The sequence below is a fragment of the Amphiura filiformis genome, chromosome 12 (genome assembly GCF_039555335.1).
Source record: "Amphiura filiformis chromosome 12, Afil_fr2py, whole genome shotgun sequence".
NCBI classification, from domain to species: Eukaryota; Metazoa; Echinodermata; class Ophiuroidea; order Amphilepidida; family Amphiuridae; genus Amphiura; species Amphiura filiformis.
Window position 1 is genome coordinate 652,878 of NC_092639.1, and position 52,696 is coordinate 705,573.

The 52,696-nt window shown below is 37.4% G+C and overlaps 1 protein-coding gene and 1 long non-coding RNA gene across 2 annotated transcripts; one reads left to right on the top strand and one right to left on the bottom strand.

Moving 5' to 3' along the window:
* Positions 1-2,829: 2,829 nt before the first annotated feature.
* LOC140165617 (uncharacterized) lies at positions 2,830-24,305 on the bottom strand. The gene is made up of 6 exons (XM_072188902.1): positions 24,143-24,305; positions 11,479-12,310; positions 10,833-11,067; positions 7,619-7,961; positions 4,665-4,733; positions 2,830-2,966 (listed from the first exon to the last, which is right to left on the bottom strand). Exons 1-5 carry the CDS (start codon positions 24,262-24,264, stop codon positions 4,667-4,669), a joined length of 1,599 nt encoding a protein of 532 aa, XP_072045003.1. The 5' UTR covers positions 24,265-24,305; the 3' UTR covers positions 2,830-2,966; positions 4,665-4,666.
* Positions 24,306-27,065: 2,760 nt separating this feature from the next.
* On the top strand, positions 27,066-32,284 carry LOC140165618 (uncharacterized). The gene is made up of 4 exons (XR_011860743.1): positions 27,066-27,113; positions 30,323-30,488; positions 30,958-31,064; positions 31,933-32,284. It is a non-coding gene; the product is annotated as an uncharacterized lncRNA (long non-coding RNA).
* The last annotated feature ends 20,412 nt before the right edge of the window (positions 32,285-52,696 follow it).

A 52,696-nucleotide genomic window follows, 5' to 3' on the forward strand; every position in this document is an offset into this window, starting at 1 on the left:
CACCTTAACAATGACCTAACAAGTAGGTGTTAATATGTTAAAAAGACATCAAGTCTGGACATTAATTTCTTACATGCTATAGTCAATCACTTTTCCTCACATTTCTAAGTTTATATTTACAGTGTACAGGATTTGTTCAAGACCAATAAATGATTAAATGTTGTATCATTCAATGTGTTAATTGAAAAACTAGAAAGGTGTTAATATGTGACAAAGACACAAAGTCTGGACTAGCAGTAAATGTGTCAGTGCCAATGATATAAACTAAGTTTTGCTACAATCGTTCTGAATGTGCACAAATTTGGAGAATTTGAGACACTAATTGCTATAGACAGCATGAGCCCAATTGGTGCTTGGCAAAGCAACACTGAAAAGCAAACATTGTAGCCGCACTGAAGCAGTGAAGTTCAACATCTCTTTTACAAAATCGCCAGATCAAGGAGTTTGTACAGTGTTTGTAATATGAAAAGCACCACAAACAGTCTGCATAGGAGACTATTCCATGAAATTTGGTAAAAATTTTCGTAACAAAATGCTCCAAAAATCACACTTCCGGTCCGAATTTTTCTAGCTAAATAAGTAACAATCATGAACGATCATGCAAAGATCGCTCCCTCAAATTACCAGCTCCATTACTCAAGCGATGTAGCAAGAGAAAGAAAAAAAACAGAGAGAAATTTAGATCATGCCTATAGCATCATTTGCGTTGCAAATGTGCTAATAACACACTGGTAACAAAAGTTATGGAGGGGCAAGGAATCCAGTTACTACGAGGGGGTATCAAAAAGTTTTAGAAATCGCCCAGAAATGAAAGAGCTATATCAATGAAATTTACAATCACTGGTCCTTATGTAGACTATGGTGCAAAAATGGTCTCATAAGTATGTTTACTTTTTTACAGGCGACGCTAGATGCTAATAACCTGCTGCCCCAGTTACTGCGCATAAACTGCAAGATTGAGAAAATTGAGGCAAGCAGCGTTATTAAGATCCTGCATTTGAAGGGTTGCAGTGCCTAGAAAATCGATGATGAAATGAAAATTATCTTCGGTGGTGATTGTGATATTGTCACTGTTGCTTTTTGGAAAATGAATTTTTATTTCATCACAGATTTTTTGGGCACTGTAACCCTTAAAATGGAACTTAATCATGCTACATGCCTCAATGTTCTCCATTTTGATGGTTATGCGGTTACATAGGCAGTTACTGACATCTAGCGCCTGTAAAAAAAGTAAACATTCTTATGAGACCATTTTTGCATCATAGTGTACATAAGGACCTGCAGTGATTGCACTGACAAAATTTCATTGATATAGCTCTTTCACTTCTGGGCGATTTCTAAAACTTTTTGATACCCCCTCGTACACTGGAATTTCAGTGACTCAAGACAAGCGAAAGTACCTCATTTCTTAACATATATAATGAACCACTGGTCTTGAATCACTGAAATTTCAGTGAAGTAATTGGATTCCTTGCCCCTATATACAGGGTGTCCCAAAATAAAGAGGCCCCTCATTGCGCCCTCTTTTTCGCCTATTTCTGAAAAGTTGACCAAGTATATTTTGGTATGCAAAGAAACCTTTAATTGTTAGCTTTAATAAACCAAAGCAAATATTTCAATCGGCTCACAACTTTTGAAGATGTGCGCTTTTAAAGACAAGTACCCGTTTTTCACTCTGTCCACGGATAGCAAACATAGTGGTTGGGATGGGTCATGCTGTAAGATCACCAGACCTCACACCACTTGATTTCTTCATTTGTGGCAAAATCCAAGATGTTTGCAAACGTATTACTGCTATATTCGCAAGTATATCCGGCGCACAAGGTTGGCACGCAACGCAATTGATGCAATGAGGACTAGGACTGAAACCTGTATTCGTCAAGGAGGCAACCAGGTAGAGGGCAGAGCAGCACAGTAAACTCACTTCAAAAGAACCAAAGACAAACTAAACAGCCCTTTTCAGGGCTACCTTTTATTCCAAAAAGAGAAATGACTGATGTGGTCAATAAAAAAAGCAAGAAACAATAAAGAAAGTAAGAAACATAATAAAACAAAAAGGCATAAAATAACCGAGAAAAACATAAGTAATTGCAAGTATAGCAAAAGAAGTCCCATCCCACATCAATTTCGCCCAAATTAATGACACTTAACAAAATTCATAACCCATAACCCCACTGGTAAAGCCCATTCCCTAAAATAAAGTTGTTATTTTATAAAGTTATCATTGAGGATTGTTTTATATTCATGCATGGTATATGCACTTTTCAATCTTTGAAGTTTCCAAACCACCTCCGTGGACAGAGTGAAAAACGGATACATTTCTTTAAAAGGGCATATCTTCAAAAGTTATGAGTCGATTGAAATAATTGTTTCGGTTTATTAGAGCTAATGGGTACAGACTTCTTTACATACCAACATATAATTGATCAACTTTTCTGAAATAGGAGATAAAGAGGGCGCAATGAGGGGCCTCTTTTTTTTGGGACACCCTGTACATAACTTTTATTACCAGTGTGTAGTTATTTTTTGAGAAAAATGCAAAATTGGGTGTGTAGTACCACTTTAAGGTTTTTAGGACACCAAGTACAAGAAACAAACTTGGTTATTTTTTTCTAAACTTTACTTACTCTTTTGTTCATATTGCGCCTCCTTTTCCCTTCTATTCTTCTATTCATTCTCTCAAGCTTCCTTCTACCAATATATGTTGCAAGTTGCTCCATTGTAAACCAGTATTGGCCTCCTATACAATGCCGTGTAAATGAAGTCCCAAGATAGGTGTCATTCAACGTCCCTGAATTGTATGCTGCATCAGCCTGATTACGATTTTGAAAATAAAGTTGGCCAGTAGCATGCCTCGGTTTCATCTTTAGCAGGTCACATGGCCCGTATTGACTGAAATGAGATATGATTGCTTCTTCAGGTATGCCTTTTATGTGCTTCAGTTTCAAAGGAAATCCTGGAAGTCTCTGAATTACAAATAAACAGAAAATATCACAAGTTACATATTATTGAAATACAAAGTACATTGTGGTTAATGGGCTATATCCCAGTTGAAATCTATACACCCCCATGGAAGATATGACCTTAATCTCCGATAGGGCTGAACCGATTATCGGATCGGATATCATATCGGGCCGATATTTGCAATATCAAATTTGCCAATATTGGATCCGATCAAATATCAGCCAATACTATAAAATCGGTAGATAAATGCCATATTGGTTGAGCCCACAGAAGGAGAACCGGGACTACCTAGATACCGCCACGTACAATCGCGCCGTCAGCTATGGGAAGAAAATTGGGGGTATTCAGGTCGTTGCCGACAGTGCGTGGTGACAACCGAAAACAATTCTGCGTCTCATCTGAAGCGTCTTCGTACTCACATGCTGGTCGCATCACGCGCGTCTCTCACTCATCCATGTCGCGCTTGCATGACAACAAATGCCTCAAGTGCATACCGACGGAAACCGAATACCCCCAATTTTTGCTCCATGCCTGTATCAAGATCCATGGCGGTTGAGTCCTGGTTTTAATTCTGTGGTTGAGCCCTAAATTCTCCCAAACAGGGGTGTAGATTTCAAATGGAGTCACCCATTTTGATAACCCCATTTGAAATTCACACTCCCTGTGTGAAAGGTTATTAACCCTAACCCTACCCGTGGTTTTTTGGCTATCGGAAGGGAAAGAAGGAACAAAAAAGGAGAGAAGATGAAGAAGAAAGTCACTTGGCACCCCCATGATTCGAACCTTGTACCCCTCGCATGCCACGCAGAAGATCCCCAGCATGTAGCTACACAGGTGACGTTGGCCCGGCCAACGATTCCCTGGGTATACATGACTTGGTCTGATTGCGTCATCAAGTCCCGTGGAAACCATGCAGGCAGAGTGGTTTTAATAGTGAGCTTTAGTGAGTCCTAGTTCTGTTAGGGTTAAAGGTGATGTCTTCCATAGGGGGTGCATGGATTTCAACTGTGCTAGCCAAATGAGATCTCTCCTATACTGAGTAAAATGAGCTATTACAGTCTTTCCCGTATAAGGTTACCTGAAATGAGCTTTGTCTGGTCAGCATATAGGCTATGCCATGGTTGCTTTTTGATAAATAAAAATGTTATTAATCAGGATGAACACATTCAGTTGAACTTCTTATACTGATGTTTATCACAATTAAAGTATTCAATAAATGATCATAAAAAAGTTTATACAATTAATTATTGACCGTAAAAGTAAAGTACATGTATATGTTATTGAATGCAACATATCTTGGCATAATTATAATGAGGGCTCACTTGCTGAACAATTCTGATTTTGGGACCTCCCAGTTTATTGATCGCGAAAGCCCAAGTAAAAATTCAACTATGTATACTGTGGACTTTGTCCCTAACACACACTGTTAATCATACTCCTTTTTGCCCCTGCTCCTGATCCAAATGGCTATGAACAAGGACGAGGGGGCATACAAATTGGACAGAATCTATGACCAGATCATCTCACAACAGCAACCAACAAAAGTGGCGACATCATCACAGCCACTTGGGTCTGCTGACATCAAGAAACACTACTTACAGTCTATAGGAAATGAAATATATCGAGTGAGTACTTCATTTTCTTGGATCTGTTACCAGAATCTCAATAATTTAACTTAATTTACTCTTTTTATTACTCACTTTTACTTTTTTCTTCCGCTTCTTCCCAGCATTTCCTCCTCCAGCACCTTGAAATCCTGGCAAAGCATTCTGAGAAAAACAAAAAGGTCAAAATAATTATCAAACAAGGGTAGTAAAATGTAACTTTCGTATTTTCAGAAACCATCGAAGTCATTGGTCTTGTAGGGTAGGTAACACAGATCATATTTGGCATTATTACAAATTTGATCAAATTTGACTTCACTGAACATTTGCTCCCATAAAAGGTGATCCCAGTTGAAATCCATACACCCCCTATTAAAGACATGATCTTAATCTCCAACACAGGATGTGTGAATTTCAAATTTGACTCCATTTGAATCAGTGCCTTTGAACAATTGACTTCTTGCAGGTTGGCGCTATACATTTTATTGCTGTTGTTGTTGTTTGGAGATCAATTCTTCCTTAGGGGTGTATGGCTTTCAACTGGAATTGGTATTTGCAGACATTGAACTGATTTGCTGTGTTGAGTCACATTAGTATTTAAACGCCAGTGATAACCAACAACAAAATGCATTGTTTCCTTTCACCCAGGCCTTCACCTTGCTTGTCCCTCTCCATCCAGGTATACAATGTGGAACTATATATACAGGGATGTAAATGAGTAACATATCCATTTTCAGAAAATCCATCTGGTAATTGGACAAGTATTGAACATTTAGACGGGTTTGTCTGGGGAATACCCTGCAGGGTATCACCCGCCTCCTAAAAAAGGTTTTTTTGGCTCTTTTTATGACAAATTATCATCATCCAAATCCGGAATTCCGGTAATTTCTGGAAGATTTACATCCCTGACTATAGCGTATCTTTGTACAAATGTAGGGGTAGTCATACCAGCTCAGTTGTTATTGGCAGTAACATGGTGTGATATATCTTAGATGAAGCGAAATAATTGTAAAACACATTGAACCAGATAAGATGTCTTTCCCTTCCTAGAATCCTTTCCAGCATCATTTTAAAATGATATTTTTGTCAACACGGTCAAACTTATTAAGTTTACATGTAATTTCCACCTTATTTTATGTTAAATATAAGAGTCAGGGAGTATCGGAGACGTACAAAAGCCACTCGGGAGAGAATAGATGTCACATTGTCACTCGTCAATTTTGCCTTGCCACAGATGCTCTTGTGGGGGCCAAACAGTGCCCAGCGCCTGCTTAAAATCACCCTTGGTCAATATAAACATATTTTGCAAGATCTGGATGTTTTATGTTCAGAGGTACTTTTTGTCACTATCAACCCATGTTGCACTATTAAGTAGCAAATCAGTCACTATACAAATACCAATAATCACTTTCTTTAAGGTGGTACTACACCCCATAAATTTTGTGACTAATTTTGCATTATTCTCAAAAAATAACTACACACTGGTAACAAAAGTTCTGTAAATAATAGGGGCAAGGAATCCAATTACTTCACTGAAATTTCAGTGATTCAAGACAAGTGGTTCAAATAATATATGTTAAGAAATCAGGTATATTCTATAGCCAAAATATTAAATTCTCGATCATGAGAGCAAACTTGGGTACGCACAGTTATTTGCGCCGAGCGTACTATACAAATACCGGCGCAAACACAGCTTTTGTGAATTGACCAATCACACGGTCGTTGCTAGGCAAGGTCAAGGTTCGGTCAAGCAGGCCGGGCGATCGTGTTAATCTATGAAAAGTACGCTGACGCAGAAGGTACATCCTCTCATGATCGAGAAATTGTTATTTTGGCTATAGCTGTACCTCTTTTCTTATCAGTAATAACGTACCACTTGTCTGTAGTCACTGAAATTCCAGTGTAGTAACTGGATTCACTGTGGTTGAGTAGAAATGTCGGTGATTTAACATGCCCTCCTACACGTAAGTACCAGCACACTTCAACAATTATTTCGCTGCCATTAGGATATATCAAACCATTTCCGCTTCACTAAGTCTGCAACTGATGCGCACATACTCTCAGCTGTCTTAGATTATGATTACCCCCACCAGCTCCCCATTTTACACCTGGGTGGAGTGAAGCAATTGGGAATTAAGCTGTCTTAACCAATGCAAGGACGCAGCACACTGGTTGTGGTGGGGCTCTAACCACAACCTTTTGATTATGAAGCTTGTGCCCTCACCATTATATTTTTTTAGGCCACCGCGGGAGCGATATAGTTTTATTTCTTTGCAATGGTAAGGTGATGTTAAAAAAAACGAACCTTATACTTCAAGGGGTTAGTATAGAGTCCGAAGTTTACCGTTTTCTAAAATCCATTTTCCGTGTTGTAATCCGTGTTGTAAAATTTGTAAATCCGTGTCATGAATAAAGCTTAAAATGTATCCACAATGATATTAATGTCACAATAAAGTGTTCAATATCGCGATCAATATGATCTGATTTGAATATTCTCACGTTTATAGGGCGACTATTATGTGTGGTGGGATATAAGGGGTTCATGCCTAGGTAATATACCTTTATTTAGGTATTATTAAACAGTATTTTTATCATAAAAGCTGACAAACACATCTCATGATTGTTTTTAACATTTTTTTCTCTTATCTTTAAACAATTTTTGTCACATCATACAAAAATGTCATTTTCCGTGTTGTACCTCCGATTCCGTGATTTTTTTCCGTTTTCCGTAAAACGGAAAACTTCGGACTCTAGGTTAGTAGAGGAAAGGTCCCATCGGCAAAAGCTGCCTTATAGACATTTGACAATTTCTGTATTCTATTTTGTACACAATCTAAAAATATGATATTTGGCAGCTATTGCAGATAAGGCCTTTGGTACAATTACTGAATAGGGTACAACTTGCTAGACTTGAGTCCAGTCCTTGTTTACGGAGTTTAGAGTTAGGGTTTAGGGTTGAGGTAGGGCAGTCTTGTAAATAAGACTACTAGAGTTTCACCCTATTCGGTAATCGCTCCAGGCCTTTTTGTACCCTTCACTAATATTCTTACATTGTAAGTTTTGGGTGCAACTCCCGGTCCGCCTTGTCCTCCTTCAGATGGCACAGGGAATCCATACCCTTTACCACCTTCATGTGATGTAGGCATTCTGCTGTCTCTACTACCATCTGTTGTATCATCTCTATCTTCATCTTCATCTTCACTGTTCTCTCCTCTATAGGATTGTCCATCATCAGGTGGTTGGATAGCGTGGTGATAATTTGCTGGTGGAGTGTTTTTGGCTCAGAAGAGCGCCCACCTCCAGCACCATGAAATCCTTGAAATCTCTTTTTTTCCTTCTTGGACAAATTTTTTCCAATCTGTTGAAAAGGTTGCAGTGTTATCCAATATGGCCCTACATGTATAATAGGAATAATTACAACATGTTAAAGTGGGCTATTAATATTTTGGTGTAACAGATGAATGCAAAGTGTACTAATTCAGTAATTCTAGCAGTATTCGAAATATGCCTCAAAAAGTTACAGGCCAGCCAGGCTTGACCTTAAAAAGTTACCGGCCAGCCGGGTCGGCAACTAGATGCCAGTCAGAAAAGTTACCGGCCAGGCCAAAAAGTTACAGCCCAATGGCCGGCTGACCGGCCCTATTTCGAACGCTGAATTCTAGCCTTAGTTCTTCAAGGGATACGATCAGATATATACTAGAAACACTGTGTATTATACTGGTACAGTCATTAATATTAAGACTTCAAATATAAGCCCAGTGTATCAATATATTTGGGTGTATACATTTGGGTGTATTCCTAATACATTTGGGTGTATTCCTAATACACCTGAGTGTATTCCTAATACATTTGGTGTCAACGGAAATAGCCCACTTGTCCTCTGTTTCTTTACAAATAATTCTGAAAATTACCAAAAAGGTGAATTTGTTGTCTGTTTCACATACTGTCGTATTTCAAAAGGCTGCCTTTTGCGATTTTTTTATTATCCAATTGTGATGAGATGCACTGTAGAATTAACTTTATATGTGACATGATCTGCTCCATGGGGGCCAATGGAGGCATTTTTGAAAATTGAGTTACTATAATTATTACCTTATAGTAACATTTAGGCTATCATAAACTGAAAACACCGAAGGTCTAGCAAAGTTGGTTCTTAAGGGGTGGGGTATGAACGTTTGGACAGTATTTATTGTGGGACATTAGAGCACATCAGACATATCGAATTGCATTCTGAATACGAAGAATTTCCTTCTGATATCAAATAATTTTGATTTTTTGAAATTCGCAATGTAATACACATTTCATGGCAAATGATTAAAAGTTGATATTTTGATATTTTAAAACATTACTCGGTAAAGGTGGGATGAAAAGCCGACGATCAATTGAAAATGTTGACCTTTCATTATTGAGGATATGGATTTTTTCCCAAAACACCAACAAAAATTAGGTCTTTTGGGAAAAAATCCATATCTTCAATATGAAAGGTCAAAATTTTCAATTGATCGTCGGCTTTTCCTCCCAGCTACATAAACTTTAAGAATATGTCATTAGATTTATAAAATTTACTTCAAGGACTGTTATCAAAAATGTGAAAAATATTAAATTTTAATAATTTGTCATAAAATTTGTATTATATCGTGATTTAAAAAAAATGAAAATTATTTGATATCAGAAAGATATTCTTTGTATTCAGAATGCAATTCGATATGTCTGATGTGCTCTCATGTCCCACAAAAAATACTGTCGAAATGCTCAAAACAGATCCCTTAAGTTATGAGGTTTTGTGATGTGTATTTTCTTATGTATTTTATTGTTTTTTACTACATATTTTTGCCTTCATCTCAATTTCAAATTTGCCGCCTTTGGCCTCCATGGACCAGATTGTGTCAAATATATTAATTTTGAGGTACACAATATTACATCCCAATGTCCATTCATGAAAGTAAGCATGCAGAAACAATATGAAATTATACAACAATGATAATGAAAATCACACAAGGCAGCCTTTTGAAATACGACAGTATGTGATGCAGACGACGAATTGTACTTGTACTTCAAGTATTACATGTGATGATTGTGATCACAAACATTTTTCTTGTCATTGAGAACATTAAATGGTGACCATATCTAGCCTTAAGCCCGATCCTGACTCCGCATCGCAGCTTGATGCGATGCTGCGATGCTATAAAACTGTAATCTGAGCCAGGTTTTTACGAGCTCAGAGGTTCGCATCGCACTGCGATATCGCAGCCGTGCAGGCGTGCACCCTTCTGATTGGCTGCTGAATGCAGACCCCACACCCCACATGCTTTTAAAACATCGCAACATCACGCGATGAAATTAAAATGTACATTTTAATTTCATTGCGCGATGCTGCGACGCGATGCTGCGATGTTTGAAAAGCATCGCATCACGCTGCAAAATGGAGTCAGGATCGGGCATTAATGGCCTTCGAGACATCTCCAAAACTTTTTGTTTGCTTTTTGATGCATTTTTATGTATTTGTTTGTTATGGTAAATTGGTAATAGATAAAGTTCAAGCTCTCTACAGCTAGTAATGGCTTCATAATTACTTGGACTTATAGCTACATAGTGATGCCATATGTTGCCACTGCATGCTCATGTAAGAGGCACTTTCTTCACACTAAAGTTTTTAGTCTTGAGTCTGTGTAGGCGGAAGGGGTCATGAAAATGTTCGATACGAAATAGGGGGTCATAAAAAAATTAGCCCGCAATGGGGGGGTCATAATTAGACTCAGTCACTGACATATTTATGATCCCCCCCTTCCAAAGAAAATGACATGCTTTACATGAGGATTGTACGCTGCCTCGGCATGCTCATGTGAGCATTGTATGCTGCCTCGGCATGCGGACATGAGCATTATACACTGCCTCGGAATGCTCATGTGAGCATTGTATGCTGCCTCGGTATGCTCATGTGATTCAGGCTTTGAATTTTAAGGTGAGCGAGTGCAACGCTCGCGGGTGGCTCACCTTAAGTTGTTCATCCGAGTGTGATTTATAGCTCACCTTGTAAATCTGCCAGAGCCTTTAGCTTCTTCACAAGTGCGGTTTATAGCACACCTGATTGCTCACCTTAACATTTCAAGGAGTGATATTTATTGCACGCCTAGTATTTTCAAAACTCAATGCCTGGTGATTATCTTCCCCCAACTAATTGTGGCTCCCCCGCATTATACGTGCTCACACATGCTCACCTCCCATGCTCATACCCGGCATGCTCATACATGTACGCATAATTACCTGGCTTTATAGCTTCCAAGCAATGTCTCACAACTGCAACTCCACCCAATGTGCTTGGTTCTCCGGCTTTGTACGCTGCCTCGGCAAGCTTACGTGATTTGAAATATATGAAGCCCATATGTCTCTTAATTGCTAGATGGCACACCCCATATGGCTTGAAGTGTGCCAGGATGATGTCCTTTGGGATATTGTTGATGAACCTGGCCCTGATTTTCAGTCTGAATCCTTCTGGCCCCTGGATGTAAAAATAAAACAAATACAAATGGTTAATGCTAAATACATCCAAATATTTCAAATACATTTGGGTGTATTCCTAATACATTTATGTGTATTTCTAATATATTTGGATGGATTCCTAATACATTTGAGTGTATTGCTTATCTTCAAAAAGTTTGGCAAATGGTAATTATACAATCAATCAATCAATCAATCAATCAATCAATCAATCAATCAATCAATCAATCAATTGATCAATTGATCACTTTCTCTTTAAATATGCTACTCTTCCAGGACTACTGGGTTCTGTATACACATGCTTTTTGCCAAAGTTTTAGGGGCCTGAGCTTTCGATCCTAGCAGGATCTTTATCAAAGGCAGAGTCAAAAAAAATAAATAATAATAACATAATACTGAACCATACACTTACATTGTGATTTTTGGGTACAACACTGGCCTTTCCTGACACTTGTCCTCCTTCAGTTGGTGCAGGAAATCTGCCTGTTGTATCATCTCCACCATCATCTTCATCTTCATCATCACTGCTCTCTCCTCTATAGGATGGTCCATCATCAGATGGATGGATAGAGTGGTGATAATTTGCTGATTGAGTGTTTCTTCGATTAGAAGGTAACGGTTGATATGCCCTTGCAGGATTTTGATGACTGTCCCCAAATGATCTGAATGCTTGGTGACCGCCACCGTGGTGATAGGGTTGCTGCTGATATTCAGGTGGTTCCTGACCTGCTCGTACATATGATGATTTGTACCTTTGGTCTTCAGATGCATAGGTATCATAGTGTTGCCCTAAACGTCCATGTGATTCTTGCTGATATACCGGTGACTCCTGACTTGCTTGTACATATGATGATTCATACACTTGGTCACCAGGATTGGTATCATAGGGTTGCTCTCTACGTCCATCAGGTGATTCCCGACCTGCATATGATGATCTATACCCTTGGTCATGAGATGCACCGGTATCATAGCGTTGCTCTGGACGGCGATCATCAGGTAATCCCTGACCTGACCTAACATATGATGATCCATAAACTTGGTCATGAGATGCACCTGTATCATAGCGTTGCTCTCGACATCCATGTGCTGTTTGCTGGTATACTGGATGATCTGAAGGTCTATTTGCTTGTGAATATCCACAGCCTGGAGGTCTGTATGGATAACCTGGAGGTCTTCTTTCTTGGTGAGGAGGCCACCTGTTCTCTGAGTGTTGTTGAGATGATGAGGAGTCACCAGCTGTATACCTGAGAGTAGAAATGAAATGTGAAAACACATTAAAACTTAAAATTTTTTAGACAAGTTAAAGCCATACCATCAAACCTTGTCTACAAGCATATAGAGTGCTTCTGATGAAAGCTAAATTAATGCAGGCACCATTTTGGAGTTTGAGCAAATAAAGGACAGATCCAAGCCTAAACAGCGCATCTCCTATCGCAAATTCAAAAATATTAATCATCAAGATTTTGAAATGGACATAAAAAGGTCAGATTTATTTAACAATTCTGAATCGGATCTAGATGAGCTATTTGTGAAATTTGACTCTATTTTTAAGAACATCCTTAACTAGCATGCTCCACTTATCCATCGCAATATCACAATTCGTCCTAGTAACCCATGGTATACCAATGAAATAGTTGAGGCAAAACGAAAACGCAAACAACTTGAACGACGAAGGAGGAAAACAAAATCTGAAATTGATAGAAACCTATAAACAACAGCGCCTTCTTGTTTCTCAGATGATAGCCAATGCTAAATATTCGCATTATCAGCAAAGAATCCAAGATTTGGCAATGATCAAAAGCAACTGTTTTTAGGTAGTTGGAAGCTTTGCTCCATCAAAAAGGGAAGCCTACATGTAAGCTACCTACGTGTGACAGTATGGAAGAACTTGCAGAATCATTCATTAATTTCTTCACCTCCAAAATTACTCGCATTCGTGAAGCCCTGGATAGTTCCGATATGGACAGTTATATCAATCACCTGATACTCATTGTGACTCTGTTTTAAATGTGTTTACATTAGCTTCACAGGATGAAGTTCACAAATTGATATCATCATCTCCATCAAAGTCGATCATGTGATCTTGATTCGCTGCCTACTTGGATGCTTAAGATTCACCTGGATACATTGTTGCCAATCATCACCAAAATTGTTAATTTATCCTTGGATACTGCATATTTTCCAAGCACCTTCATTCCTTCAAAAATGCCTTAGTCACTGCTTTTTTTTCCAATAATTTTTGACACAAAATTCAAGTGAGATACAGAACCATAATTTTTTGAAGTTATTTATTTATTTAATAAATAACTTTTTGAAGTTATTTATTAAATAAATAAATAACTTCAAAAATTATCGTCCTGTATCTAACCTGAATTTTGCGTCAAAAATTATTGAAAAAGCAGTTGCTTCGCATCTAACTGAGTATCTCTCAACAAATGAACTATTTGAGCCATTTCAATCTGCATAAAAAGTATCATGGAACAGAAACTGCATTGGTAAGAGTTCAAAATGATATTCTGTATTCCCTCGACAAGAAATGTGGTGTTTTCCAAGTGCTATTGGATCTTTCTGCTGCCTTTGACACCATTGATCATGGAATTTTACAACATCGTCTGGAGTCTATTGGTGTCAATGGCAGCCCCCTCAAGTGGTTTTGCTCCTACCTAAGCAACAGAAAGCAATCAAGGTTCAGTGCTGGGGCCGTTGCTTTTCTGGCCCCATCGCAAACATCGTGCGGAACCATGGACTTAATGTACATCTATATGCAGATGATATAGATGTTATATTTTTCCTATGATAATTGATATTAACTCCCCGGATGAGGAATCAGCTATACGTGCAAAAATTGAACATTGTGTTGCTGATATTAAATCATGGATGACTGTGAACAAGTTAAAATTAAATGATGAAAAAATGAACTTATCATGTTTACAACACCGCGAATGCACAATAAAATTAAAAACATACTGTGTGATAATGGACTTCTCGAAGGCGTTCGACGTCGTGCCCCATAACAGATTATTGCTCAAGCTTAACAAGTACAGTGTAGGTGGTAAAGTCAATGGATGGATTACAGCCTTCCTGAAAGGGAGGAAACAGCGCGTGGCGGTTGGAGGTGAACACTCTCAATGGTCTAGTGTGGAATCCGGAGTACCGCAAGGTACAGTTTTAGGACCCTTATTATTTTTAGCTTATATTAACGATCTTCCTGACAATCTCCATTCAACTGTGAGATTATTTGCATATGATTGTGTCATCTATAAAAATATCTCATCTGCTCAGGATGCTGCATTGCTCCAAAAAGACCTTGAGTCTCTGTCCTTGTGGGAAAAGCACTGGCAAATGAAATTCAATGCAGAGAAGCCTCTAGATCACCCCTCATAACCAAATACAAATTGGGTAATATCACACTTCAGGAAACAAGAACTCATACCTATCTGGGGGTAGACATACAGGATGATCTCAAATGGAATACACATACAGAATCACTTCATCAGCAAACAAAACTGTAGGTTTTGTTCGTCGTAATCTGGGTTCCTGCACCAAGGAGATCAAGTCTTCAGCCTATAAGACCCTGGTACGCCCCACAGTCGAGTACTGCTCGGCTGTGTGGGACCCATACACACAAGATCTTACTAAAAAAGTAGGAAAAGTTCAAAGAAGGGCGGCCAGAATGGTCTACAAAAATTATGACTGGAAGACAAGTGTTCAGGGACTCATACGGGAGCTGAAATGGGACAACTTGTCCACTAGAAGGAAAGCAAACAGACTTGGAATTCTTCATAAAGCCATAGGGGGGCACCTTGCTATACCGGTGCAAAACTACCTGACGCCAGCCCAAAGGCAAACCCGGAGATCTGGAACCAACAACTATATTGAACAGCACGCAAGGATTGATTGCCACAAATATTCATTCATAAACCGAACAGTAAGGGATTGGAACAATCTCACTGATACCATCTCTTCAATATCCAACCCAGATCAATTTAAAGCTGCCACCATAGACTACCTGCGTATGCAGGACAGTCATCTGAAGGACTAAACTAACTGCGCACACCACATCCCTGCTTGTGTTAACTTCGTTGGGAAGTTAAGCAGTATAACGAAGAAGAGAAGAAGAAGTATATTAGTCAAAGTAAAGACATAACAAAAGGTGCTAATAACAGAGTGTGTACTCAATTGAAAAATCAGGAACAATTATATACAGTGTTTCTAAATCAATGGTATAGTATTAGTTATACAGTTTCTCTCTACTAAAAGAAACTTTAACCATTAAAACCAATTAACAAACATAACGTCAAGTCAAAAGTAAAACATAATCCGATATAATTTTTCTGTTGAACAAATTTTATTACAAAAACGTCACACAAATCACAATGATTAGGTATGCTAGGGGTATGCTAGGTGAATTTAAATTTGCCATCAAACTGCATCATTTTATATATCAAATTAAAGCCCTTGAGTAAACAAAGCCAAAACTGAAAACCTTTTTTTCATAGCACTTTCCGTAGCAAAGTTACATCTTGTCAAAGATTGACTTTCATCAAAAAGATTCAGCTAGCAAAATTCCCCAAAAGCGGCATTTCGGGGTGTTTCTAGATCTTAGTCTCATTATGATAGCAGCTTTTTTTAATGGAACTGCTATCAAAATCCCTCTAAAATTCCATGTGCGATTGTCTTAAAAAAAAAAAAATCATATTGGGTCAAGTGAAGTATAGAAAACATATTTATGTAGGTTTCCTTGACCAGCCTGTTCTTTTAAATTTCTATGTAAAATATGTATTGAGTTCTAGGTGAATTTGGTTGACTAGTAATAAATGTGTTAACTAAGCTAAGGTTTGCCTGGCATACCTACTGAATGATACATTACCAACTCGATTACATTAATGTCAGTTTATAAATAATAGCGCCTACAAACACAATTATTGATAGTGGTGGGTTATATAATGATGATGCTTCAAATTTCTTAGGAACCAGCTTATTTGATGCAGTATGATCTCCTGAGCATTTTGACACCTTTTTCATCCGAATTGGCCAAAAAATGAGAAGGTGCCGGCCAAAACAAGTATTTGGACAGGGGGGTATGTTGGGGGGTCTGAAAATCAATATTTTCATCGACAATCATTATTATATGCCTGATTCTGTGAAAGTTGGTATTGATTTGTATGTAATTGATGTTTAGAATTCCATTTTTGAAAGTTGCATAAAAATTGGAGTTGTCGTTTTCTCAAAATGGCCATTTTACGTCCAAATAAGGATATGAGGGTGCTTCGCATTTAACTTGCAAACAATCTTTAAAACGGAAATTTCAATGGTGTGTGTATGAAGATATAAATCATAGGTAGTACCTGCTCAAGAAATTTGAGCGATTTACATTGTACGGTTTGATTTTGGCAGCCATTTGAATATTTCATAGAACGCTGCCATTCAACTGTACAGGGGTCAATGCACTTTAAAATGTGTACGTTTCAATGGAAGGCTTCCTGAGAATACGAAAAATGGTGCCACGTTCAAACGAAAAGAAATATAATGCCCAAATTTCTTGAGGATGTGCCACATGTGATTATCTTCATACTGACATCATTAAAATTTCATGTGAAAAGAATGTGTGCAAGTTTTATGCAAAGCGCCCTCACATCCTTATTTGGACTTAAAACGGCCATTTTAAGAAAACGACAACTCCAATTTTTATGCAACTTTCAAAAATGGAATTCAAGACATCAATTACATGCAAACCAACAGCAACCTTAATAGAATTAGGCATAAAATAATGATTATTAATGAAAATATTGATTTTAAGACCCCCCCTGTCCAAATACTTGTTTTGGCCGGCACCTTCTCATTTTTTGGCCGATTTGGATGAAAAAGGTGTCAAATTGCTCAGGAGATCATGCCGCATCAAATAAGCTGGTTCCCTAAGAAATTTGAAACATCACCCTTTTTAAAAGGCTGTTTAACCTACCCCTATTATTGAGAAATAATTTTTTACAATGAAGGAAGGACGGACTGACGGACGGATCTTCAGAGGGAAGCGTTCTTATAATCTTTACTCTATTTCATAGCGTACGATAATAAACTTTACTACTTACTACAAAGGCGCACACTAGCTCGAGATACTCTAGCTAAAATACAGGTTTACATTTACTATCTTACATTATCTTGCTGTATTTCAGCTAGAGCTCCAAACGACAAGCTTCCGGTTTTTTGGAGAACAATACTGTTACGTAAGATGAAGAAGAAACCCACCTCGGAGCCCGCCCTACTGCAATTTGCCTCCACACATTACGTAATCAACACAAAGCTTTTGTGAGGATTAGTGAGTGGATAAGAAATTGACAGTGGAGGATACGAAGGACACGCCGATTGTTAGTTGTCAATCATGAATTGCCATAACGTATTAATATTTTATTTCATGGCATTCCGCAAACACCAAGACAAATTATGCCGTATTTTTCCAAAGATCATCTCATATGAAGTAAGCTGAATGCGATCTGTACTTTTGTAACATTCCGATCGCTTTTGATCACCTATTATCGGCGAATTTGCTTGAAAACACGTGAGTTCATGTTGTGTAAACATAATTAGCATAGTCCTTCAAGAATGACCCACGGCTATGTGGGGGGGCTCGGCGAAGCCGAGCATGTTCGGGCGAAGCCGAACAACGAGGTCGAAGGTCGAGTAGCGAGGCCAAGGCCGAGGGTCCTTCTACTTCCACTCAAATCATGCCTTGGAAAGTCAAGGCAAGTGAAATAAGAAACCAGTCACCGCCCACTACTGATCTACCAATCAGCTTTGACTGTGCCTCCAAGACAAAAGTGACATCCATGGGTATAATGATTACATAATAGCCCTGTTCATATTTCCCCCAAACCTGTCTGTGACCCTGGACCATGGTATTAAACAAGCTTCATGCTACTCTCACATCCCTGTACTATCACAATATACAACCCAATGTGTGGTCAAGGTTATCGAGTTGATACCATTCATACACATTCATGTCCTGGTATTCAATATCACAGATCCTGTCAAAATACATGTACATGCAATATCAGAGATATTTGTGATACATTATTTATTTATCATGTTTTAATAGTCATCTGGTTTTATTTGAAATTACTTTTAACAATTTAATTTGATTCAAAATTGATATTCATGGAAAAATACTACAAGTGCATGATCGGCTTGGCAGGCAGTGGTGGATGTCGAGTAGTTGGGGAGGGGGGAGTTCGACATAGGCAATGTTTACAAAATTTAGATAATGTAAAAAATGGCAACGAAAATGAAGACCTAATTCAGTAGCGTAGCCAAATCGGTCTGAAAATTTAGAAAATCCCAATAGAAAATTTGGAAAAAAAACGTCTTGTGCCCCCAATCAGGGTTTTCTTTAAGCATTTTGCTGAAAGGGTATTTTCAAATTTTTTGACCCTTTCAATTGTGAATTTTTCCTCTGAAGGAGTCAAAACATTGCCCAAGGGTATTTTTTATAATATTATTTTGTAAGAAATGTGTAACAATTATGTGTGTTTTTGGAGCCATATGCGTAGATCCGGGGGGAGGGGGAGAAATCTCTCCCAATATTTTGCCAGGGGGATGGTCCATTCAATTATCAATGTTAACGCCTATATATGGGTTTCTGACCAAATTAACCTCATATTTGGTCATTTTAGTCCCAAAAGTGAACATTTTTGCGTGCTTAGCGCGAATTCATTCCACTTTGCACTATACCGTAAACGTTCGCCTAATGGCGCTTTTGGATTCTTAGAAATGTGAGAGCGCCATCCTTATAAAATCTCAACAGCATTAAGGATACGTGTATGTTAAATTGAGCAACCTAGACATAATGCCTCAGAAAAAAATATCGTGACATGACCCAATACTTTAGGTCACTAGGTTAGTTGCTAGAGCAGCAAATGTTTTGGGGTTTCTTCGGGTATTCTTTCTCAAAGTGCCATTGGACTTAATTTGTAAATCGATTCATACGTTATACCTAACTCATTTTGGTAAATCTTTTTATAACATTATAATTTCTTCATATTTTTTAATATTCTTTAGTTCAAAATTACACCCTTCTATTGTCTGACCCGTTAGCTCAGTCGGTAGAGGGTGCGCCTTAAATGGTGAATGGTACTTGTTCGAATCTTGATTTCTGTCCCCACTTTTATGTGAAGAAGGGTCAAGAAATGTTTTTGGATTTTGTCCCCACCCCACTTTACGAACGAATATTGTGATTTTTTTTAAAATTTAATTTTAATTTTCTTATTTCTTTTAGATAAATAGGCACTGCGAACAAACGGCAACAAAAACCGGTGACAAAATTGGCTCCACCTGCTACCTATCAATGCGTGATATATTCCACTACATTTAACAGTTAAATGACCTTTGAAAAATAGAACGGCCTCAATGTTTCAAATTGTGTAACTACATTACTTTATTCATTTATGCATTATAAATGATCAGCTATTTTTTCTTTTCTTAAAAGGATCGAACCCAAGTAGATCAGACCATTGATCATATAACTATCAGACCACGAAGTAGTTACGTAACTCCGTGATGGTATCGAAACCAAGCACTGTTTGTATGGCGATCATTACGATCACGCTATTTTGGTATGCCTTTTTTGTGTACTGATTGTTTCGATCGTGCTTCATTACTTAAGCGCGTGATCCGTTGACATAGTAACATTACGTAACTTCGATACCGGGCTTCGATACTGAATAGTTGTTGAGTGCACATAATATGGAAAGCCGTTGGGGTATTGTGTGCCTTCCAAAGCGCCTTATAACATGTTCTCGTAGTTGTTGAATCCTAGCCAGTATTCAATGATAGCTATAGAGGCCTTGCGTTTATCGATTGGCTCCAAACAAAGGATTTGAACCGGTTTCTTCCCCGTAATCATGGCGCAGTGCAGTCCATTCAATCAAATGTTGTCATCAACCTATTTGATCGTAGTGCACTTTGTTATGTGTGTGAGACGAACTGTCGCGGTAGATGCAATCATGCTTTTGTTGAATGCATTTGAGTAGTCCGCCATATTTACGGGATGATACGTCATATGCACAGCCTCTATTCAGTTGGTCGTTGTATGATTTTGTTCGTTCACTCATTCAAATTTTATTTATATCATTTGAAGACTGAGCCTATTATGATACATCCTCCGTGAGCTTCCGTGGAACAGTTTCAAACACTCCCCTAGGGATTATTGGGGCAGAGGTTATCTTTTGAATCCTCTTAGAGGGCTATCATTTTTTTCGGAAGGTCCCAAATTTACAAAAAGTCTGCGTCAATAAAATTGCGCACCCTCTATTTAGGCAACAAAAATTTTATGATCCCAAACCCCAAAATTGTATTGAAATCAGTCTTTTTGAATAAAATAACACACTTTCTGTGGTCATCGTGTGACTACATTTTGGTCATAAAACATTTTATGACCCCCTCCTATTATTCTTTCCAAGACTTTATGACCCCGGTATATTTGGACCCCCCTTGAATAAAATGATATACCTCTTATGACCACTGATGCATAGGCAATGATACTACGCTGAATTGAAAGACTTGTCATGACGCGACAGTTCGTCTCACACAAATAACTAATGCCTATACAATCAAATAGGTTCATTACAACATTTGATTGAATGGATTGAGTTACTCTAAAATGAAACGATAAAAACAAAGAATCATGAAAAAAGACACATACAAGATAAAATAATAAAATTATATAAACAATGTTAAAGATAAAATCAAGAAAATACAGAATAAAATTTCCTCAAATCAGAAAAAAAAACATTGACAGACATCATAATCTGTCAGAAATTACTGCATGAGATTCGAACCATCAATCTTTTCCACAAGTTCTCGCACTATAGTCTAATGCTCTGCTCACTGGGCCACAACGTATCAGGTGAATGATTACCGCATTATCATGAACAAGTTTGTTCGATCTTGTTCATAATTGTATGTGTCGATAGGTTTCACCCTTTAACTACACGTACCCTTAATGATCAGTGATAATAAACTCCATGAACTCCATAGCGCCATTAGGCGAACGTTTACGGTATTTCAACAGTTAAGCTTCAAAATGGTAAATACTTTGGTACCGAAAACCTGTATATTTTTAATGCTCAAATATTTAGATGGATTCTTCCACTAGTTGTCAAGGTTTTCTATAGTTTTCGAAGGGGTTTAAAAATTTTGCACAACAAATTTTCTTTCTGGTTTAGTAGTCATTTACACAATAATGAATTATTTTCAGATTTCACATCTCAAACGCGGCACAAAATTCATAACGCGGGCGGCGGACGCTAAACTCAGAATCAAGTTTCAAGTGCCTTATGGCTTTTATATACTGACTTTGGTGACAAAATGTGACGGGCCCTTGCGCAACGCGGGGGTGTCTGAGAGGATGTGTCCCCCACGGAATTGTTTTTTTTTAAAATAAAGTCCCAATTAAAGCTTTGAAATGTTTTGAAAGGAGACTCATGACCCATGTCCCGATAAGGCCGATATATTTATGTTTAAAAAACAATTGCAATAAATACGAAATCCTTGAACACCTGTTGAGGTTGAGGTGGAGCAAAAGAAGTGCATTTCACTCACCAAAGATAACTTTTTCATTTCAAAAAAAATTTCGCGTAAAGCGCACAAAAATTGCTGTTTTCATGGTTTTCAAGCTAAAAATAAACGAGGCAGATGTGCGTGAATTTTCAACTAAAATGGTCAAATATAAGCTTAAATTTGTCAGAAACATAAGCATTTGCAGTAGTAGGCTACATACCACTTCCCCTCTCGTCAAATATTGTGGGATATTTGTAAAAAAGCAAAGAAAAGATATAACTTATAATGGGTGCGGTAAAAGGAAAAAATAGAGACCTAAAGTGGGTCCAAAAAAAGCAAGAAAACTTAGAAAAGTGAGCCATAGGCGTAGATCCCAGGGGATTCGGGGGTGGGGCGGATAAATCCCCCCAAATTTTTTGGCAGGGGGTCGTTCATACAATCATCTCCCCAATATTGACACCTGTATGTGGGTTTCTGACCAAATTAACCTCATAATTATTTGGCCATTTTAGCTCAAAAAATTTTATTCCCGTTTTGTACCAAATTTTTTCAGTTTAGCTCAACATGGCAAAATGTTTCACTCGCTTCACGCGCATTTGTACAATAAACTTATTCTGTCGCCAAAAGGTGCTGGATTCACTATATACTTCAAGAATTTTTTCCAACCCCCCCAATGTTAAAAAGAAATCTATGCCACTGAGTGGTCCGAAACTGTCCGATATTGAGTTCGTAAGTTATGGTATTATAAAATTGGAAATTCAAAAATATTATTGACAATGTTGGGAATAGGAATTACCTTTAAAAATGTCTCAATACAAGATGCCTGTTATATTCCGGTCTGAAACTATCAGACAATATTTGTAAACATTAATAACATCACCAATTCGCAACAAACCCAAATTGTGAAAAAATCAACCCTCTCGTCAAATATTGTTGGATATTTGTAAAAAAGCAAAGAAAAGATAGAATTTCAGGGGGGGGGCAAAATCAACCAATTTTGGGCCAAATTACCGCAATAAGGTGAAATTTTCGTAATTTGGGTTTTTTACTGGGGGAACAGGGGGAAAAGAGTTCTGACAGGGGGAAAATGGATGGGCAAATGGAGGGATATTGGAAGTAGAATGAAAATCATAAATTATTTCCAAAAGAACAATAACATAAATAATATAAATTTGCGTTTGGTTTCTATGACGTGAAGAAGAGATATTCAATAAAATTCTTCATTTTATATTTATTCATAATTCTACTTCAAACCGTTTTAGCAGGGATCATATTTTTAAAGTTGTAGTATTATTGACCTTCAGTTTGGTTGTAACATTTATAATTGGTCATCACTCATCAGTTCACAGTATCCACCAATATTTGTTGATATTCACAGCAGGGGTGGGAAAGAAGTTCCCAGGCACTAGACAGGGCGGGGTTTGATTTTAGAATGACCAAATTTGGTATGGTTACATCATTTGTCAAATCTGACTTTGGATGGTCACTGATTATTAAGTGATGCTCACAGCAGGGGGTTTTATGTGGAAGTTGAAGGACTCTCGGCTTTGCCTCAACATGCTCAATACTAGTATACATGTAGTTTTAAACTTCTCAAGCCGAGAGTCATTCTTGAAGGACTAAATTAGCATAGACACAAATGAAATTACGATGCAATACAATGAAATTTGAATGCGCAGCAGATCTATAGAAATAACGTTGCCCGGTTTTATGCAGAATTAGACTAGTTCGCAAGGCAAACTTAAAAAAACCGGGCAAAACAGACGTGTCATTTATCGGTATGACATTTTCGTTATTGACGCTGCCCTATTTTAAGTTTGCACAGAAGAGGCATCTCAGTTTGAGTGCATCGATTGTCAGTAAAGTACACATATACTCACTCTAAATTGTTCATCAAACTAATCCTGTGTTCCTTATGAAAAGAACCATATGCTGCATTGTATGTACAATCACCAAAAAAGATGAAAAATGCATCTAAAAAATTCGGTACGTGCAAGCTTACGGCACTAAAAATCAAAGTCATGAAACAGCCTAAACAGAGTGACGTCATCGCTTTGCCACAGAGCTGAATGTATCACGTGACACCTGATCATGTGATATTTCATATTAACAAAAATAAAAGTTGAAGTTACATTGGGATTGTGTGCTCTGGAAAACTTATTTTTTCTTGATTCATAATGGAGTATTAATTACAATTTCAGCCATGCACGTTTAGGTAAGAAGTACAACAACCCGTGTAATTAATATTATGACAAACATGTACAGACAAACATGCAGATATTTAAGCTTCTGGAGCCTTGTACTGTTTATTAATTGCTCTAATTGAAATTACGTTGCACTCGCTTTCTGCATACAGATCCTCCCATACCGTACTAGCAGAGCTAAGTACGGTATGGGTTCCTCGTACTAGAATTAGACCCTGTCTGGCGCACACTGCGCGAGCTAATGCAAGGGTGCGGAATTCGGCAACCAACTCAGGTGTCAAACTTTCAAATACTGTTTACTACAGTTATCATCTCACAAACCTTGTATGTCTCGTAGTATCTGAATACCCATACTTTCTTTTATCTGCATGCTCATAAGGGTTCTCTCTCCATTGCGTCATTTCACGGGAAAAGGGACGGTTTTGTTGACTATCCCGATCCATTCCGAATTCTGCTTCTTTGGCTTGTCAAAATAGTGATGTGCACAGTGCGATACTCGCTATATAGGGGGGGGGGGTATATGATGTCCCATAACAGCGCCTACAGGTTGTCCCAAAAAAGACCCTGAAAATAATTATGGCCTTGTGAAAGTTCACAAGTATACTAGTAATCACAACAGTTAAATTGTTGGTCTTAATAAAAGTACACATATTCAGAGTGGAAATAACCTAACGAATCCAACTGTACGTCAGATCTGATAGGCCTACTAGTTTCAGGTCAGATTAAAATGCTCACTTTTGGAGAAAATTATAAAAAAGCATGATTTTGACCCTTGATCATTTTAGCAACGTAGGCCCAACTAATTATTTATCAGGTTAATTAGTTCTTCATGTTACTTACTTGACTTAACTGCACAGGCCGGTGTGGCCTTCTGCCGAGTAAGCCTCCTCCATTCAGTTCTGTCTGTTGCTTGTGTCTTTGCTTCATGTCAGTGGACGACCAGGTGGTCTTTTCTTGCGGAAGTCATTAATTGGTGGGGAAGCCGATGCATGTGGAGGCATCCTGAATACTAGTATATGCCCGGCCCATTTCAAACGTCTCCGGCAGATAACATCATTGATGGAGCTAGTGATGTTGAGACTGTCTGATGGAATTGTTGCGGATTTTTGGTCAAGTAGTGAAACTCCAAGCATTGTCCTAAACTCCTAAATAAGGCATCGCATTTCAAAAACATCCAGACTGTGTCGATCGGCTTCACGCAACGCCCAGGATTCTGACCCATAGGTGGCCATAGGGAGGATGAGCGACTGGTAGATCCTTACTTTCAGCGATCTTGTGATGGTTTACCAGATGGTATTTTTCAATCTACCAAATACCCAGGCTGCCAACTTTGTGCGATCGCGACGTTTAATATCCTCTTCTACTGATCATAATGAGGGCACACTACCCAGAAAGACAAAGTTATTTACTTTGTCAATGGGCATTTGGTTCAGCATGATATCTCTTGGATCGTCAGACATGATCTTGCATTTTGATGGGTTAATTTTCATTCCCCAGCTGCTGCATGCTTTTTCCAATTCATTAGTGGAGATTTGCAGGTTCTCCAAGACCATATCCATGAGTGTGGTGTCATCTGCATTTCGGATGTTGTTAATGCACATGTCACCCATCTGCACACCTGAGCCTAGTTGGATGTCCCGCTCCAGATATAGATTGAAGAGGCATGATGAGAGAAGACATCCCTGTCTAACACCATGTCCAACTAGGACTTCAAACCAATCGGTGATCTTTCCATTTACCACGACTGAGCATTTGGTTTGCTCATAGGGGCCCAGCAAACACAAAACGTTTAGAAAACGTTTTCTCTAGGTTCTAGTTTGGTCTTTTACGTCTTCGTCTTCCAAAACGTTTTAAAAACGTTTTAAAAACGTTTTGACTTGGTTAAAATATTGTTCGTTTTACCATGACGTTCAGAAAACGTTTTTTTATATTTCGAACGTTATTTTGCCACGTTTATAATACGTTATTTCCAGAACGTTTTCCGAACGTTTTGTACAACGTCAATTAAATGTCTTTCTAAAGCGTTTAATTATTATTTCATATTATCAAAATGTTTTAACACGTAGCCTACTCTGGTTTAAGGCACTGTATGGTCGTAAATCCTGGGGACAGCGGGGACACGTCCGCATACACTTTGGGATATCAAATGTCTCCCCCACCCCGTTTTCGGCAAACACTTCCCTGGTCTAGTTTAGAATTGAAATTTTCTCGCGCTCCGCGTACTTCATCGAATTCAAATTCACCTTCATATTCACATCCAATTCACCGTGATTGGGGGCTAAAATAGTATAACAAGATTTGTGTGAATAATACGCGCATCTCCCCGTAAACTTGACCGGTAAAAAGCAATTTGTCTATGTCAAACCCCTGATATCTGGTACGTCAGCAATTAACAGAAAGGAAAAAGAGGAGCTATCATGTCAGATGACTGAGGAAAAGGACGGAATCGAAGGATTGAAGAAAGTAAAAAAAAAGACAAGATACACATGACAACGCCGACTAAATATTAAATCAACAGGGATTAAATAATTCCTTGAATTCTTATGACAACCCCTCCCCCCCCCCCGACATCAAAAAAAAAAAAAAAGTGAAAGAAAAATTCCTTGTTGTTTATAGATAGCATTAAACGCCTTGATTTGGTATAAAATAGTGTAAAATTGCATATTTTTGCGCGCTTCGTGGGAAATGAACCCAAATGTGTATCAACTTTCACTTCAAAATATGAAACTTAATGTTCGCCTGCTGTGCGCGCATATAAATCCCAGCAATTGTGAAGTCAATGATGTCTGTATATTGTTGATGAATACAAGTTTAACTGTTTAATTCTTTATTATATGTGCATCAATCAGGAAACATGTACCTAATTTGGCAAGTGTTTCACGCAGTCCTTTTATTATAACAATCTCTTCATCACAGCACGGTTCAATTATATGCATTCGACAACATCACTTCTCGGACGTTGATCTCAATTTGTAGAGATAAGCTTTTGCAACCAACATTTTAAAGTCAGCCTAAGCCTAGCATAAGCTGCTGGTTAGTGAGGAACTGTGTCTTAGAGATTGTGATGTATGACCCGGGTGTTTGACTTGCTTGACATCTTTAAGTGTGACCTATATAAAAGTTTTATGGTTTTGTGAATCGTCTGGCAACCCAAAATTCAAACCTGGAATGTGAAAAATTATACGTTTCACACGATCGTTTATGCTGGCATGCTGTTCTAAGGAATATACATCAAGTTGCTCATTCAAAAGGAACTATTTGCATCTGTTTCTTTCAGTTCTACCAAACAAAGGTAAGATTGTATTTTATTATTACTATATTTGCATTAAACATGTTAAAGCGTGTATGTTTTTAGTCAATTTAATCAGTGAAGTTTTAAGTACAATGAGTAACATATGGCATCCACAATATAATGACGGTTGATGTAATTTGAATTCGAGGAAAGTCTTTAAAAGCTGAGGACTTAAGATGTTTTTAATAGGATATTGTTTTTCTAATTATTTACCATTCTTGACTTAAAAGTATGTTGTAAGGTTTGATGATATTCATGGTTTAATTCCGTATTGGTACTACTAAATAAAATACTTGTATGTTCGTGATGCATTCGTATAGCTGGCCTATTCGTCGTGATTGAAAGCTTTATAAAATTGCAATCTCAAAATTGAAAAAGATCGGCGATGTTGTCAGAATCGAAAGGCCGTGCCTACAATTAATTATTTGGTTGAAATTCAAGGTGGTTTATTGACTTGAGTTTTGTCTTGTTTGTCAAATTGTTATACCTATTTCATAAGTCTATCTGACATAATGTGTTAGATGAGTATTAGATTAGCATGACACTCATGACACTCGATCATCAGATCGTCGGACAACTTAGTACCTGATTTAATTACAAGTAGGCTATATTATTATTCTCATCTATATCATGTATATTTACACAGGCAAATTCCTGAAAGTAGTAAGAGAAGTCATCAAGTATAAAAACAGAACACGTGAGAAGTAACATTATTAATTACAAGTGCAAAAAAGAGTGGCCGTGGTTACCCAATATGTAAGCAATATGTGATTAATAGGAGTATTTAGCGCCCAAAACCTCATAATTTGAATAATTACTTTAAAGTCAGGCAGAAGGGTTTACTGGAAATCCATTGAAATGATTATCATGTTGCCGGTTATTGCACCCAGAGGTGTATTTTGTGCACCCAGAACTTCACCTGTACCACCTCAGTCTTGACCTATGTTCTGGGTTAGTCACAAACTCCAAGTCCATGGTTAAAAACAACAGATGGTATGACCTATAAATCATATATTACCCAGAGAAGTTCAAGTACGCTAATTTTTGCCCTAAACAATGGAATGTTGCAGATGTTGGAATATTTATGAAATGATTGCAAATGAATAATGATGTATATTGATTGCTTGGAAGTGGAACACATTTGTTTTTATTTAGTGTAATTAATTAGGTTTGTGTTGCCTGAAAGCACTGAATTAAAAAAATCAAAGAGATCGATGACCAGTACGATTCTTTAGCCCTAGGTATGCATGCATAAGAGTTCAAAATGATTAAAAACAACAAGTAGAATTTTTTAGCTGTAAATTAAGACCAAAATCAAGTTCATGTAGCCCCTGTAGTCATTAATTTATTCAAGTTACACATGCGAAACGCCCTGTTCCCATAGACTTTGTGTGCTCCTCTTCCCCATCCTTCCCTCACAACTTTCGATCAACCACACATCTCCAGTAGTTGAAAAGCTACATTGTTCATATTTACAGGGTTGCTAATGTTAGTGGTGTTTTAGCTTTCAAATGACACCAAAACAAACTATGACATTTTATCAATTAAACAGATCACAATTTAAAAATACATAACCCCCCACCCTGTTTGGGTGGCGACTGGGAAAACGCATATCCATTAGTATTAGATTACCATCTCTTGTAATCTTAGTTGTTCCCCTTCGTATAAAGTTTTAAAAGCAAGACAATTACTTATTTTGTACATGTAACATGTCATAAAATCATATAGGCCTTAAGGTCTGGCAACTGCTGGTTCAGAAGTTTAAGATATTGTCCTTCGTTCTGTTGAAACATTTTTCGATGTGCTAAGAACATTGTCGAAAAATATCCATATTCCATATTTTGCAACATTGAAGTTTATCATTTGTTTAAAGAGTGATAGAGTTACGCAATCTGCTGTTTAGTTAGTTATCAATTAGAACTTTGTAAAGAAACATGACAAGATAGCTTTTTATTGTACCTGATTGAAATTCAAAAAAACTATGTCAATATTTTGGTGCACTCTTAAGGGATCTAAAATGAGCGTTTTTTGCGTTTCGACAGTATTTTTAGAGGGACATGAGAGCACCTCAGACCTATCGAATTGCATTCTGAATACGAAGCATGTCTTTCTGATATCAAATATTTTTCATTTTTTGAAAATCACAATATAATACAAATTTTATGACAAATTATAAAAAATTGATATAAATTCAAATTTTTGATATATAACAATCCTCGAAGTAAATTATATAAATCTAATGACATATTCTTAAAGTGTATGTAGCAGGGAGGAAAAGCCGACAGTCAATTGAAAATTTTGACCTTTCATATTGAAGATATGGATTTTTTTCCCAAAAGACTTTGTTTTGGGAAAAAATCCATATCTTCAATACGAAAGGTCAAAATTTTCAATTGATCGTCGGCTTTTCATCCCACCTACATACACTTTAAGTATAAATCATCAGATTTGTAAAGTTTACTTCAAGTACTGTTAAATATCAAAAATATCAATTTTAATGATTTGCCATAAAATATGTATTACATTGCGAATTTCAAAAATCAAAATTATTTGATATCAGAAGGACATTCTTCGTATTCAGAATGCAATTGATATGTCTGATGTGCTCTAATGTCCCACAATAAATACTGTCCAAACGTTCATACCCCAGCCCTTAACTATAAGTTTTGCTTTTTGCAAAACATGCACATGAGGGCCGCATGTGGTTTTATATTAAAACTCCACTCAGCCAAAAATATTTCTATATACATGTATTTTAATATAGGAATATCGAATAGACACGAGAGGTTCTTTAAATATTTTAATATTTCTCAGGAACTGTCATTTTATACCAAACAATCATAACCTGTGCAAAATGTTCCCTTGCCTCCACCCTATACTAGCTTTAAAAACAAAATTATGAATTAAGATGCAATTTTCGTGTGTTCAAAAGTACACAATATGAAATTGTGGTTGATTTACACAATTGAAGTACTAATAATCATGATCATTTATAAATAGGCCATAATTCAAAATAGGCCTATGTTTGACATTTTGCACTTGCGATGAAAATCACAATAACTTGTTGTGGGTCAAATCAGTTGTGGGTCAAAGTATCACAAGATACTGAACCATCAACAACGGCAACATCATAAACGATATTGACTTCCAAATTCCATGCGATAATGCATTAAAAATATTTAGCTTTGATTCATATGTCTTTATTCCAGATACGACACCTTAGTCTTGTTGGAGGACATGATCTCAACGAAACCATCAGGAGGATGATGAGGAAGCTGGGAACGAACAATTTGTGGTCCTCCTACAGTGTATAGGGAGAAAAGGCAAGCTGAGCATTAAAGATAGCCCTTTCAAGTTTCTACAAAGTTATCGTCAGTAAGTTTCATAGGCCCAAGATACAATCTATGATTAACATAATATGTCAAATCACGCAGGCCTTTCCTTTTGGGTGAGAAAACAGATCCATAAGCTTCCATAGAGCTAAGATCGGCTAAGCCTAAACAGAATGCATATAATTTGTCATGCTGTCTGAACCAATCATAGTGGGTGTAATATATACTCATATTCTGTGACTATAAAATTAAAATATGGATATTTAAATCTGACCCCTAAATCGGACATACGTTTCCAACTTGGTTTTTTTTGTTGTTATTTTAGATTATATGTGTATACTTTATTCATAAACTTATCAAATAAAAAATTCCCCTAAGACCACAGACCGCACGTATGGTAACACGTCGACATGTAGGCTTTTGGAAAATCCTAATATTGAGATACAGACCGTTTATTTTGATAAAGGAGTTTAATTTAATACTGAACTCATATCATTTCCACCTTTCTATAGAAGCTTGCATGAAGAATCATCCTCAAGCTAAGGAGGTTGAGATAGAGAAGGGACTTGGAGATTATCTGAAAAGAACACCAAATCTTCCAGGTGGAAAAAAGTATAAAGTAAGTTCAAATATCATTGCTGAAATGCCAAATTCATTTATTTAATTCATGTAGGCCTAAAACAATGTCTAGGGATTATAATATAAGCACTCATTCTAGACACCACCTTGTCCTCTATTTGTAAACACGTTTAAATGCTAAACATGTTTAGGAATTAATATGTCTTAATGTGTTTAGATATTAAACATATGATGTTTTGAAATTTGACATTGGTGTTTAGGTTTTAAACGTATTTACAAATTGAGGACCAAAAAAAAGTGTTCAATCTCTAGACACTGTTTTTGCAGTGTATTACTATGTTTCTGTATCTGAATATCAAAAGTGCATAAATATTGTTCGTTGAATGTAAAATGAAAAAATATCGCATATCGCACAGCTCATTTTCTTTTAAAAATAATGTTTAAAAAATAATAAAGCATAGCACAAAGCTATTTTACCAAATGTATCTGAGACATACTTTTTGTCCTTACATTTCACACACCTACGTGATGTTTCTTTCTCTATGGAGCATTTTTGTTTATTTTCACTTCTCTTAGGTTCAGTAGGGGCACCATGCCCCCCCCCACACACACCCCACGCGCGCATTATGATTTCGTTATGGTTTATACAGACCTTGAAAATTACTCAGAATTAATGATACTGATAATATAAATAAGTTGTCTGGATATCTAAGGGTGACCATAACCTGATAGTATTTTTTTATTCATAGAATTTCTTATGCCTATTTATATATATTTTGTCATGGCTGCTATTTTAGTGAGCTGATAGATTTAAGGGGAATCGGGTTTCAGTTCAAAAAAAAAAATGATGTTTCCCAAAATGATGATCATGCTTATAAATAGATTGTTTTCCATTTTATTATCTATAGAAAGCTGGGAATGTGGATGCAGCGGTACCTGTAGGGGAATTGGAGGATGATGAGCGCGGCGAAAATGAACGTGGCTCCCAACAGGAAGAGGAAGAACAAGACTAGGGGACACATTGAAACTGAAGACCACAGGCACTGTACTGGTAAACATGCTAGTTTTACAACATTGTCGGACAAGGTGCTCACTGTCTATTGAAGTATATATATTCGATAAATATAAGGTTTAAGTTTAAAATAGCTGTGATTATATATCAGACTTTTATTTTAAAACATTTCTCATAAGCATGTTAAGATGTTTTTGTTTCTGGCGAAGTGACGTCCTAATCGGATTAACTACCATAGCAATAGATGAATACAATTTTTAATTAGATCGCTCTGCACTACAGCAGGTTGCACTCATCACCTGTCTTCAATCATATAATAGATTGAATACAATACCGCTCTTTTCAAACAGGCTAATCTTACAGGTGCAAGTGATTAGCATTTCTTTGACATAATATATGGTTCAATGCATCGGTACCGCATGGACGTTGTAGGCATACGGGGGATACAGTCAAAATTTTATTCATCTATTGCTATGGTAGTTAATCCGACTAACTACGTCACTTCACCAGTGTATAATCACCTAGTATTCGCTGAGTGCGTTTCCACAATCGCTGATTTATATTAAGCCTTTTTTGAAGTATGGCGGGCACAAAAGAGGGAGTACTTTTATTTGGGTAATCTTTTGTATGCTGAAAGAAAGCATACACAAGATTACCCAAATAAAAGTACACCATCTCCATTTGTGCCCGTCATACTTCAAAAAGCCTTATTGTTGCAGCGTCGAGGTCCGTTCAAACTACGCCGCAATGCAGTGCGATGCGGTACCGATAAATCGATTACTTTTTGCCTCAACTCAACGCTACTCGTCGCATTTCCAAGTTAAAATGTATTGAACTTCATTTATTGAAGTATTCTGCAGTGCGGCACCGCACCGCACCGCAATTGCGGCGTAATATGAACGGCCCTTTGGTCAAAGTTGCATTAAAGGCCATGTATGGCTTGCGACTTGACGCTCGAGGGCATGCTATAATCTGAGCCCGAATTAAAAGACTAATTTGCGTCTGACATCCTGCCAACCAGACCGAAAATGTACTCGGACTTTTAAATTCTGCCTCAGATTATAGCGACTTATCGATTATAGTAACTATACCGTGATTTTAATTTGCTGTAAAACGAGAGCATACTTCCGCGATGTTCACAATGCGCCTCCGATCCGAAGCGTAGGCCTACTATGTGTGCTTTACACGCCGTACGTGTTGTTATTTCTGTCGCCATACTCGCAAGTTGCGCCTTGTCAATCGCGCAAGTACGCTCTTGTCAACGGTTTACAGTTAATCGCTCTGCCCATCAGCAACGGAAGTGATGATATTATCTGTATGTTGTGTAAACAATGTAAATTAGTGGTTTTTACGTTGTATTTGGGGACACTAGTAAAGAGGTAATAATTCAATTTGAGGAGTTTTATTTTATCTTTGAGACTAGACTATGCGTATTCAAATTATTTGACGTGTTTAATGACATTAAGGGATCTGGAATGAGCGTTTTGAGCGTTTCGACAGTATTTTTTGTGGGACATGAGAGCACATCAGACATATCGAATTGCATTCTGAATACGAAGAATGTCTTTCTGATATCAAATAATTTTCTTTTTTTAAATTAACGGTATAATACAAATTTTATGACAAATTATTAAAATTTGATATTGTTCACATTTTTGATATTAACAGTCCTCGAAGTAAATGTTATAAATCTAATGATATATTCTTAAAGTGTATGTAGCTGGGAGGAAAACCAGACGATCAATTGAATATTTTGACTTTCCATATTGAAGATATGGAATTTTTCCCCAAAAGACCTATTTTTTTGGGTGTTTGTGAGAAAAAATCCATGATACGAAAGGTCAAAATTTTCTAAATTGATCGTCGGCTTTTTATCCTAAATAAATACACTTTAAGTATAAAACATCAAATTTATAAAGTTTTCAAAAAAATATCAATTTTTAATCATTTCACATAAAATGTGTATTACATTGCGAATTTAAAATTTAAAAAAAAAAATCAAAATTATTTGAGAACAGAAGGACATTCTTCGTATTCAGAATGCCATTCGATATGTCTGATGTGCTCTCATGTCCCACAATAAATTTTGTCCAAACGTTCATACCCCATCCCTTAAAGGAACAACCAAAAAGATCGAGGTTTTTGGGAGTGGGTTTCAAATCTCAATGACGTTTGTAAAAATATTTCTTTTAAGAAGATAATTTTCAACATTTGTGGATTTACGTTTCTGGCAGGGAGGAGATGATGGCCGAAAACGAAAGTAGTTTCGTTTATAGGACTAATTTGCTCGTTAATGCTTTGGGTACCGGTAGTTCCTAGCACTCTGTACTCTGATACCTGTATGATGATTTTCCACTGCGCTCGCTGCTCGCTCCGCTCGCTGTTCGAGAGGCGTCGCGGTTTGAGAACGGGGCTAGTTCCATAAGGGAAATGCAGACTTATCATCTTTATAGGCCTACATTTAATCAATTTAGGTAATGAGCCGTGAAAAGGCTCATGAACTGTACATTTGTCAATATTATGCCTAAAATAAATGCATAAATGTTCATGGTACTTTTATTTTACAGAATTCTGCCTTAAAACTTGGTCAATCAAAATGTATAACGTGTTGTTAATTCCGTCGCCATATATTCGTTGTGAGTTGCGACTTGTCAACATCGCGCAAATACGTTCTTGTCAAAGTGTCAAACCGGACCACGTTACTTTGCATAAATGCTAATTAAATTTGAGAGAGGCTAGACATTACGAACATAGTAGGCCTATGGCAAAATTCTACAAAATTAAAGTAAACCATGAACAATAATTATGACTTAATTTTAGCAAAGTGTTGGCAAAAGTTACGAGCACTTTCAAGTCTAGTCATCATCAACTCTCTAAGAAATAATTGTCCTCTCAGGAGAACCCGCCCTCTTAGATCTTGAACCTCTAAAAGGTTCTTTAGTTTGGGGTCATTTTCGATGGTCTTGGAACCATATTTGGTTCTTTAGAAAACCTCTAAGGGTTCTCCTGTGAGGACAACTTTAGAATCTTTTAGAACCTTTATTTCTTAGAGTGTTAACTGCGCTTTGTACGTGAGAGTAATCAATTAAGTTTGTCGAATTTAACTGAAGACCGAATTGAAAACATTAGTTTGCGTCTGACGTCAGGGCAAAGGCGCGGTGTGATTGGTTGCTGACCTGCGCAGAACGGCATTTTTGGTCTGGTTGACAGGACATTATACGCAAACTAGTCTTTTGAATATTATTCTGTCTTCAATTATAAATAGTAACTTATATTTGAGAGTTTTCATGTATATAAATCATGTTTTAAAACTTTTTATCCTATAAATGTACAATAATCGGGTTTCATGAGTATTCCATCCATGCATATGTATTAAACAATAATTATTATAAATCGAGTAATAGAGTGTATAAACAGTCATCAATGGTCATGACAATAGTTGACTCGATACATGGTAACACAAGTTCCACATGTTCCATGGGGTGATTTTGCATAGCATGTTTGTATAAAATTAATTTATGTTTCAGCAGTATTTTCAACGAAAATGAATGAAGAATAGTATTCATACACAGGAATAAAGTTTAATGAATCACACATCAAATCAACATTAATTGTCTGGTGTGATTTATTATGTGTCGTGTAAGTCGTAAGTATCACTAATTTGCCAAACTAACTTGTTTCATGAATTTTGTATTGGCCTAATTTAATAATATTTGATATTTGTTTTGGACTTTTATTAAATTACATTTTCGCTTTATTTTCATTGTCTTAAACTAATAAAACATAGCACGTTTTCTAAACGTCACTAAAACGTCAAGAAAACGTTCTAAAAACGTAGTAGAAACGTAACATACGTTTTCTGGTGGTGAGTAATGCATCCTCCAATACGTTTTTACGTTGCTATAACGTTTTCAGGACGTTTTGGACGTTTCTGCAACGTTCTTAGTACGTTAGTTGCGTGCTAGAACGTCCAATACGTTTTCTGTAGGTCCTGGATACGTCTTGGGTAACGGAAAGATAGGTCTTAAAAACGTCTTTTACGTTGCGAAAACGTTTTTAGAACGTCTTTTAATAACGTTTTAAAACGTCAAAACCCTCCACAAAATTACGTTTTAAAAACGTTTTATCAGAACGTCTAGAAAACGTCAACGGTACGTTCTCACAACGTTCAGAAAACGTTTTTTGGTTAGCTGGGGGGGCCTACATTTTTGCAATGAGGCTCACTAGTTTGGCGTCTACTCATACTGATCGCAGTGGCGGATTTAAGCTGTCAGCAAGTCAGCAGTTGCTGACAAGACCCCCGTGTTATTTTGGCCAAAGGCCCCCCCCCCCCCTGCTTTCTGCAAGGTTCAAAGGTGCGGTGGGTAGAATAGTACTGAAAAAGGTTAAATAGGGCCTATATGCCCGTGCATGCAAGAGGGCATTCTTCCTATTTATGCCCGCATTTATGATTCTTGAAAAGTTTCATTAAATTTTGCCCGTTTTGGCCACATAGAAGAGGTCAAAGGTCAAGGGCCCAAAATTAATATTTGGGAATACAATTTCTATAGAATCAGGACTACGAATTGGTACCTATAGAGCATTACACATTCTCAAAATACAAGTAGGTCATCTAGTATGGGTCCAGGGCCCCCAATGTTAAGCATATCATCAAAGCTACAATCAAAGAATTTAATGTTGGCACTCTGGGGCATACTAAATGTAAATCGCCACCCCTCTAGCCTCCCCCAGTTCAATGTTGATGAAAGCACTTTTTCCATTGGGCTCTCCAGTCTCCCCAACATTGATTGAGGGGGAATGGGGGAGGGAAGGGGAAAGGAGAAGGTATATACTTCTCATCAAACATAATTATACTAATTTCACTTAACTCTCAGAGCGGCAATGAAGAGTTCCAACATATTGTCAAGGTGTGCCAACTATTAAATTAGTTGATTGTAGCTCTAAAACTACGAAGTACCCCGTAAGTGGACCGTGATGCACTTAAGCCTATATATAGGGTCTTTCCCCTTAGATATGAATTTTGCCAATTTTTGGCCCAGATATCCAAGATCAAGAGTTCCCGGGGCCCAAATGTCAATACAAACATGACAAAGGGCAAGTCGTTTCTCAATAACTATTCATGGGTACATGAGTTCCAAAGGTCAAATATTATAGGCCCACTTGGCCCTTTGTTTTAACATTTGCGGCCCTCTGCCCCAGGACCTAAAATGTTCTTAATAATAACAGTTCATGGTTCTGAGTTGGTACACCCAGCACTTGGGCAGTGTACATTTACATGGGTACATGAGCCTCCTAATGTCAAATATTATAAATGGGCCCAGGCCCAGGGCCCCCAAAATGTGCCCCCCCCCCAATAGTGCCATGTCGATCCATCTTCCTTTTTAGACCTAAAACACCATGTTTTTTACGTTTTGGGCCAAAATAGGGTAAAGTGCATAATTATATAGCAAAATTCACCTTCATTTTGGGCTAAAACAGACTGATTTTTTTTCTGTGCTTCACCCGCAAATGTCAGTAAAATCGCAAACAAAATATGCTCGGCTCTCTCTAAATTGTTATGCTTCTGTCGTAATCTTATACGTAAATCAAATTAAACTAAGCCACTTGAGTGCCTTCCTCACAGTGAGTTAGGGGGCCTCAGGCCAAATTTTGGCTGGGCCCAGGGCCCCCAAAAGGCAAATCCGTCCTTAAAGTACATAGGCGTAGATCCGGGGTGTATGGGGATGGGGTATAAATCACCCCTTTTGCACCATCATGTTTAACAGTTTAGTTTCAAAATGGCAACATTTTTCGCGCGCGATTTGTGCCATAAACTTATTTTGTCGCCAAAAGGTCCTGGATTTAAGATTTTTTTCCACCCCCCCTTTTAATGTCAAAATTGAAGCGTAACAACGTATTGGCTTCCTATTCCTTGAGGTCAGATTATGATATTAAAACTGATTCTGGACCTTAAGGTTATTAATTATTTTAAACTGTTGTGATTTGGTAGTTCACAGCATCTTACGAATGGTAGTGAGTTTTGGCAAAAACTGCATTGCTCAATTCATAGCGAGCGCGTAGAAGAATTAAAATATCACAGAGATACTTTTATAGGTGCTGCGGTTCTTGAGTTACGTTGTAAAGAGCGCTGAAACAACAACACTTTTGTAAAACGTACATAACTTATTAACAACAATAAATTAAGCAAGTTTGCAAAGTATACAATTTGTAGAATGAACTTTTGCAAAACATCAAGGTGTTAATTTTCAATAATATATTGATCTAGATAATGAAAATCGATTTTTAGGTTGCTTCGACCAACAATACCTCGTCTACCCTTAATATGGGATTTTGCTTGCTTCTTGACTATCAAGTAAAAACAGAAAAGGATATATTCCTTGTTCTTTAGTACCATTTAAACACTCGCAAATCTAAAAAAACCTCGATTTGGGTATAGAATAGTGTGAAATTTTCGCGCGCTTCGCGCGAAATTTACCAAATCAAGGCCTACATCACCTTTTACTTCAAATAGTATGAAATGGAATGAATGTTCGCGCACTACGCGCACATATCTCATAACACTACCAAATTTTGTTCTTGCCCCTCTCCCGACAAAAATTTATGCACGCTCCTGATTTCAACTCTTTACTATTGGGCCCCCAGGATATTTTGCTGACAGGCCCCTTTTCCTTAAATCCGCCTCTGACTGATCGCAGACATGGCTGGTGTCAAATGCTGCTTTGAAGTCTACAAAGTTCCAGTGTATTGGAATGCGCCATGATGCAGTCATGTCTACAGCAGAATTCATCTCGACCTTTGCAGGACTTAAACCCCATTAAAAGCTATTAAACCAGGATAACACTCATTGAAACAGCTCAACTGATTAAATCGGATCTTCTCTGGTTGTGCACATGCGTCTGTTTTACATGTGCGATATCGCAATAAAGCTGGTATTATAGCTTCAGTTGGGTAACCGATTATAAAGGAAACGAAAGGAAACAATGGTATGTGGACCTTTGTTCACGAAATGAGACAATGGCCTGCTTTTTGTTAACCAGCATTCTTGAAAATGAGCAACATAATGATTGTTGACTTAACACGGTCCCGGAACACGGTTTGGAAATAATTTCTTCATATTTTTGGCGTTATCTGTCGTTTACATATCCTTCCTAAAACACAAAAGTGCGACCCTCTCCAAACACCTAAATTAGCTAAAAATTTAGGACATGTTACAAAACTATATTTTCTAGAATTTCATAGAATAGTATAAATGTAGCTTGTACCGTTTTTTGTGGCATCCTTCAGAACGGAGCGGTCCGTTACCAATATAGCTCAATATTTTCGGTCAAATCTCCATTCAATTAACACGGGGAGTTGGCTAGCTATGAGCTAGCTATGCTTTGCCCTCACTCATATTCTACGAAAGTGCGACCCCTTCTGAACATCTAACCTAGCTGTAATTTTAGGTCATGTTAGAGAAATATATTTGCTAGAAGTTTGGAGAATAGTTTAAATATTGGCCGGTTTATTTTTCACACAGTGATGTTAACTAGGCAAATGCAATATACTTCTACCATACACTATTTGTAAAGGTCGCGCGTCAATGGTGAGAGCACTGTGTATTGTGTATAGGAAAACGGACAGTAACTGCAGTAGCCTATGCCTTTCTTTAGCCTTTTCAAAGATTTGGCTTACTGTAAATACTACATCTGAGGTGCCTCTGGAAGCTTTTGAGTTCGAATACGATGTGTGTTACACACATACATGACATATTAAAAGCCATGTCTGATTTATATCCAATACACGATGTTATCCCAGGCTGAGACGATTCGTCTCAGATGTGATCGGTCATGTTTAGTAAATTTAAATAGTAGGCCTACATGACATATGAGTACAGTGACAGTATCATCGTGACACTGACTGTCATCATGCTGCAGTTGCTGCACTGTCATGACTGTAGGCTACTGTGTAATACTGTAAACACTGCACTTTTTTTGCCGATTGCTCTGACAGTGTACATGCATTACCATTTCATAACCTCATTTATATACGCAGCACGTGCGATCCAATTAATCGGAATATCCCTCGGGGCAGCACCCCTCGGGATATTTCCTCGGTTCCAAAGCACAATGTTTAGATATTTCACAATACCCTCAAAACAACTGATGCGCAGTCATTAACCTCATTCATAACCGTCACTTTTCACTTTTTTTAAATTCAATTTACGTCACATTTTCTTCTTTTGATTTGAAAACAGAACACAATTTTAACTTTATCTGTCGTTTTCCCTGTAAAAAATCGAATAGCCCATTAAGGAAATACCGCTAGCGGCCAATCACACTAGCACGCAATCATGCGATGTCCAAATACGGCGGTCAGCGTCCACGTAAATTGTTCGAACGCGTAACACGTCACGTAACGCGGTCATTGTAGAGCTTGCCTTTAGCTACGTCACGAGACAATCAATAAGGCTCCTGGTATAGATTGTACATTATAACAAACGAATTACTGAAAAATGGTGGTGATTACCTTATTTACAGTTTGACTGATAGGGTAGGTGCAGGTAATATGGGACAGCAGGTAATATGGGACACCTGTTTTCATTTTAACAAAAAGTAGCTTAGAGAAGGTAAACACTTTAAGTTGATTTGTTAAGTGTTTAGAGACATCAATTGTGCTTCTAGAAATGCAGTTTTGGAGTCTGTGTATCAAACTCTTGGAAATCAATGCCAAAAAGAGTGAAATTGCCCAAAAATTATGTCGTTTTTTTGGCCTGATATAAAATCAATGACGTCACATTTTATGATTGTGTATCCAAAAACTCTGGTACTGAGGGGGCATTTGTCATTTTTTATGATCTTTAGGTGATGGGTTAAGCTTATCAGCAGGTAAAATTCCACTGACAAGTGGCACTTTCCTTTTATAAATGATTATTTTCTCTGATTTTCAACTGAATGGGTGCAGGTAATATGGGACACATAGGAAATTGTGTGCATTGTCAATGCGAAAAGCAAAACTATTTAGAAAATTGAATTTTCTTGTAGAAATTTGCATTTAACATTCAAAATCATGTAACAAAAATGTTTTTAGAACAAAAGAGTGATTTTCTGAACTTTTTGATTTTCACCATAGAGATAACACAGTGTCCCATATTACCTGCATATGCAGGTAATGGGACACTTGACGATGACGTCATTTTGACGTCATAGCGTCCAAACAAACATAAAAACAAGGTAACATTGCCTGTTTTATTAATCTTAAAGGACAGGTTGTTCATCATAACAATCTCTTGTGGGCATATCTTCTTTAGTTTTTATGCAAATAAGCTAAACGTCCTTAATGGTCCCATATTACCTGCAGGTACCCTATGTTCAATAGATTTCTCTTCCTTGAAAATTCTCCAGTTGACTGGAATCAAGGTATTATTGTTCCAATTTTTAAGAAAGGTAACAAAAATGATTTGAACAACTATAGAGGCATTACCTTAACGTCATGCGTATCAAAAATTTTCAACCGTTTGGTGTGTTACAGAATCTCAGTTTTTATTGAAAACAATGACATCCTTACGGAAGTTCAGGGAGGTTTTAGGAAAGACCACAGATGCGATGATCATATTTTTTCACTTAAGAGCATTATTGCCACACGTTCGGGGGAGAAGAAATCAACATATCTAGCCTTCCTGGACTTTCGTAAGGCATTTGACACTGTTTGGAGAGAAGGACTTCTCTCAATCGCTTGGAATATTGGTATAAGGGGCAAAGTCTGGAATGTTCTGGATAACCTGTATAAAAATGTTCAGTGTAATGTAAAGCTTGGTGATATCGAAACTGATTTATTTGATATTGAAGAAGGCCTGAAACAAGGCTGTGTTTTGTCCCCTGTTTTATTTTGTATAAACATTAATGAATTGAACAAAAATGTTTCATCACGATGAAAATGTTGGTATAAGTATTTTTAATGTCAAAATAAATTGTCTTTTCTGGGCTGGCTGATGATGTAGTTCTAATTGCAGATAATGAAACAGATCTTCAGAAAATGCTTAATATTGCGAGTAATTTTTCGGAACGTTGGAAACTTGATTTCAATCACTCCAAATCTAATGTTGTTATTGTTGGTAAACGTAAGGATGAAAATAAAATTTGGAACCTGGGTAATAGTCGTATTCACGAAGTCGACCACTATAAGTACCTTGGGATTTACATTTCAAGAAACAGGTTAATTGGCTACATCAAATCAATAGCCAAGATAACTTCAACAGAGTGTACCATGCGCGTACGCAGGAATTTCTAAAGGGGGTGTGATGATAAAAAAACTAACAAAATAAAGAAATGACCGCGTAGCGGTCATCCCGTCGCGCTTGCGCGACGCAGGGGGGTGTCTGAGGGGGGATGTGCCCCCCTCAGAATTTAGAGACTTTTGCAAAATGAAGACCTAATTGAAGCGATTTGGTGGACAATTTTGGCACTATTAGTGTGTAAAATTTTAATTTGAAAAAGCCGAAAATTTGTGAAATGACATGACAGTCCATGAAGCCTGTCGTGAACAAGTTTTCCCTACAGTTGTAGGCCTATTGTGTTAAACACAAATTGGTAAATGTCGAAAGTTTATCCACTACACAGGGGTGTCTGAGGGGGATGTGCCCCCCTGAGAATTAAGAAACTTTTGCAAAATGAAGACCTCATTGAAGCGATTTGGTTGACCATTTTGGCACTATTAGCATGATTAGTGGTGTGTAAAAATTTAGTTTGAAAAAGCCGAAAATTTGTGAAATGACGGTTCATGAAGCCTTTCGTGAACAAGTTGTAGCCTATTATAAATTGTGTTACAAATTGGTAAATGTCGAAAGCAGAAGCCAAAATGGCTACTTGTGTATCCACTACACAGAATGCCCCCCCCTTTAGAATTAAGAAACTTTGCAAAATGAAGACCTAATTGAGGCGATTTGGCGGACCATTTTGGCACCGTAGTGTGTACAATTTTAGTTTGAAAAAGCCGAAAATTGGTGAAATAACGGTCCATGAAGCCTTTCGTGAAGAAGAGTTTTCCCTCCTGCTGAAGTTGAAAAATTTTGCAAAATGAAGGTCCGATTGAAGCCATTTGATGCATAATTTTTACACTATTTAAATCATTGCTTCAAACAGAAAAAAAGGGCCCGAACTCAATTTGCACAATTAAAACCTTTACGTACGTACGTTGCCGGGGTGTGACGATATGGAGAGGTGTTGGTGTTAACATGTAGGCCCTATATCCATGTCAATTAACAATTAAATGGGGGTGGGGGTGTGTGGGAGGGGTGTTAACATTAATCGACATATTTACGTACGTTGCCGGTCAGTCAATACCGGGTATAGGGGAGAGAAAAATTTGAGTGGGAGTAGTTAAGACATCTATATAATAGGCCTATGATAATTTGATATTATGTCCCCTATGCCATGCTCATCTCCCTCCTCTCCTCTCCTCTTTCCCCTCTCTTCCCCCCTCTCTCTTTCTCTCCCTCGCTCTCTCTCTTTCTTTGCCTTTTCTCCCCCCATTTTTATTTTTTGGACAAACCCAAGGGGGGTGTTTCACACACGTAACACCCCCCCTGCGTACGCCAATGGAGTGTACTATGGTAATATTTTATGGAAAACCCTAGCTCTACCTGCCATCAATTACGCATGCTCAGTGTCCTCTTACAGTACGAGCGATTACAAGAGACTTGAAAATCTTCAGCTGGGTCATTCCATATGAAATCAAGGAGTCACCCCACCTGACCCCCTCAGATTTGCTTTATATTTTAGTCATATGTTGTACCTGTAAAAATATTAAAACCTGCAAATTTGAGGTCTGTAGCTCTTACGGATTTTCTGTGGCAACCATTTAAAGTTGGAGTAGGGGGGTCTAAATTTGGACCCAAAAGTTGTCCTTTAAATAAATTTCATCTTTGGGAGTCTGTGCCTTCTTTATAAAAAGAAAGAGAGGTCTGAAACTTTGTATACACACTAACTGCATGACCAATTTGTCAAAAAATAAAAAATAAAAAAATTCTGTAATTGCGAGTTGTGTCACGGGGTCATTAAAATATGCAAGAAAAAATGTAATGTTTTGTAAACTGGCAAGTTTAGCCCCCCTAAATTCACATTTTTGGTCAGATTAATTATTTTTTGTTGTCACTGATGCTATATATAGGATAAATACAATGTATATCCAAAAAATTGAGGTCACAACTCATTTATATTTCGAACAGCGCCCTCACGAAGATGAAATTTATTGCAAATTCAACATTTTCAGGGGGCCCAAAGTCGATGTGGTCCACCTTCAAAATTTATAAAACATCACTTTTATGTAACTACTAGTCTTAAATTACAACTTTGCTAAGTCTCGGTAATTGTATAGGTTGACTTCATATAAAACGACAAGCCCAAAGTTGACCATTTTCTTATGATTGCATGTAGTGCAAATGTGCCGAATTCGGAAGGCTTGAAAGTCAAATTGGCCCCAATATTGAAAATAAAATGGAAATAAAAGTAAATAGGGCCAATAACTATGCATCTAGTCATTTATTTTCAATATTGTGGCCATTTTGACTTTTAAACCTTCCGAATTCGGCACATTTGCAGTAGGCCTAGTGACCTACATGCAATCATAAAGAAAATGGTCAACTTTGGGCTTGTCGTTTTATATGAAGTCAATCTATAAAATTACTGGGATTGAGCAAAGTTGCAATTTAAGACTAGTAGTCATATAAAAGTGATGTTTTATGAATTTTGAAGGTTGACCACATCGACTTTGGGCCCCCTGAAAATGGTGAATTTGCATTAATTTTCATCTTCGCGAGGGCGCTGTTGGAAATGTAAATAAATGGTCACCTCAATGTCTTGGATATGCATTGTATTTGTCCTATATATCCCATCAGTGACAACAAAAAACAATTAATCTAACAAAAAATGTGAATTTAGGGGGGCTAAACTTGCCAGTATACAAAACATTACATTTTTTTTTGCATATTTAATGACCCTGTGACACAATGCACAATTACAGACATTTTTTTTTTTTTTACTTGTTGACAAATTGGACATGCAATTAGTGTGTATACAAGGTTTCAGACTCTCTCTTTTTATTAGGAAGGTACAGGCTCCCAAAGATGAAATTTATTCAAAGGGCAACTTTTGGGTCCAAATTTAGATCCCCCTACTCCAACTGTAAATGGCTACCATAGAAAATCTGTATAATTATATTGAAAATGAAATGGAAATAAAAGTAAATAGGGCCAATAACTACTCATCTAATCATTTATTTTTAATATTGTGGCCAATTTGACTTTCAAGCCTTCCGAATTCGGCACATTTGCGCTACATGCAATCATAAGAAAATGGTCAACTTTGGGCTTGTCGTTTTATATGAAGTCAACCTATACAATTACTGGGACTTAGCAAAGTTGTAATATAAGACTAGTAGTTATATAAAAGTGATGTTTTATAAATTTTGAAGGTGGACCACATCGACTTTGGGCCCCCTGAAAATGTTGAATATGCAATAAATTTCATCTTCGTGAGGGCGCTGTTCGAAATGTAAATGAGTTGTGACCTCAATTTTTTGGATATGCATTGTATTTATCCTATATATAGCATCAGTAACAACAAAAAATAATTAATCTGACCAAAAATGTGAATTTAGGGGGGCTTAACTTGCCAGTTTACAAAACATTACATTTTTTCTTGCATATTTAATGACCCCGTGACACAACGCGCAATTACAGAATTTTTTTATTTTTTATTTTTGACAAATTGGTCATGCAGTTAAGTGTGTATACAAAGTTTCAGACCTCTCTTTCTTTTTATAAAGAAGGCACAGACTCCCAAAGATGAAATATATTTAAAGGACAACTTTTGGGTCCAAATTTAGACCCCCCTACTCCAACTTTAAATGGCTGCCACAGAAAATCCGTAAGAGCTACAGACCTCAAATTTGCAGGTTTTTAATATTTTTACAGGTACAACATATGACTAAAATATAAAGCAAATCTGAGGGGGTCAGGTGGGGCGACTCCTTGATTTCATATGGAATGACCCAGCTTCAAATGGCTAGGTCAATTCTTAGCAGATGATGGTGGATGCGATATCGTCATTTTTGATGTCACCATTGGATTTTAACATAATCATGAAATCTTCACAAACAATTCTAAATTTGTTATGTGGTGGCAAAGCAAAATTATCTTACTCTAAAACCGTTGGGGTATGACAGTGTACCACACTGTAAGTATGTTGTTTTTCAATTTATAACTGCTAACCATATAATTTGAATGGGGCTGTCAGCCTTGTATTTTCGCCAGCCTCGAACGTCACGTGTTGCGTGTCCTACGCCGCCTGATTCTTAGGGCCCCACGAAATACGCCCTCAGTAACAAAGCCGATCAATTGAAAAATTTTGACCTTTCATATTGAAAATATGGACTTTTTTCCCAAAATGACCTAATTTTTTGTGTTTTGGGAAAAAGATCCATATCTTCAATACGAAAGGTCAAAATTTTCAATTGATCGTCGGCTTTTTCATCCCACCTACATACACTTTAAGTAAAAATCATCATTTGCGAATTTCAAAAAATCTAAATTATTTTATATCAAAAGGACATTCTTCGTATTCAGAATGTAATTCAACATGTCTGATGTGCTCTAATGTCCCACAATAAATACTGTCCAAGCGTTCATACCTATACCCCATCCCTTAAATGGGGAAACTTAGGCAGGCGATAAAGAGAAAATATATTTACTTTCGCACTTATGGATCCTGTCAATTGAGACTTAATGTCTGTTAAGTGAGGGCTGTTATTTTGAACAGTTATGGGATTAGTTAATAATATTATTTTGATAGGTTTCAGGTGGTGGTCGCAGTGCATTCTCTAAATTCAGTAAATTTCCATCGTCAACCGTGTAATTGAATGGGATTATTTTGAAATTTTAAAACGCTTGAAATATCACAAACAAATAGGCCTATGTTAATAAATAATATAAATACAAGCTAAAACCGTTGGGGTTCGATAATGAACCCCACAAAATTAACCGAGTATATTGGAAAATGCCATACGGCTGGGCGGTGTCACAAGTTGCCGGCTCTATCATGCCACTCGCCGCCTGGTAGGTTTCTACCTCTTACAAATGTTATTCGGGTCAAATTTATTGTCAGAACACGGAGATAAAATAGCATTGAAATAGAAATAGATGTATAAAGGACGTTTATGAACATTAATAAATAGATGTATCGAGCATGTTACGTTTATGAGCATTAAGACATAGATGTAACAAATTGTTATACGTTTATGAACATTAATAAATAGATGTATAGAGGATGTTACGCTTATGAACATGATTTTCAACATTGTTAACAATATTGCTAGTATGTCAACAAATGAAAGTTCTGTAATTTGTTGAAATTCTTCAATACTAAATTATTTTGAATGTCATCAAATTGTAAATCTCTAGTCACATTTTCGATGTATTAAGGGCAGTGTAATGGGAGAGAACATGGACCTTTTCGAGCTTCATTATTTCTGAATTATTTCGGCCCCAGAGGTCAAAGGTCACGGGCCCCAGGGGCCCAAATGTAAAAACACAAACCATGCTGTTTCTTATCAGATGAAGCAGCCTCAGGGCCGTGTGTTGGTACACTGATAGCCCTAGGGGTACTCTATAAATACAAGTATACATGAGCACCATATGTTATATATTATGGGCCCCAGGGCCCCAAATGTTAAAAATAAGGGGCAACAGATTGACAAGGCTAGCTCTAAAGCTACAAGGGGACTAGGGCTCATATGTGGCACATGTATAAACCCTAAATTGTAGATGTGCCTTTTGCCCATTTTGGCCCTAGATGTTCAAGGCTAGGGGCCTCAAAGGCCCAAATGTAAAAAAAGGGCCGGCCGTTTCTCAGCAAATAAAGTAGTTGCAGGGTTCAGATTTGGTACACTAATAGGTCTTCAGCATTATATTGTTATATTTATATATGAGCCCCATGTGTCACACAACATGGGCCCCAGGGCCCCAAACGCTAAAAAATAGGGCCGGATGTTACTCAGTAAATAAAGCAGCTACAAAGCCCAGCTTGAGTCTACTGCTAGAACTAGAGAATTATACTTAAACATATGTACACGAGCCTCATAAGTAAAAAATTATGGACCCCAGGGCCCCACATGTTAAAACAAAGGGCCGGCCGTTTCTCATCAATTAAAGCAGCTTTAGGGCTCAGAGCTTGTACACAGATTGCACATGAGAATTACATTGTTATATGTACATATGAGCCCCATATATCACATAATATGGGCCCCAGGGCCCCAAACACTAAAACATAGTGTTACGAGTCGTACTTGACTCAAGGCCAAAATCACCTTTTACCCGAACTCACACGAATGCACAACACAAATACACTGTTTAATTAAGCTAACAGAATCTAAATCTTTAATTGAAAGCACGTTATGATTGGTACAATATTTTACAACAAATGCACATACACAATAATCAAATATAATCACTCTTTATCTATTTAGTACTTAGCCAGCATTCTTCTTCTTGGTGATCATAAAGTTCTTGCAATGTTCTGGATGACTGATGTAATATCCTTATTCACTTGTCCTGTGAAAATCAGCGAAGTCCAGTTTACACTTGAGTTTATAAATATCCTTGCGTATGAAATCCTCACACAAATCTCCTTGCGCTGCTTTCTCCTTGCGTTAACTCCTTGCTCTGCTTTCTCCACCATCAACTCCTTGCGCTGCTTTCTCCACAATTACTCCTTGCGCTGCTTTCTCCAAAATTGGTGCTATTTCCACCTTTCACACAATATCTTCAGGAAGCAGGACTGCGATGCTGTCCCCACTTATTTTGACAGTTGCGTTGAATCAAAACACCAGACTTCAGCAAGTCGACAGAAGAATATATATTCTTGGAAGTACGTTCTTGGACGTATTCTAGATCTTCTCCGACAACACTGGCAAATAGTAGTACTTTGACTACATAAAATATTTCTGGTTTGCAATTTCCTTTCTTTGAAGGAATTGGACTGTAAGCATATTAGCTAGCTAGCCCAGATCAACACTATAAACTGTGACAATAATTGTGTTTACATTTTCTTATATATCAAGCAGGGGGAAATCCCAAATATTAATAGACATCTTGGAAATTCCCAAGCCTTAATTATAGCATTAACCTTTCTCATTACATCACTTCCTGAGGGGAATCCCCTGACATCACTTCCTGAGGGGAATCCCGCGACATCATCTTTACTTTTTACAATCTCAGGGGGTTTCCAAATATTCCAAATTAGATATGATTCAACTTGTTTTGTTCAATTTGAGAGGGAATTCCCCCAAAATGTCATCACTCATGTAACTTTGTAAACAAAGGTAAATAATCAAATTAAATTATTCATGGCACATCACACCCTCCCCCTTAAAAGAAGAAAGTTTGAATATAATGAAAACTTTCTTAAATGTTTTCTTCTTTTACATCACCTTCAACATAATATTAACTTTGAGTGCTTAACTCAACATACACAGTGACTACTTGTCACACAAGTTCCTTTTTAAAGGAATTTTTGTTTCTCAGTTTTTATGCAATTCTGGACAAGGCATCAGCCATTACATTGTCTTTTCCTTAATATGTTTGATGTCCAGATTGTACTCTTGCAAGGTCAAACTCCACCTCACCAGTCTTTAATTCTTGTTCTTCATCCTGTTGATGAAGGTGAGGGGATTGTGATCTGTGAAAACAAGCACAGGGTATACTGTGGTACCCAAATACACATCAAAATGTAGCAATGCTAATAGCAATGCTAGACACTCCTTCTCAATTGTGGAGTAATTTCTCTGGTGCTTGTTGAATTTCCTTGAAAACTAACAAATGGGGTGATCTATTTGATCTTCACCCTCTTGCATCACAACACCTCCACAGCCTATGTCACTGACATCAACAGTCAACTTGAACTGCTTCTGAAAATCAGGTGCAGTAAGTACTGGTGAACTCATGAGTATAGATTTGACTTTGTGAAAAGCATTTTCACACTGTTCTGACCAAATGAATTTTGCATCTTTCTTCAACAAATCAGTCAAAGGACTTGCTATCTCTGAAAAGTTTGGACAGAACTTTCTATAATAGCCAACCATTCCTAGAAATCTCATGAGTGCCTTCTTGTTTACAGGTGTGGGGTATTGCTCAATTGCTTCAACTTTGGCTTTGATAGGTTTCACCTGACCTTGACCTACAACATATATCCTAAATATGTGACTGTGGCATGGCAAAACTCACTTTTTACCAGATTGACTGTCAATTGTACTTCAGACAGCTTCTTAAACAATTGATGGAGTTGTTCCATGTGTTGTTCCCAAGTTTGACTGTAAACAATCAAATCATCTACATACGCTTCACATCCCTCTATGTCTGCCACAATTTGATTTACCATTCTCTGAAATGTTGCTGGTGCATTTTTCAAACCGAATGGCATGACTTTGTATTGGTAAAGACCAAATGGTGTACAAAAAGCAGAAATCTCTTTGGCACGGTCTGTGAGTGGAACCTGCCAGTACCCTTTCAAAAGATCAAATTTGCTAACAAATTTTGCATTCCCAATTTTGTCTATGCAATCATCAATTCTTGGAATTGGGTACGAGTCTGTCTTTGAATGAACATTTGCAGCTCTCATGTCTGCGACCAATCGGTATGAACCATCAGGCTTGGGAACAAGTATACACGGTGAACTCCACTCACTACTACTTGGTTCTATGATATCATTGTCTAGCATATAATTTATCTCATTTTTGAGATGTTCCATTTTCAATGGATTGACTCTGTAAGGATGCAGCTTGATTGGTTTTGTATCACCAACATCTACATCATGAAATGCAGCATTTGTTCTACTTGGCGTATCAGGAAATATATTGTCAAATTTGTGAATCCAATTTGCAATTTGACTTTGTTGATCTTGAGAAAGAGACCTAACTTTGAGTCCAAATTAGTGAGCACATCAGAATTGTTCAATTTTACATTATACTCTTTGTGCTCCAGCTCTTTATCTTGGTCAAATGTGACATCAGAATTGTCATCTTTGCTCTTGTCTACATTGGCGATTTCGTCTACATCGGCATGTTTGTCTACATTATCAGTATGTTTTACTGTACACACAGGTTTTGGAATGCCACTGTCACTTCTTTCAACATACTCTTTGAGCATATTTATGTGGCATAACTGTCTGCTCTTGCGTCTACCAGGAGTCTTGATAATATAATCTACTTCACCCACTTTTGACTCTACCTCACATGGGCCATGATATCTGGCTTGTAATGGGTGTCCTGGAATTGGAAAGAGTACTAGAACTTTGTCACCTGGTTTGAACACTCTTTCTTTGGCATGTTGATCATACCATTGTTTCATTTTGGCCTGACCCTGTTTCAAGTTTTCTTTGGCGATATCAGTTGCTCTATTAAGCCTATGCTTAAAATTGGAGACATAATCCAATAAATTGATGTCTGATTTCTCATTGAGCCACTTTTCTTTCAACAACTTTAAGGGTCCGCGCACTGTGTGTCCAAACACTAACTCAAAAGGACTAAATCCCAAAGTTTCCTGAACAGCTTCCCTAGCAGCAAACAACAACAAGTGTACTCCCTCATCCCAGTCCCTCTGAAATTCCAAACAATATGTCCTGATCATGTTTTTCAATGTTTGGTGGAACCTTTCTAGTGCACCTTGTGATTCTGGATGGTATGCACTTGAGGTATACTGTTCTATACCTAATTGATACATGACCTGCTGGAATACTCCAGAAGTAAAGTTTGATCCTTGGTCTGACTGTATGGACTTGGGGAGCCCCACAAATGTGAAGAACTTGGTTAGAGCTTTCACTATAGTCACTGCTTTAATATTTCTCAAGGGTATGGCTTCAGGAAAGCGTGTTGATGCGCACATAATTGTCAGAAGGTATTGATTACCTGACTTAGTCTTTGGTAGGGGGCCTACACAATCAATAATAACCCTACTAAATGGTTCATCAAAGGCTGGAATTGGCTTTAATGGAGCAGGAGGTATTTTCTGATTTGGCTTCCCTACTACTTGGCATATGTGACATGTTTTGCAATATTCAGAAACATCTTTTCTGAGAGTGGGCCACCAGAAATGTCTCAGAATTCTTTCATGAGTTTTCTTAACACCCAAATGCCCTGCCATGGGACTATCATGTGCTATGTTAATAACTTCAGTGTGGTAGACTTTTGGTACCACAATTTGGTGCACTACCTTCCACTCTTCATCGGCAGGTGCATCAGGCGGGCGCCATTTTCTCATTAGCACATCATCTTGTTTGTAAAAACAGACAGAATTTTGTTCTGCTTGAATTTTGTTCTGTTTTCTTCAATTTCTTTTTCTTTCAAATGTGCTTCCATTTGTTTGTCATTTTCTTCCATTTCTAATTTGTGGTGCTCAAGCGCCATCTTTTCTTGGCACGCTTTGTCTTCCATTGCTAGTTTTTGTTTTTCAAGTTCCAATTTTGCTACCTTTTCCTTTTCTTCCATTTCTAATTTCTTGTTTTCCATGTGTAGTCTTTCTTGCTTTTCTTTATTTTGCATATCTAGCTTTTGCATGTCCAACTGCAATTGTATTTTCATTTTTCCATTTCCACCTGAACTTCTAGTTCTTTTAACTTTACTGCATCCCCAAT

Bases quoted from the DNA above. Each gene is read 5' to 3' on its own strand.
- LOC140165617 (XM_072188902.1), bottom strand. From the start codon at position 24,264: ATGGATCGGGATAGTCAACAAAACCGTCCCTTTTCCCGTGAAATGACG. The intron at 11,068-11,478 runs GTAAGTGTATGG...TTTTACATCCAG, and splicing joins TTGTACCCAAAAATCACAAT to GGGCCAGAAGGATTCAGACT. The intron at 7,962-10,832 runs GTAATTATGCGT...TTATACATGTAG, and splicing joins CTTGGAAGCTATAAAGCCAG to GGCCATATTGGATAACACTG.